General features: G+C 41.7%; 1 protein-coding gene across 4 annotated transcripts; it reads left to right on the top strand.

Annotated features, from left to right (window-relative positions):
* Positions 1 to 11,503: 11,503 nt before the first annotated feature.
* On the top strand, positions 11,504 to 54,236 carry ACOT9 (acyl-CoA thioesterase 9). Of its 4 annotated transcripts, none has more exons than XM_089656949.1 (16): positions 11,504 to 11,598; positions 16,040 to 16,137; positions 22,466 to 22,492; positions 25,580 to 25,625; positions 25,716 to 25,886; positions 26,089 to 26,126; positions 31,372 to 31,455; positions 32,990 to 33,093; positions 34,304 to 34,377; positions 34,501 to 34,568; positions 40,576 to 40,687; positions 40,789 to 40,879; positions 43,040 to 43,125; positions 43,339 to 43,426; positions 47,731 to 47,881; positions 53,626 to 54,236. In XM_089656949.1, the coding sequence occupies exons 1-16, from the start codon at positions 11,582 to 11,584 to the stop codon at positions 53,697 to 53,699; spliced, it is 1,329 nt and encodes a 442-aa protein (XP_089513075.1). In that variant the 5' UTR covers positions 11,504 to 11,581; the 3' UTR covers positions 53,700 to 54,236. The 4 variants fall into 4 exon arrangements, with proteins under 4 accessions (XP_089513075.1, XP_089513079.1, XP_089513057.1 ...); XM_089656931.1 differs by lacking the exon at positions 11,504 to 11,598 and adding an exon at positions 11,840 to 11,860; XM_089656953.1 differs by lacking the exon at positions 22,466 to 22,492.
* The last annotated feature ends 1,228 nt before the right edge of the window (positions 54,237 to 55,464 follow it).

Consider the following 55,464-nt stretch of genomic DNA (forward strand, 5'->3'; position numbering starts at 1 on the left):
AAGTATGTGGAGTTTATGACTGACCACTTTCTTCCCTGATACAGAAGGAAGAACTATGCTTTCCGTAATAAAATCATCTTCATGCATGACAATGCACCATCTCATGCTGCAAAGAATAGCTCTGCATCAATGGCTGCTATGGGGATAAAAGGAGAGAAAGTCATGGTGTGGCCTCCATCCTCCCCTGACCTCAATCCTATTGAGAACCTTTGGAGCATCCTCAAGCAAAAGATCTATGAGGGTGGGAGGCAGTTTACATCCAAACAGCAGCTCTGGGAGGCTATTCTGAGATCTTGCAAACAAATTCAAGCAGAAACTGTCCAAAAACTCACAAGTTCAATGGATGCAAGACTTGTGAAGCTGCTATCAAATAAGGGGTCCTATGTTACAATGTAACGTGACCTGTTAAAATGTTTAAAAAGTTAAAATGTTGTTAAAAGTTTGATTGAAATAGCTTTTGATTTCAGTAAATATGCTGCAAACAGAAGAAATGACAATTTTCAGTTCTTACAACCTATAAAGTGTTTTGAAACTTACTGTGCGTAATAATTTGGAACAGTGCATTGGAAGTGTTTTATGTTTAACAAAAATACTGTTATCATTAGGAGGTTTGTTCAATAAAATTTGAATTGTACTCTTAATAGTTGATAACATGAGAATTATGCTGACTGATATTTACGTCAATTATTTAGGTAAATGAGAAAAATATAATTTGCATAATAATTTGGAAAACGGTGTAGTCTCATATCGAAAATTAAGAGGCTACTGAAGTTACGAAAATTCTAGTATGACAGAGTACAGTATCTTTGTACTGCTTTTCAAGGACTTACCAATGCATTTGGACCATTTGGTTTGTGGACAATAATCTTGCTTTTTTTCACCAGTGTTGTAGGTGGAGGTTATTTATCTGCCCCTTTAAGTTATAGCTTTTCTTAAAGTGTTACTAAACTCACAACAATAAAATCAGTCTGTATATGCAGTAAAGCATGCTTGTTATACTCACTGTGGAACCTAAGGGGTTAATCCTCTGCATTGTGTAAAAAGGCTGTTTGATATTGACTTCTCTGCCCCTCCTCTTGTTCAAATGTCCACGCTGATAAGACAGCTTGAACCTGAAGCCCTTCTGCACATGCTCAGTTTGGTGTGTATTGATAGAGGGTTTTTTTTTGGGAGAGTGCATGTGATCAGTACAGGGCCAAACAGCACTGTCCAGACAGAGGTCAGGGGATTTCCATCCTCCTAGAGCAGAAATAAAACTTCTCCTACAAGCTTTAACCAGTGCTTAGCTGAAGTCACAAAACTGCTCTGACTGCTGATGAGAAAAAGTATTTAACAGTTTATATTTACTAAAATAATTGCATTTCCATGTTCTGTGTACTGTGGGAGATCAGATATAGTGAATGCAGGGTCCTGGGTTTAGCAACACTTTAACTCCCCCCAGAAAGTGAGGTCCATTCACATTCTTCCTGGCAGGATCATAGATGAACACTGGGTATAGCCTACCCAGGGGTAAATAGGCAGATGGACATATAAGAGCCTAGGCAAAACAATGCACTGAAGGACTTAACTTTATTCTTCCAACCCGAGGATGGGCACCCCTGTACAGGGTTATGGGAGGTACACTGCCATACAAAGAGGACCCTTTATGTTACTGTATTGAATAGAATTAGTTTATTATACCCTGCTGTTATTACTGACTACTTCAGTACAAATAAAAGCCTCTGTCTGAATTGAAGTGATTAGAGTGATGCTTGTTATCGCTGAGTGTTATAGATTCTGTATATAGCCCTACAGAACAGACAGTGCACAGTCCACAGTCCACAGGTCTTTATCTGCTGTGCTCTGTAAACAGGAAACAGAAACTTTATTCAGAGAAAAGATAGAGAGTTTAACCACAGAGATCAGCTACAAACTTATAAACACTGCCACCGACTGGTTGATGTAGTTGTTGCACAAAATACATGAACGATGTATTCCAACACTGAAGGTGTAAGCCGGGACAGCACATTGTTAGACCATAGTGCTAGACAGGTGCATCGCATGGAGGAAACACACTGTGGGATACAGGACCCTGAGCAGAGAACTCTGGTGCAAACCTTGTCTGGTTGGGGCAGGTGGTGGATAGCAGATGAGGTCTCCTTCTTGTCGGTGAGGAGCAGACCCCCTCCATGTAGCAAGTGACCTGGTCCCCCATGTCACATGGGCTTGGGTTGTACGGGAGACTGTCTGAGCCCTATCCTGTAACTATGGGGGAGACTTCAGACCCGATGCAAGCAGTGTACCCAGACTTTGGAGGATCACGCTTTATACACTCCACTGAAACTGCCCTACTAAAACTCACGAATGATCTACTAACTACTAAAACCAATGGCCACTACTCCGTACTCTTACTTATTGACCTCTCTGCGGCTTTTGATACAGTTGACCATCCCCTCCTCCTCAAAAAACTCCACTCTCTTGACCTCAGAGACTCTGCTCCCTCCTGGTTCTCCTCCTACCTATCGCAGCGCTCCTTCAGCATTACCTATAACTCCTCCTCTCCACTCCCTCTTTCTCTAGGGGTCCCTCAAGGTTCGGTCCTTGGACCCCTTCTCTTCTCCATCAACACCTCCTCCCTTGGTCACTTGATAAACTCCCATGGCTTTAAGTACCATCTCTATGCTGATGACACATAAATCTATCTTTCTACTCCTCACCCCTTCAGTCTCCTCTCACATTACTAACCTACTGACATATCAGCATGGATGTCACTCCACTTCCTCAAACTCAATCTTTCCAAAACTGAGCTCTTAGTATTCCCTCCAGCCTGTGCCCCCTGCCCTGACTTTTCCATCAAGATCAATAATATAACCATGAGTTCCTCTCCTCATGCCAGGGTATTAGGCGTAATCCTGGACTCCGATCTGTCCTTTCAGCCCCAAATCCAATCGCTGTCCAAATCTTGTAGACTTCACCTCCACAACATCTCCAAGATAAGCCCGTTCTTAACCTCGGAAACCACTAAGCAACTTATTCACTCCCTTGTTATATCTCGCCTTGACTATTGTAACTCCCTCCTCATTGGCCTACCTCCTCGCAGGCTATCCCCTCTTCAGTCTATCATGAATGCTGCTGCCAGACTCATCCACCTTACTAACCGTTCTGTATCTGCCACCCCTCTCTGCCAATCCCTCCACTGGTTTCCCATTGCCCAACGGATAAAATTCAAAACATTAACAATAAGATATAAAGCCATTTATAACTCTGCCCCAAATTACATCACCAATCTTGTCTCCAAATATCTCCCAAACTGTATTCTCTGCTCCTCGCATGACCTCCTGCTGTCTAGCTCCCTTGTCTCCTCCTCCCATGCTTGTCTCCAGGACTTCTCCAGAGTTTCCCCCATCCTCTGGAACTCTCTACCCCAATTTATCAGACTATCGCTTATTTTGTTCACTTTTAGGCGATCTCTGAAAACCTATCTCTTCAGGGAAGCCTATCCTGCACTCAGCTAATAATGGAATCTTCTACTCTTCCTACCAGTCCATCCTCCACAGTTACTACCTTTTTACCACTAGCCCCTCCCTCCTAGATTGTAAGCTCCAAGGAGCAGGGCCCTCCTATCCCTCTTGTATTGAACTGTATTGTTGCTGTATTGTCTCCCTTTATATTATAAAGCGCTGAGCAAACTGTTGGCGCTATATAAATCCTGTATAATAATAATAATAATCATTGCTAAGGAGACCAGGAGTATGGCGAGTAAAGGGTTTATAACCCACCATATGTGGACACCAGCTGCAAAAACATATTTTACTCACTACAGATACTTATTAAGCACCATTAATTTATGCAGCACTTTACATATATTGTACATTCATATCAGACCCTAACCCTCAACGGTTGTACAATCTAAGATCCCTAAATCACATTCATACATACACATATTAGGGACATTTTAGACATGATCCAATTAACCTACCAGCATGAGTGTGGGAAGAAGCCAGATACAGAGGACAAGGGGGCACTCTTTATGTCTGGAGGAAAAGAAATTTAATCTCCAAACACGGAAAGGTTTCTTCAAAGTGAGAGCTGTGAAAATGTGGAATAGACTCACTCAAGAGTTGGTTCTGGTGAGCTCCATGGATTGCTTTAAAAAAGGCCTGGATTCTTTACTAGATAACGGAATATAACTGGATACTAACATTTATAGGTAAAGTTGATCCAGGGAATATCCAATTGCCTCTCAGGGGATCAGGAAGGAATTTTTTCCCTGCATGAGCAAGTTGGATCATGCTTCGCTTGTTTTTTTGCCTTCCTGTGGATCAACTGTGGGGATTATAACTTTTTTTTTTAATGGTTGAACGGGATGTACTTTTGTCTTTTTTCAGTCAGACTAACTACGTAACTCAGTAGAAACCCACACAGGCACATCCCATGGTTGGGATTTGAACCAACAACCCTAGTGCTACCAGGCAGGAGCACTAACCACTTAGCCACTGCATTGGAGTTCTGCAAGGACTACGGGTGGCCAGTGTGTGTAGACCTCAGTCAGTTCTGTTCTGAAACAGACCCCCTGATGGAGTGTGTGGATGACTGTGTCATGGTTGGCCCTGCTTTCATTGTTATTATTGTCACAGACTAAAATTTCCAGTGACTGTAAGGCTGCTGTTATGGAAGCTGAGTACATACATACATACATAAAGAGCAATGGCAACCCTGATCACACTATATACATTATTAATGGTATAGACTCAAATTCCCTGGGAAGGGGCAAGGCTGCTGTTATGTGGATTGATGAATGCATACATATGGAGAAGTGACTATTTACAAGCCTGGGCAACCGCAATCATGTTGGTGAACTACCTATGTTTATTCTGTGCCAGGTCCTATTGTGGGCTGAGTGCATTATGAACAGATGATGTTTCCATGAAATTCATATTTTGTTTGGAACATGTTGTATATAGGAAGTGTGACGCACATGTATAACTTTCACATACAGGGATAAAGGAGGGGTGGTGGGTATATATGTGGATATATGCAGGGAAAAAACACAGTTGTTGATATTACGGTTTTGTTGCTTGGATTTATACAAGGAGACAGTATTTTCATTATGTGAGATTCTGTATGGCCAATGCAGGCTAAATCTGATGTGTGATGAATATAAGTAGATGATCCTCATGATCAGGAACAAATAATTTTTCAAGCTGTTTGATACGCATGCAACTGTGAATTCACATAAGAAAACACAGAAATTGAATATACTTTTTTAATATATTTTTTAATTACTAATGAACATGTGGTGGGACACACATATGCTTAGAGCTGTATTTATAGAAAAGAGCTATTCATCCTGTGAAACTGCATGTACATTTGTTCTGAACACAATCCAATGTTAGAAGGCTATTTTCTCTCCAAGTCGAATGTCTCTCAATGTGAGATAGGTGTATGTGCGTTTCAATTTCAATTTGGGACCTCCCAAACACAAAACAGGCAGCTCCAGAGGAAAGGAGTTCTTCCGGTGAGTAGTGATGAGCTCAGGTGGGTTTGGACACTAGCCTGAGCTATCCCGCAGGAAGCTGTCACTGTAGACAGCCAATCATAATCGGCATAGGCATTCCCCACCCATCAACAGCACGCATACAAGGAGCGTGGCTGCATGCCACTTCTGATTAGCTGTCTGCACTGACAGCTTCCTGGCAGGTTAGCTCAGGCATCTTCAGACATGGGCCCGACCCCACCAGAAGCTGTCAAAGCTGACAGCTAATCATCGGTGGTGAAGATATTCTCTGCCTTGCAGCTGCATGTATACACACCTCTTGCCTGTGATTGGCTGTTGATTTTGACAGGTTCTCGCCGAGATAACTTGGGCTTGGACTCATGTTTGAACACGCCTGAGCTCATCCCTACTTAAGATATGAAATAAATAAGTTATAAAATAAACATTTTTTTTAACATTTCTCCTAGCCACTTGCCCTCCAGAGGATTTACCCCCCTTCATGGCCAGGCCATTTTTTGCAATATAGCGCTGCGTTACTTTAACTGACAGTTGCACGGTGAAACAACGCTGTAGATAAAATTTCATTTGTGTCCTTTTTTCCAACAAATAGAGATTTCTTTCAGTGGTATTTTATCACCTGTGTGTTTTTATTTTCTGTGCTATAAACAAAAAAAAACTGACAATTTAAAAAAAACAAAAAACAAACTACTTTTGACTGTTTGCTATAAAACATATCCAGTACAAAAATCTAATTTCTTCATAAGTTTCAGCCAAAATGTATTTTGCTACATGTCTTTGCTAAAAAAAAGCCCAATGAGTGTATATTAATTTTTTTTTTTTTTTTTTTTTCTAAGTCCGCAAACGTGCAAACTACAACGAAAAACCCGTAAGTGATCACAAAAAAAGTGCAAGTGCGAACACCACACGAAAAAGTGCACTTAGGGGTGTGTTTGTCCTACCCCCGAAAGGGTTGGACCGTTCGCCTGATCCCCCGGGGCACGAAGCTCCTGACAGGGACAAGGTTCCCATTTGGTCCTCCTGGCCAAAAGGCCTGGTGGACCACCGTTCCTTATGCCCAGCCGAAGCCGGACATCCAGTACTAGGCGAGGGGGTTCTCCCGAAGAGAAAACCCCTAGTGAGTGTATATTAATTGGTTTACATGAAAGTTATAGCATCTACAAATGGTGGTATATATATTGGAAATTTTTTTTTTTATACTAGTAATGGCGGCAATCAGTGACTCATAGCGGGACTGCAGCGGGCATTCTGACACTGGGGGGGAACTGATTTATTGCCACTGATATCCCCAGTGACACTAATATACTGATCAGTGCTAATAAAAAGCACTGACACTGTACTAATGACACTGTGCAGGAAGGGGTAAACATCTGGGGAGATCAAAGGGTTAACTGTGTGCTGTGCAGTGTTTGACATTATGTGTGTTTTACTAGGGAAACATTCTGCTTTCTAGTTCTCTACTGTGCAGAGAAATACAAAGCAGCATGTCCTTGCTGGCAGGAGAGATCTGTGTTGTTTACACACAGATCTCTCCCCTGTCAGTTTTGCTTGAGGATTGCCGGTTGCCAGTGGGCAATCTCTGGCGGGGACCCGGTTATTGACATCCCTAGCTGCCAATGGTGCATGGTGCATGCTCCCTACCTGGAAGTGCAAATCACACACACATATATACAGTCATGGCCGAAATTGTTGGCACCCTTGATATTTTTCCTGAAAATCAAGTATTTCACACAAAAAAGGTATTGCATTAACACATGTTTTGCTATACACATGTTTATTCCCTTTGTATGTATTGGAACAAATATAAAACAGAGGCAGAAAAGCAAATATGACATAATGTCACACAAAACCCCAAAAATGGGCTGGACAAAAGTATTGGCACCCTTAACTTAATATTTGGTTGCACACCCTTTGGAAAACATAACTGAAATCAGTCGCTTCCTATAACCATCAATAAGCTTCTGACACCTCTCACCCGGAATTTTGGACCACTCTTCCTTTGCAAACAGCTCCAGGTCTCTCTTATTGGAAGGACACCTTTTCCCAACAGCAATTTTAAGATCTCTCCACAGGTGTTCAATGGGATTTAGATCTGGGCTCATTGCTGGCCACTTCAGAACTCTCCAGCGCTTCTTTGCCATCCATTTCTGAGTGCTTTTTGACGTATGTTTGGGGTCATTGTCCTGCTGGAAGACCCAGGATCTTGGACGCAAACCCAGCTTTCTGACACTGGGCCCTACAGTGCGACCCAAAATCCTTTGGTAATCCTCAGATTTCATGATGCCTTGCACACAGTCAAGGCACCCAGTGCCAGAGGCAGCAAAACAACCCCAAAACATCATTGAACCTCCACCATATTTTACCGTAGGTACTGTGTTTTGTTCTTTGTAGGCCTCATTCCGTTTTCGGTAAACAGTAGAATGATGTGCTTTACCGAAAAGCTCTATCTTGGTCTCATCTGTCCACAAGACGTTTTCCCAGAAGGCTTTTGGCTTACTCAAGTACATTTTGGCAAACTGTAGTCTTGCTTTTTTATGTCTCTGTGTCAGCAGTGGGGTCCTCCTGGGTCTCCTGCCATAGCGTTTCATTTCATTTAAATGTCGACGGATAGTTCGCGCTGACACTGATGCTCCCTGAGCCTGCAGGACAGCTTGAATGTCTTTGGAACATGTTTGGGGCTGCTTATCCACCATCCGGACTATTCTGCGTTGCAATCTTTCATCAATTTTCCTCATCCGTCCACGACCAGGGAGATTAGCTACAGTGCCATGGGTTGCAAACTTCTTGATAATGTTGCGCACTGTGGACAAAGGCAAATCTAGTTCTCTGGAGATGGACTTGTAACCTTGAGATTGTTGATATTTTGCCACAATTTTGGTTCTCAGGTCCTCAGACAGTTCTCGTCTCCTCTTTCTGTTGTCCATGCTTAGTGTGGCACAGACAGACACACAATGCAAAGGTTAAGTGAACGTCTCTCCTTTTTATCTGCTTTCAGGTGTGATTTCTATATTGCCCACACCTGTTACTTGCCCCAGGTGAGTTTACAGGAGCATCACATGCTTGTAACATTCTTATTTATCCGCAGTTGTGAAAGGGTGCCAATACTTTTGTCCAGCCCATTTTTGGAGGTTTGTGTGACATTATGTCGAATTTGCTTTCTTTCCTCCCTTTTTTTGTTTTGTCCCAATACACACAAAGGGAATAAACATGTGTATAGCAAAACATGTGTTAATGCAATACGTTTCGTGAGAAATACATGATTTCCTGGAGAAATATCAAGGGTGCCAACAATTTCGGCCATGACTGTATATATATATGTGTGTGTGATTTTGAGCAGCCCTGCAGCAGTACTTCTACTATAGGGCAGCGGGCAAGCAGCTAACAGAAAGCAGAGACTGTGTCTCCCAGATTAATGCTCTTTCATGTTGCTTAGTCCCGCACAGCGTGTTTACAGTGCTGAGCTTCATGCAGGCAGCCTATATAAATGAATGGACATGCATCGGCAGTACGGACTCATGCGCACAGATGAGTTTGACAGGTACAGAGGCTGTGCATCTGGGGCCATGCACCCGTTCTGTGTACCTGTAAAACTTGGCTGTGCAGGTGAGTCCAAATTTGCTGATAGGACTCATTCCGATTGGCTGTTTGGAGCCATGCTTAGGTCATACCTTGGCATGCAATTGTGTCCAAGCAACCGCTGTGTGTGCATTCACATCTATGGGCTGCCTGCACGCATCTCTGAGGTGGACACAGGCTCATCTGCCACTGGCTGTGCATGGAGGATGTACCTAATTGTTCCGCTGAATGAGCCCTATCAGTGAATCGGGGCTGCACGCAACAGGGCTTGACAGGTACACAGGGACATGTGTATTGCCCCAGATGCACAAGCTATGTGCCAGGTCAATGCACCCATCCTTGAGTGCCCATCAAATCCAGCTGTGCGGATGAGTCCCCATTCACTAATATGAGCTGCTGCACGCTGCTCAATGCTCACACAGAAAAGTAAGCAAAGGTCTCTTCATGTCGCAGGGGGCTGACCGCCACTGACTGCTTGTCAGTGAAATCACAGAGCAGCTCTGCATTGCCAGCTGGCAAGGGGGCAGTGTGGTGCACGATTCAGCGTACCGTACACTTCATTCACTACAATGCTGGGCAACGCGATGTTCTGGGCTGCCTGACATTGCTTGTGTAAACGTGAGTATGCATTCAACCGTTGTACGCGGTCATGTCTTATAGGCTTGCCACCTCATCCCTTTAAACCCGAACACATATTAATTACACAGGTTCTGGGGCTGATTTAATGCAGATAAAGCACCGAGTTTAATTACCACCTTAACCACTTGCCAACTGCGCTATAGCCGAATGACAGCTACAGCACAGTTATCCAGTCCTCATATGACGTCCTCCTGGGAACGCACCCTCCCGTGTGCCCCCAGCGGCGCGCACCCGGCGATGTCTGTGTTCGCTGTTTCCTACGGATCACGTAATGTGCTAAAAGGCCAATCACAGCGTCCTTTTACTACGTGATCAGCTGTGTCCAATGACACAGCAGATCATCGGTAAATGCAGTTGCCGGTTATCGGCTGCACTTTCCTCACGCTGTCACAGTGCGAGGAAAGTACTGTTGATAACTGGCAATCGTCAGAGGATGAATTGGCACCGATCATCAGGGCACTGATGATCAGTGCCCAGCAGTGCCGCCCACAAGTGCCCTGCAGTGCCACCCACAAGTGCCCAGCAGTGCCACCCACCAGTGCCCTGCAGTGCCACCCACAAGTGCCCAGCAGTGCCACCCACAAGTGCCCAGCAGTGCCACCCACAAGTGCCCAGCAGTGCCCATCAGTACTGCCCAGCAGTGCCACCCATCAGTGCCCAGCAGTGCCACCCACCAGTGCCGCCCACAAGTGCCCTGCAGTGCCACCCACAAGTGCCCAGCAGTGCCACCCATCAGTACTGCCCAGCAGTGCCACCCATCAGTACTGCCCAGCAGTGCCACCCATCAGTGCCCAGCAGTGCTGTCAGTCAGTGCCACCCATCAGTGCTGCCTGTCAGTGCCGCCTATCAGTGCCCATTATTGTTGCATATCAGTGCCAGCTCAGGGCCACCTATCAGTGCTGCCTATTTGTGCCGCCTATCAGTGCCCATCAGTGTTGCATATCAGTGCCGCCTACCAGTGATGCCTATCCATGCTACCTCATCAGTGCTACCTATCAGTGCAGCCTCAGTTACGCACATCATCGAAGGAGAAAAATTACCTTTTTTTTGTTTATAGCGCAAAAAATAAACCACCCAGCAACGATTAAATACCACCAAAAGAAAGCTCTATTGGTATGAAAAAAATGCTAAAAATTTCATATGGTTAGTGTTGCATGACAATGCAATCGTCATTCAAAGTGCGACGCTGAAAGCTGAAAATTGGCCTGGACACAAAGGGGCTATAAGTGTCCGGTAGGCAATTGGTTAATCAGCCCCAGAACCTGTGTCATTAATATGTGTTCGGGTTCAGGGGTGGACTGACCATTTGGAAACTCGGGCACTGCCCGAGGGCCCGGGGTCAGTATGGGGCCCCTTGAGATGCCCCTGGTACCTTTTTCATAGGTTTGAGTTTGGGCAAGGACACAGGGGCCCCATGATCCCCTATTGCCCGGGGGCCACGAGTTGTCAGTCCGCCCGTTCGGGTTTAAAGGGGTGAGGTGGCAACCCTAGTAGAAATTCAAGGGTCCCTCTTGATGTCAGGAAGAAATATCATGACTGGACCAGCATGGGGACACTGACATGGAAAAGCCAGCATTAGGCCGCACCAGGTTATAACCACACGTCTCTATCCCAGTAATCAGAGGAATACACACTGTGGGCGCATACACTGCAACTAGAGAAGACTATTACAACATCATGATTTACGTTGTATTTTACAGCGTCTCATTTATATACAGCAGCTCTATCGTACTCGCGCGCTCTGCTCCGTCACCTCTATGGTGTTGGAGGACCGCAGTTGATTGACAGTAAAAAGATCGATGGGCGGGACGAGTGCGGATTGGCTGCTGGCTGTCCTGGAGAAGAGGTATCTGTCAGAGTCCAGCGATCAACATGCTGCTGTCACTCAGGTAGATCGCTTGTGAGGTGCAGAGCTCAGCTTCTTCTTGTTCATCGGCCTCCCATCATTGAATGCCAATGTCGGACGATGGTGTGGGTGGGCTAGGACAGGAGAGATGGGTGTGGTGAGGGCAGGACATGGTGCCTGTGTGTGGAACTTCCATGTTCCCTGGAATGTGACAGTCCCCAGGACAGCTGTCTAATGTCACTTTACAAATCTGGAGGCAGTGGTGGGATTACTAATAGGGGAGCCTGGATCCATCACCCAATCAGGTACAGGGGGAGAGGAATCCCAGTGATGTATAAAACTGTCACATTGCTGCATTTAAAGGCATAGTTCACTTTACCAAAAACTACCAATTCATGGGAAGGGGGGGGGGGGTTGTAGGCAAAGCAGATTGTGCATCTTTGATCAGAGTTGAATAATGCCCTTGTTATAGGTGTAATCCATTTACATACCCCCTGAATCCTGGCTGGAATACTCCTAGAACGCTGCTAAGAGGGGCCTTCTTACTAAAACTGGAGAGTGCAAAATCTGGTGCAGCTGTGCATAGTAGCCAATCAGCTTCTAGCTTCAGCTTGTTCAATTAACCACTTGCCCACCAGAGGATTTACCCCCCCTTCCTGACCAGGCCATTTTTTTGCATTACGGCGCTGCGTTATTTTTACTGACAATTGCGCGGTCATGCAACACTGCACCCAATTGAAATTTACGTCCTTTTTTCCCCACGAATTGAGATTTCATTCAGTGGTATTTGATTGCCTGTGCATTTTTTATCTTTTGCGCTATAACAAAAAATAAGACTGAAAAGTTTGAGAAAAAAAAAAAAAACGATTTTTGACTTTTCACTATTAAATATGTCCAGTAAAAAAAATTAAAAAATCAAATTTCATCATAAATTTAGGCCAGAATGTATTCTGCTACATGTCTGCTAAATAAAATCCCAATACGTGTAAATTACTTGGTTTACGTGAGAGTTTATAGCGTTTACAAATGGCGGTATATATACTGGAATTTATTTATTACCAGTAATGGCAGGAACTTATAGCGGAACTGCGGCAGGCATTCTGACACTGAGGGGGGAACTGACTTGGGGACACTGACATCCCCAGTGACATCAATACAGTGATCAGAGATAATAAAAAGCACCGATACTGTACTGGCACTGGGCAGGAAGGGGTTAACACGTGGGGCAATCAAAGGGTTAACTGTGTGCTGCGTGCTGTTTCACTATGTTGGCTGTGTGTTTCACTGTAAGCACACTGCTTTGTATGGCTGTGCTATGCAGAGCCATACAAAGCAGTGTGCAGGAGCTGACGGGAGAGTTCTGTATTGTTTACATACAGGTCTCTCCCCTGTCGGAAATCCTCAGAGATCGCCGGGTGACGGCGGAGAATCACCAGCTGGGACCTGGTGACTGATAGCTGAGGCCACGAATGGGTGCGCGCCCCCTACCTGGAACTGCAATATATAAGTGATTTTGCGCACCCGTGCCGCCCTGTAGCAGTATTTCTGCTATAGGGCGGATGGGAAACGGTTAAAGGATAAGTTTAACATTTATACAACAATAATAAATACACATTTTTTGCAGGTAAAGGGATGTACAAGCAAGCAGATATTCTGAAGGGAAGCTTCAGTGAACTACCATGGTGCTCCACAGTGCCGTCGTAGTTCACTGAAGACTACAAGCACACAGCTGCTAAGGCTGCCGGGACTTGCAGTTCATTCATTCACAGAAGTCCATGAATGAATGATGTGGCAGTGTGGGCGGAGCCCTGTATGGCCGCGCTGTTTTCAAATCTGACAGTGCGGGGAAACTTCTCCCCGCACTATCTTTCAGAGGGAGGGGGGATGGCGGGTGCAGCTGCAGCTATGGGAACATGTGAGGTGTAAGGTGAACTTGTTCTTTATATTGGTAGTAAACTATTTTTAGACTTTTACCTACTGGTAAACTTATAATAAAACTCACCTGTAGGTAGAATGAATATCTCCTAATCGTGCACCATTTAGGAGATATTCGCTCTTTTTTTACAGCCGGCGCATGCGCTTTGAAGGGAAGGCTTCTAGGAGAGTTAAGAAACTCTCCAGTGTGCATGAGGCTTGTAAAGGCTCAAGGTTTTTTACCTTCATGCGTTCTCTGCATAAAGGAAAGAAAACCTTCGGTGTGCAGCAGCCCCCCATTTCCCCAAACCTGTCTAATACCTACCTGAGCCCTGTCACAATTTCGGCTCTCACTTCTCATTGGCTGAGACAACAACAGGAGCCATTGGCTCCCACTGCTGTCAATCACAGCCAGTGAGCCAATGAGGAGAGAGACACATAGAGCAGCAGCTCAGGAGCGAGCCTGCTTGGGTGCCCCTATAGCAAGCTGCTTACTGGCATGTTGTGTTTTTTTGGGTTTTTTTTAATTCCCTTTAAACGAGAAATGTGGTCTTTTTTTCCCCCATGTATACTTACCTAGGTGGATGCAGCACCGAGTTCTCAGAACTGCTCTGACCAGAGAGCAGTGACTGTCAGCTCTGCCCCCCCTGCACTCACTGGAGCACTGGGCTATGGAGGGGGAGGAAGCGGCTGGCTAAGGATCTTAGTGGCTTGCTGAGAGACTGAGCCAACTGCCACTCCAAACTCGGGGGTGGATCCCAACTTTGAAGTCGGAATCTTTCCCAAGCCTGGAACATTTGAGTGATGTCCAGGGGCAGACTGACCATTTGGAACTCGAGCACTGCCCGAGGACCCGGGGTTAGTAGGTCATGAGATGCCCCTGGTACCTTTTCCATAGGCTTTTTTGAGTTTGGGCAAGGACACAGGGGTCCGTGATTCCCTATTGCCCAGGGGCCCCATGAGTTGTCAGTCCACCCCTGGTGATGTCAGTGAGCTTCAGCCCGCTGTCAGCTGAAAACAGGTCACAAAAGTGTGGAACGAAACTGCACTCCTGTGATCCACACAAGTACAGACCAAAGAGCCTTGGCTATACTTCTCCTTTTAATATCACTTTAATCAAAGCTGCACAGTTCATTTTTATCTTCACACACCCCTCATCTGCATAGGCAGTTTTATGGTAAAGATGAACTAACCCTGTAAAGCTGAACTCCAGTGAAATGGGAAAGCTACCCTTGTAGCGGGACTTGAATGTAAAACCATAGATTTAAAGTGGCATGCAGTTCAGTTTTTAAAAACCGAGTTTCAAGTGATTCACAGGAACACACTGAGATTCCCAGTGTAAGCTAGCCCTAAGGCTGGAGTCACCTCTGTGCGGGTGGTGACGCTTCAGATCCACACACAAATCCACCCGCAAATTCTAATGGCACGCCGCCCGCTCTGGAAATCGCAACCATAGCAGGAAGCTGTCTCCAGTACAGGACAATCATCTGTGGCTGGGGCGTTCCCTCCAACCCCATGTATACAAGGGGAGGATGCGGGGCAGAGGATGATTGCTCTGTACAGGTGACAACCTCCTGGCAGGCTCTCACATGTAAGTTTGAATCCTAGCCTGAACCCTGCCAATCTCATCATTGATTATCGGGTCGTTTTTCAGTGCTGAGTAAACGTGACAAATGGAGAAGGTGAATCTCACTAGTAGCGGCACAGGCAGCAATACAAATTTGACAGGCCTCTCCACTCTATTCAGAACTTTAAAAAAAAAAAAAAAGCTTTGCCGTTAGTTATTCTTTAAAATCCTGTGCTCATCAGGCGCATACTTCACCTTCGTGTCATCAGGGAATCCTCTTTTGATGCCACTACATAGTTCAACTTATCCATTAGTGCTGTGTTATCTGGCTCAGTACACAATAGGAATATGTGTGCGGCAATACAGATTAATGTGGGGCCCCTCTGTGGTTTTTTTTTTTTTATGAACTTTCTGCGATGTCACCAACCAAGGGTCAGACACAGGCTGTCAGCTGCCAACTGCCACTTGATGGATGGAGGCAACAAAAAAGGTTCCTAAACATTTGTAACTAAGGGCTCGTTTATTGCCTCTTTAAAAAGCAATCTACTGTGATCACTTTTTAGTGTGCCGTAAAGCAGCGGCACCCAGGAGGCAATATTTCTGCCTCCTGAATGCTGTTTTTCTTTCCAGCCAAAAGCAGATTTTCTTGTGAAAATACGTTGGTTCTGTTTGATGGCAAACACAACAGGCGGTATACTTTTTACCACTGGAAGTTCACTTGCAGCTCAGCCATCAGAGGATGGTAAAACCACCCCCCAATCACCATTTCCCCCAACCACCCATGTAAACTTGGCCTAACATTAATGCTGGCTTTGTCAACTTGCACCTCAGTGGTAAGGTATGGTTTTTTTTACCACTCCCTGGCCACCTGTGTAAATGAAGCCTATTTCCTCATGACACCCTACAAAGGTCTTCTCATCTTCTCAACTTTGTTGGTCCAGGTTTTAAGTAAAAAGAAAAAGATTTTTGTTTTTTATTATTCTTTTGTCTCCTCCCTTTACAGACCTGCTTTAACATGTCAGATATCACGGCTTCTCAGCAGATCGCTGATGACGGCGAGTACAGTACACTCTAATGGCAAACTGCCAGACATGAATGAAGGTAAGATTGGCAAATGTCATTTAACTGAATCAAATTTATCAAAGATGCATGTTTTTTTTCACAACTGTAGACCATCGTGGGTCAGTCCTGCCAGATACGGTATGACTTTATATCAGGGGTAGACAACCTTGACAGTCCAGCTGTGGGGAAACTACAAATCCCATCATTCCTCTGCCTCCAGGAGTCAGGCCTGTGGCTATCAGAGTCTTGAAGTGCCTCATGGGACTTGTAGCTCCACAACAACTGGAGTGCCGAGTTGCCTAACACTGCTTTGCACAATGCTTGTTTGTTTTCTGGCATGGATAGTTTTTGGTACAAAGCTTTTGCCACAGAAGATAAAGTAAAATCAACAAGTTGCCTAAAGTGTCAGAAAACACACCATGCAGCTATATAAATCTATGAGGCTTCAGGCACTTCAGTCCCTAGGTATCCTCACATACCAGAAAGTGCATTGCTGGATTTCAGGAGGAATTCTAGACAAAAAGAACATTTTTCAGGGTATTGCTTAAAGTGGAACTAAAGTCCCAAAATACTCCCCTCCACCTTCTAGCGATGCAGCAGTTACATTCCTTGCCAGTCGCTGTCATCCTCCCAGGCGCTAGGTTGTCGACCTTCTGATTGACCAGTGTAGAGTGACATCATCCTGCACATTCTGGTCTATATTCCCATTGCACACATTCCTGGAAACACGGCTCATCAATAGCAGGTGCTCTAACGACTAGCAGCTGGGACTGGAAACATCATAAGCAAACGTACATATTGGCCAGCACACCATGGATTTCCAAATATGGTCCAAAGAGATTTTTATTACAAAAAGTTCACATCACAGAAGAAAGTGCAACGGTTTGGACTCATCAGCATGACACCATTGCATACCTGACGAAGGGGTCCTGCGTGGCTCCGAAACATTGCACTTTCTTCTGTGATGTGATCTTTTTGTAATAAAAACCTCTTTGTGTTGGCGAATGTGAACGTTTGTCATCCTGCGCATGTGAACAGGAGTCTGTCACGTGTGCTGGGAATGCACGCTGAGCTCTGCAAGCTCAGATTAATATACAGTACATTCAATAGAAACTTGCCAGCAGGCATGTGCTGTTTGTTTGCAGAAGATATATACAGTGAATATAAAAAGTCTACACACGCCTGTTAAAATGTCAGGTTTCTGTGATGTAAAAAAATGAGACAAAGATAAATAATTTTAGAACTTTTTCCACCCTAAGCCCTGGTTCACACTGATGCGGTGCGGAATTTGCAGCATTTTCTGAGCGAATTCCGCACCACATCAGAATCGCACCCTGTTCATGCAAACCGCTGCGGGTGTGTATGTTAACAACACCCCGAACGTGGTCTGCAAACCGTGGTGTGATGTGCAAAATTGGATCGCATAGGTGTGAATATCTACGCAATCCGATTCTGGTGCGGACCCAAAAAAGGGTCCTGCACATTTTTTGGTGCGGGTGCGGTTTCAATAGAGCCATACAAAATGTATGGCTCCAATTGCACCGCACAGAAATCGTATGTGATTTGCACAGGAATGTGGTGTGGTGTGCAAATCACATGCGATATAACGCACCGCACATATGTGAACCCAGGGTTAATGTAACCTATAAACTGTACAACTCAGTTGAACAACAAACTGAAATCTTTTAGATGGAGGGAAGTAAAAATAAAAAAACTAAAATAATGTGGTTGCATAAGTGTGCACACCCTTAAACTAATACTTTGTTGAAGCACCTTTTGATTTTATTCCAGCACTCAGTCTTTTTGGGTATGAGTCTATCAGCATGGAACATCCTGACTTGGTAATATTTGCCCACTCTTCCTTGCAAAAACACTCCAAATCTGTCAGATTGCGAGGGCATCTCCTGTGCACAGCCCTCTTCAGATCATCCACAGATTTTTCGATCTGATTCAGGTATGGGCTCTGGCTGGGCCATTCCAAATCTATAATCTTCTTCTGGTGAAGCCATTCCTTTGTTGATTTGGATATATGCTTTGGGTCTTTGGCATTCTGAAAGATGAAGTTCCTCTTTATGTTTCAGCTTTCTAGTAGAAGCCTGAAGATTTTGTGCCAATGTTGACTGGTATTTGGAACTGTTCATAATTCCCTCTACCTTGACTAAGGCCCCAGTTCCAGCTGAAGAAAAATAGCCTCAAAGCATGATGCTGCCACCACCATGCTTCACTGTGGGTATGATGTTCTTTTGGTGATATCAGTGTTGTTTTTGCGCCAAACATATCTTTTGGAATTATGACCAAAAAGTTCAACCTTGGTTTCATCAGACTATAATACATTTTCCCACATGCTTTTGGGAGACTTCAGATGTGTTTTTGCAAAATTGGATGTTTTTCTTCGGAAGAAAAGGCTTCCGTTTTGCCACTCTACCCCATAGCCCAGACATGCAGAATACAGGAGATTGTTGTCACGTGTACCACACAGCTAGTACTTGTCAGATATTCCTGCAGCTCCTTTAATGTTGCTGTAGGCCTCTTGGCAGCCTCCCAGACCAGTTTTCTTCTCGTCTTTTCATCAGTTTTGGAGGGATGTCCAGTTCTTGGTAATGGCGCCATATTTTCTCCACTTGATGAGGACTGTCTTCACTGTGTTCCATGGTATATCTAATGCCTTGTAAATTCTTTTGTACCTTGTTCCTGACTGAAACTTTTTAACAATGAGATCCCTCTGATGCTTTGGAAGCTCTCTGCGGACCATGGCTTTTGCTGTAGGATGCGACTAAGAAAATGTCAGGAAAGACCTACTAGAACAGCTGAACTATATTTGGGGTTAATCAGAGGAACTTTAAATGATGGCAGGTGTGTACTGACTCATAGTTAACATGATTTTGAATGTGATTGCCTAATTCTGAACAAAGCCACATCCTAAGTTATAAGAGGGTGTGCACACTTACGCAACTACATTATTTTAGTTTTTTATGTTTACCCCCCCCAAAAAAAAAAAGATTTCGGTTTATTTTTCAATTGAGTTGTACAGTTTATAAGTTACATTTAAAGGTGGAAAAAGTTCTGAAATTATTTATCTTTGTCTCATTTTATTACATCACAGAAACCTGACATTTTAACAGAGGTTTTATATCCACTGTAGCATGTCTCTTCTGCAATAAAGCGCTGCCTGCTTGCAGGACTAATTTTATACCAGCTGCTGTGTTATAACGCGCTGTAGTTGGTGTGCAATGCTGTCCAGTCGGATCAGCACCATGCTGATGAGTCGATCTCCACACATCGCACTGTTTACTTTTTTTTTTATTAAAAATAAGCTTTATTGAAATGTCACACAGTGCAAAGCAGTGGATTGCCTCATGCTGCACTGCGCTAAAAAAAAGTACTGTACGCATGCTGCATTTCTAGAAAGATGTGAAAATGGTATTTAATTCAAAAACAAAAATGTAGCATATTGCAGTTTATCAATTTTTAATGTGTAGTGGCTGCATTCATTTTCTTTTAGGCTTTTTTTTTTATTTATTTTCATCTGGTGATTTGGCCAGTAAGTCTGTTTTTTTCTTCTTCCCCCTCAACTTCCTTTAACAGACCAAGCTGTTCAACAAAAGTAGCAGTAAGAGTCCACTTATAATTGTGTGACTTGCCATGCATCTTTGGGGTCCAAAAGCGCATGACAAGTCGCACTCCATGTTTCCCAATGAGTACCATTCAAATCTGTGCGACTTCAAAGTAGTTCTTGCACTACTTTGGTACGCCTTTTGATGCGACTTTCATCCAGTGGATGTAAAGTTGGACCAAAGTCGCACCACAGGTCGCACTGGATATCACGCGACTTTGGAATCGCGCTAATGTGAATGGAGCCTTCGAGAGTTGAGAAAAACCATTTAATACTGACAGGGTGATTGCACTGATCAACTTTGGTCAACCTGTTGTTGTAACTGCTAATAAAGTGTTATCTGGAATTCGGCTTTAATTTGTTAGTCAAGTCTCTCTAAATCTGCTTGTACAGTATAGCCAACACTATCCTTTCTGCAGACTGACAATGATGCTGTTCAACGGTGTCTCTGTTGCTCCTCCAGTGGAGTGGAGGCAGCCTAAGGCCTCATGCACACATTTTTGCAGCCACTTTTAGGGGCGTCAGGCATTTTTTTTACTGCTTCCATCCAAACGGCCCTCTGTGTTATCCTATGTGTCCATGCACACATACACTTTTAGTACCAGTAGCATTTGCCAGCAGGGAAAAAAAAACCCCAGGGCCAGTGCATCCAGGAGCAGCAGCGTTTTGGCAGAAAAAACGCTTGACGTGGCTAAACTCATCCAAACACTAAAGGCGTTTGGCTCTTGAACGTTAATTCATTTCAATGGCCATAATGAATTATCATTTTGGACAATTAAATGAATTAACGCCCAAGCGCTTGACGCTTGCAAACGTGCCTAAACGTTTGTAAAAGCATTAGATACTTTTACAAGCGCCAGGCATTTTTTCCGGAAAAAACACTGCTGTCAGGAAAATGGCTTCTAGGAGAGATTTTTTTAACGTCCCGTGTGCAGGAGGCCTAAAACAGGGAGTATGTTACTGGCTAGATCACCAAGTGAAAATAAAGGGAAAAAAAATCCTCTTGAAGCTGTTGAATTACAATGGCAGTAAGGGACCTATTTGTTTGAGTAGAAAAAGTCAGCAATGGCAGCCTCCAAACAACTTTTCTATAGGTTTCTTTTAAATCTTGTCACTTGATAAAGATTTTTAAAAAAAGCAATAAAAAAACCCCTAAAAGTCCAGTAGTACTTTCTGTTTCCTTTCAAAAACCCTGTGGAATCATAGAACTGGGAACAGTCAACATGCACTAGCAAAACTCTGTACCCCTAACTAGTAAAAAGGTTGATGTTGTAGGTAAGTGAATGCAACCCCGAATTCCAAGCTGGAATGTTATTCAATTGGGTTAAGTGTTTGGTTCGCAGTTGCAGCACCAGCATGGCCCCATTGACTTGATCGGCGGCGCCGCCTGTCAACTTGGCAAAATGTTTAAAATGTTAAATTTGCCATAGCATGTGAACAGACCCCTCTGGCTGTACTGCAGGCTTAGATGGGCGGTAAAACCACAGCTCAACCCCCAACTCACCCCCTCCTTCAGCCGCTTATGTGAGAGAGTCCTTATGTTCCTTTTGATATTGGATTATTATTATTATTTTACAGGATTTATATAGCGCCAACAGTTTACTCAGCGCTTTACAATATAAAGGGAGACAATACAGCAACGATACAGTTCAATACAAGAGGGTTAGGAGGGCCCTGCTCCTTACAATCTAAGAGGTGTTTGAAAGATCAGGATGTACTAGGCTACTGGTGCTCGCCAGTTCACCAAATGGTAGCGCAGCACTAGTACTGGCACTCTGCTGCATATGAGAGTCATCAAAATTTACCAACAAGTGCTAACAGAGATCAGTCCTGATTCTGCGAACACTGCGGTTTTGTGTGCAATGTATTAAGTGATCGTGACCTATTGACACTGCACTTGCTGGGGGGAGAAGGGGGGGTAAGCGTAGGGGCTAAATGCAGGTGCCGGGGCTGATCCCGCTTACGCTGCATTTTTGGGGACTGCTAGTCTTATAGGGATGCATGGCAATTGGGAATTATTATAATACAGGATTTATATAGCGCCAACAGTTTGCTCAGCGCTTTACAATATAAAGGTAGACAATACAGCACTGATACAGTTCAATACAAGTGGGTTAGGAGGGCCTGATCCTGGGAGCTTATAATCTAAGAAGGAAGGGCTGGTGTTACAAAAGGTAATAACTGTGGGGGATGGACTGGTAGAACGAATAGAAGATTATGTTATTATTGGATAACCTTATCCAAGTGACGTGCCTACATTAATAGACATGGGGTTGATTTACTAAAACTGGAGAGTACAAAATCTGGTTCTGCTCTGCATGCCTTTTTTTTTTTTTTTTGTCAAAGCTTAATTGAACAAGCTGAAATTAGAAGCTGATGGCTGTCATGCACAAGTGCACCAGATTTTGCACTCTCCAAGTTTAGTAAATCAACCCAATGGTGTATAAAGTCTCTCTATATGTGAAAACCAGAAAGCTACAAATGATGGCGACTTCATCATAATGATCAATGTAAGTTCATGAGGCAGAGGGCTTGATTTGAAATTAGTAGTTGCAGTGCACACTTTGCATGTGTAATGTGCACAGCATCAGTTACTAATGGCATGTGAAGACTCGACCTCTTCACAGGGAGGTTGGAGGACTATTTTAAACTATTCATGAGACCACTGACACATAGGTGTGTGCTTGTAGGTATTCACATTTTATATTGCCTCACTGGTACCATGCTTGTGTAAATGTTTGTTTTCCCTTGTAGGATGCATACCTGTCCATGTGAATAATGGTTTGTGGTAACTTTAAAGCATTTTTATAGCACTCACTTTTCTTTAAGCCTCTTACCTCCTGTGCATTTTGCTCTGGCTCTGGATTGTGAAACCTTTTTTTAAGGTGCTTGTCAAGCACATTTATAATTCATTTATAAATATGTAAGTATAATGAATCATGGTTGATTGTGCACATTCTTATTTATGCAATTGATTAATTATAAAATAATTACTATTTTAAAAAAGTTCATGTTCTCCTTATTTATATAATTAATTTATTATATATACAAATTTTAAAAAATTTTTAAAAATCACATTACCTTTTGTGGTTTTAATACATTTTTCTTACAAATGAATTCCATTGAAATTATTTCATGCATTTTATTGGTTATGAAGCTGTTACCCATCCATGTATTTGGTTTTGTTCCCTTGAATAATTTTAGGACTGAATCGGTTTCTTGCTTGTGCTCCATTTGAAAAGCAGGAACAAAAAAAAAAAAAAAAATCATAATTAACTGGCAGGGGAGATGCCATGATCATGAAGGTGGTTCTCCCATTGTGGGGCTCATTCACTGCTGATCCTTTTGACTCCCTCAACTGCACAGCTTGCAGTAGTGAGGGACTGCGTCCTTTGAGAACTCCCATCTGTCAGAGCATCAGGTTGTTACATTCCCATTCACACAGTCAGAATCATAAATTCAGGTTAGCATTGTACAATGCTCAGTCTGATTTGTTTCCATGCACAGCTAGGTCTGGTAAATTAGCTGGTTTGTGGTCTTAATGAACAGTGTGATTGGCTAGCTTTACATTTTATACTGGAATCTTTGTTTGCTATTTTTAAGCGGAGCTCCAGTTAAAATTTAAAAAAATAAAAGCCGCTACAAAAAGTGTAGCGGCTGACTTTTGAAAAACGGACCTTCACCTGTCCCCCCTATCCTGCAGTGTCCTCACCACAGTCGTGATCATCCTGTGTCCCCGGTGCCAGCATCTTCAGTGTGGGCACCCAGCTGTGACAGCTTGCGGCTTCACAGCCGGGTGCCCACTGCACATGCGCGAGTAGCGCTGCGCTTTGTGAATGGTCCCATAGTCTTCTGGGACCTGTCCTATGTTCCAGAAGACTACGTGGAGGGAGGGGGGAGGACTACTTCTGCTTCCGATCGCCTAGGCGGTCGCAGCGGAAGTGGGTACCTGTATAATTTGGGTACCCCTCCGAAACTCACATCGCCGTCCCCCACTCCCCGTTAGAGAACGAGGCCTTAAAGTGGAACTACCCCTTTTGGGTGGAGCTTAAAAGCTCCAGGATTGTATTAGCTGTGGCTCCATTTACAATCTACAAGGCCACCTTCACATGGGTGGACTCTGTTTTGATGAGCAGGGCATCTGTCCGCTGATTGGAGCAGAGCAAACGGATGACAGATGTGTGTCTGCTCAATTTGTGCAGAGCAGACACGAACAGAGCCCACTCTGCTCTATGGGTGGTCGGGACTTCACTCTCCGACTGCCCTCTGATCTGCCTAGACGAAACGGAGCAGATCCTCTTCTTCTGTGTTTTTTGTTTTTTTTTCTTTAAGCAGACCGGATTGGATTGGTGGTAGGTGGGTGTAAGCTGACACAAGTCCATTTACACCTGCCGGTCCAAAGGGGGGAATGCACCGTCCGGTCAGGTCTTCCTGAAAAACTGACAGGCAGACCACATCAGACCCTTCATGTGAACGGGGCCTAAGAAAGCAAATTATTATTGCTTAGGCAATCGAATGTTATCACGTATAGACATTTAACAAGGTTGCCCTCATTTTACCACAACAGTGATTTAGATAAAGTTTTTATGTCTGCACTAAATAATGAACCTTTGGAAAATCCAGCCAGCAAAATGCATTGTTGCATGCACCATCAACCACTCACACTTGCATGAATACATTTCTTTTTTTTGCCTCTGTCTTAAAGTAGTTGTAAACCCTTACATCCAGTATGCCCAGTGACGTGACTGGCCTCAGGTAATACATAGAGATGAAACAAATCCTTCTACATAAGTTGTACCTGTTTATCTGCAGTCTTCTATTCTCTACAGCTGTCTGAGCTTTCAGAAACCAGGGGGTGAGAGCTGATTGGAGGGAAGGGACACCCTCCCTTCACACAGCACACAGGAACAGAGTTGAGGCTGCCAATCACAGGCTGTGTGCTGGAGGTCCTTTCCCTGTCACCTTTTTAACTCTTGGTGTCAGGTAAACTTGCCAGAAGTGACTCATGCTGACAGCAGAGGAAGAAGGTAGCAGACAGAAATGACAATTCTCTGGACTGAGACAAGTACACACTTTAGAGAGATATGCCTTGTTCATGTTTAATTTCAGAGGTTTACAACCACTTTAACTTTGTTTTGTTGGCTTCTACTGTGCTTGGTATTAATTTTATTATGTTTAGTTACTTTTGTATCATTTTTATAGACAAGAATAACTGTATATCTTGTAAGATCTTTGCCCCGCCATTGAACAGGCTGTGTAGTTAATAGTGCTGGAAATGATTATAGATGGAGCAAACTGCAGTGTATGAGAAGATCTCTGTAAGTATAGTGAGCAAGGTAATCATGCCAGAGAGTGGCACAAGAGTTTAACATGAAATAAATCCTTGATTCATTATATTTTTATGCCTGTCCCATGGCTAGTGGTGCTGGAACTTTTAGCAATTTTAAGTAATTTAGGTGGTTCTAACAGTAGTACTTGATGTACTGGTATTTAGGCTGCAGCAATCTGTAGGCACTATGGAGTTTCATTGTTGGTCCATTTAAACTGTGTCCTTACCAGCAGACCACAGACACTGAATGTTACTTATGTGGTACACAGCTTTCCTCTCCCTGATCCCAGCTTTCAGGAGCTGTCAATGTTACGAGACCCCTGTTTATTTTTAAATGTAATATGCAGATTTAGCTTTCTTAGGTATTGGCATTGAAAGATTTATTTTTTCATTAATTCTAAATAAATTAGAAATGCCTGTATGGTGACAGTTTTTAAAGGCGGCTTCTCTTCCTCTTCTGTCTATTTCTATTGTCCTGTGTCTACCTCTATCCTGTTCTTTCACTGTATAGTAACAGCGACTGTTGGGTTTTCTTTCAGTGCGTGATAAACTTAGGGATATAGTTGGAGTCTCTACAAACTGGCGGTAAGGTGTTTTTCCCTAGTATGACGAGATATCAGGTGCAAATGTGCCAACCCTTGAAAATATTGTATAAAATATCCTGTATTTTGATAGAGATCATGTGCAAGCCATGGAGGAAAGAAAGGCTCTGCAGTCTTTACTGGCCAAGAGGCAGGAGGACCTCCCACCACGTAGAATGAAAGACAGCTACATTGAGGTCATGCTGCCACTTGGTAGCCAGCCAGAACTACGGGAAAAGTACCTGAATGTTTACAACAATGTCCGGTAAGGACAGTCTTTGCAGCTTATCTGCTTTTAAAATGTCACAGGTTTTTATAAAAATATATAAAAATAACATACACTAATATATATATATATAAAATTAGTGTATGTTATTTTTATATATATATTTTAGTGTATGTTATATTTTTTTTTCTCAGTGTATGTTATTTTGATATGGTTTGTAATTGTTGCATTTTTGTTGTAGGTTTGGTAGAATTCTTGAAGATCTTGACAGCTTGGGAGGTAAAATCTTCTATATCAACCTATATGGTATTTTCTTTATGACAGAAGGATATTAAAGTGGATCTAAAGGCAAGACTTTAAAAAAAATGACCCAGTATTTGTATCACTTATTCATCCCTCTGTATACTTACCTGAGTTCTGTATCAATCCAACGCCATGCCCATCTGCAGCACTGCTGGTTCTCTCTCTCTCACAGGCACAGAGACAGCAATGGGAGCCATTGGTTTCTGCTGCTGTCAATCAAAGCCTGGGGATGGGAACAAGCCATGCTATCTGTGTCTATGGACACACAAAGCCCTGCTCGGAAGTGAACCTGCATGTGAACCGTCATAGGAAGCAGCTTCCTGTGGTGGCACACAGAGAAAGGGAGGAGCTGAGAGCACGTGCAGGGGACCCCAAAAGAGACGGTTCAGGGCCAGTCTGTGCAATACCATTGCACAGAGCAGGTAAGTATAATATGTTTATTATTTTAATAGAAAAATATTTGTCCTTTGCAACCACTTTAAGTTTTAAAAACACAGTATGAAGTTGTTTCACAAATGGGTTTAGACTTGAAACATTAACCTATGGTCATTGCTTATATTTTACATTGTTAGAGCTGGTATATTTTAAAGCATGGCATGTAGATTGGCTTTTACATGTCAGGACGAGTAACATTTGGGGAGAATGATTAGAAAGTTGATCCAGGTAAGTGGATCTGTTAAAGCTGATTCCAGCTTTAGTTTAATTTTAACTAGTGAATTGGCTGAGGCAGGCAGATGATGTCATGATCTCCACATCAGCCAATCACTAGAAGCTTTTGTATTCAACTTCAGAGAATACAGAGCTGTCTATGAATGGCTGAGCACTGCTCAGGCGGACTTAAAATTGGTGGAGTGATAGCGTGCTGACTTAACAAATGACACAGAAAAAAGATAAATTCTCTGATTGTGCTCCCAGCCCTGGTAAGTTGTCGCCAGCTACAACAGCTGAGTATTAGTGCAACATGGCCCCTCACACAGCTAACTGTATCCAACCTACTGCACCTATTCCTCCTATAGCTGGAAATTGTGTCAATCTCTTTTTAAAGCCACTGTGTTTTTTAAGAAAGTTAAAGGGTTACTATTTTTAAATTCGCAAACATGTTTAGATAAGTATAATTCCACAGTGCAGCAGACAGCACACGCCCATACCTCTTTTGCTACTTATCTCCAGGAAATTGGACTACCAGATCTCTGGAGGCAGCATAACCCAGTTCATAGGTATTTCTCCTGCTTTTCTTGCACCCATAGAGCTCTGTCCAGAATTGACTTGGCACTGGGTACACCCTCAGTTGCAACCTATGCAGCAAGGGGTGTCTCTGATCACCCCCCCTAGTTCATACACTATTATTACAATTAGATACACCCATCTCCTTTTGGAAAGTGAATCCCTATTGGTTATTGCTAATTTATTCTCCCGGAAGGTATACTGATAGACTTAGTGGTCCTCCGTGGCACTCCCTGTATATTGGGATACAGTACCACTAAGTCCTCCGTGGCACTCCCTGTATATTGGGATACAGTACCACTAAGTCCTCCGTGGCACTCCCTGTATATTGGGATACAGTACCACTAAGTCCTCCGTGGCACTCCCTGTATATTGGGATACAGTACCACTAAGTCCTCTGTGGCACTCAGTGTATATTGGGATACAGTACCACTAAGTCCTCCGTGGCACTCCCTGTATATTGGGATACAGTACCACTAAGTCCTCCGTGGCACTCCCTGTATATTGGGATACAGTACCACTAAGTCCTCTGTGGTACTCCCTGTATATTGGGATACAGTACCACTAAGTCCTCCGTGGCACTCACTGTATATTGGGATACAGTACCACTAAGTCCTCCGTGGTACTCCCTGTATATTGGGAATCGCTGAAAGCTTACTTGAGAGGTATCCTTATTTCACAAATCTCTAAGATCAAAAAGCAATCCAGGGCATGGGAAAAGTCACTAGCAGCGTAGTTCATGCAGAGTTACAATATATTGTCAACCCTACTGCAGACCAACAACTTGAATGAAAGAGCCAACAAGCTTACGCAGACGTTTCTCTTAGGAAGGCAGAGCAGAAACGTTTTTTTTTTCCTCCAACAGCTTTACTATGAGGAGGGGAAAAACACAGGCCACCTATTGGCTGCTATAATAAAGGCCCAAAGACTGTCAACATATACCCTATATTGCCAAAAGTATTGGGGCGCTTGCCTTTACACGCACATGAACTTTATGAACATCCAAGTCTTAGTTCATAGGGTTCAATATTGAGTTGGCCCACTCTTTGCATCTATAACGGCTTCATCACTTCTGGGAAGGCTGTCCACAAGGTTTAGAAGTGCGTCTATGGGAATGTTTGACCATTCTTCCAGATTTGTGAGACCAGGCACTGATGTCAGACGAGAAGGCCTGGCTCGCAGTCTCTACTCTAATTCAACAAAGATGTTCTATCGGGTTGAGGTCAGAACTCTGTGCAGGCCAGTCAAGTTCCTCCACCCCAAACTCACCCACCCATGTCTTTATGGACTTTGCTTTGTGCACTGGTGTGCAATCATGTTAGAACAGGAAGGGGCCATTCCCAAACTGTTCCCACAAAGTTGGGACCATGAAATTGTCCAAAATGTCTTGATATGCTGACGCCTTAAGAGTTCCCTTCACTTGAAGGGAAACAACCTAAAAAATAACCCCACACCATAATCCCGCCTCCACCAAACTTTACGCTTGGAACAGTGCAGTCAGGCAAGTACCGTTTTTCTGGCAACCGCCAAACCCAGACAGATCCATTGGATTGCCAGGCAGAAAAGTGTGATTTGTCACTCCAGAGAACATGTCTCCACTGCTTTATAGTTCAGTGGCAGCGTTCTTTACACCACTGCATCCAATGCTTTGCATTGCACTTGGTGTTGTAAGGCTTGGATGCAGCTGCTCAGCCATGGAAACACATTCCATGAAGCTCTCTACGCATTGTTGTTCTAAGCTGAAGGCCACACAAAATTTGGAGGTCTTTAGCTATTGACTCTGCAGACAGTTGGTGACTTCTGTGCACTTCAGCATGTGCTGACCCCACTCTGTCATTTTATGTGGCCTACCACTTTGTGGCTGAGTTGCTCTTCTTCCCAGTTACTTCCACTTTGTTATAATGCCACTAACACTGTGGAATATTTAATAGCAAGGAAATTTCATGGGTGGACTTATTGAACAATTCCCTAATAACAAAGCTCCTGGAGCAGATGGCTTGCCCAGAGAGGTGTACAAAACTTATGGGGATTTACTTTTACCAGAACTACTGGAGATTTTTAATGATGCTTTTCCATGATGGAGGCTCTTATTCTAGTCTTGTTGAAGCCTGGTAAGAACCCACATAGTCCAGAATCTTACCACCCAATATCTTTACTTACTTCAGATGTTAAGCTTCTAGTGAAAGTATTGGCCACTTGGCTTTTGAAACATATTGCTAAATTTGTCCATCAGTCTAGGCTCATCCCAAATAGGTCCACAGCTATTAACATTAGACGTCTATTTCTTAACATACAAGTCCCAACTATTAATACTGGTAATAGAGCTGTGATGTCGCTCAATGCGGCTAAAGCTTTTGATAGTATCGAATGGGATTTTTTATGGCAGTGTCTGCAGCATTTTGGAGTTGGGCCTTGTTTTCTTCGATGGGTGTAACTTCTTTATGCTGAATTGTATTAAATATATCCCGCGCCACATATGTATGTTTATATATTAAAGAAAATACCAATGCACTAAAAACCAACATACAATGATAAACTAATAAATAGTGTGGTAAGGGTGGCTACAAACAACAAAGTGTTCCCACAATAAATCTAGTAATCCAAAAAAGTGTTCCCACAATAAATCTAGTAATCCAAAAAAGTGTTCCCACAATAAATCTAGTTATCCAAAAAGTGTCATCCTGTGCCTCCCTGTGACTATAAGTGTATAAACTGTGCAAACTCATCACCATAAATAAACAATGGAAAAAATCATAAGAATTCCAACAATATTAAAAATGTTTTAATGAAAAATCAAAACCAAGTGTCCTATAGTATCCACAGATCATAAACTGTGCTTTCTGTTTTTCTTCCAAAGTAACCGTGTACAACGTCCTGTGAAACTATAGGCATGCACACCGTGTATCCACCACCTTTCAATCCTGCGCTCAGCTCCACTCTTATGCAGGCCGTACATGGTTTGAATTCCGAACGATTTTTCATCCGAAAATTGAAAATGTTGTTCGCTTGCTAATCCGATGGTGCCATCAATGATTTAGAAAATCAACCGGCCAAGTCATAAAGTTCACCCCATATAACAGGCAAAACTTCTGTACCTTCCAGGTCACGGCTCATGCGCATATTCTTTGATCATACAATTTGACCATCATTGAGTTGAAAATTGGTTGTTTTTCACAAATTTTCCAACATGCCCGATCACCTAAAAGGGGAGGAACCACGAAAATCGGCCGGTGCCATTGACCCACTAACAGAGCGAAAATCGTCTGATTATTCTTAATCGGTTGAATTTCAACCCATGTATGGCTGGCCTTAGCAACTCTATGTGTCTTATGGATACATAAAGCAGGCTTCAGGAGTGAGTACACAGCAGTGTCCCCATAGCAAGCAGCTTGCTGTTGGGGGCACTGGTCAAGGGGGAGGAGCCAGGAGTGTCGGCGGTGAACCTGAGAAGAAGACGATTGGGGTTGTTCTGTGCAAAACCATTACACAGAGCAGGTAAGTATGACATGTTTGTTATTATTATTATTATTATTTTTTTTTTAAGCTGAAGCTTTAATATCACTTTAACCTGTTTATCATACATTCTGCCTTCCGTAGCAAACTGATTGTCAGGGAATATTTCTGTAGTTTTTCATTGTTAAGCTGAAAGTACTTCAGAGTTTTTTATTTTCTTTTAACATTCGATTTTGAATGAGTATAATTTGACAAGGGAGTATCACATACACTGTTAGAAATTAGTTTGTTTGAGAAAAAAATGTTATCCTGCTACTTTGAATTTTCTCATCAGTGTGGTTTGAAAATGAACATCGATCTGACCCTACTGACCATTAATAAAAAATTCTAAAATCTAAAAGTTTTGAATTAAATTGTACTAGTGTATGGCCAGCTTAACACTGTTGGCAGTGCTAAAACAAAGAATAGGGCATTTTATAAAGCTGTATGTTGAAGTATATGGAAGCTATTGCAGTATATACTGATTTTTGCTTTTCTGTATTAGTTCTCATCTGCTACACCCACACCAAGTGTGAATCGCGTCCCACATCTCCTCTTTCAATAGTCACTGCCTTAGTGGACAAGATTGGTGAGTAATATCACATACCTGGGATGACAAATTCCAGATTTGGTACCAGTTCTGTTTTCTACTGTAACTCTCTATAATGATCCATTCAGAGTTAATCTTTAAAGTAATTTCATTGATGTCCAGTGATAATGTTTGTATGGATGATAGCTTGTATCATCTATTATGGTGCTCCGCCCGCACTGCAACATCATTTATTCAGAGTTCTGTGAATCAATGAACCACATGTTGGCCTCTGAGGCTGATGGCTTGTAGTTCTCAGTAAACTGCAAGGGCGCTGGTGAGCGTCCTCGTAGTTCATTGATTTATTCCTGTCATTCAGGAACAGTCTGTCTGTGCAAGGTACAGGCAATCGACTGTACTGAGTGTCTGCACGAGCCTGGCATTGCTCACGGGTGCAATGCCTTGCAAGCTGCAGAATTAAAAAATAATAAATTAACTTTTTTTTTTAACCTGCAAAAAGATGTGCATTTATTTATTTCATTTTTTTGTAAAAGATGAAGTTGGCCATACACATATAGATATAGGTAAAAATCTTCAGGAAGCAGCCAAAATGTGCAGTGTATGACCATCCTTAGTTGTCACCAAGTTTCACCATTGGAATATTTCCCTCACCTGTTCTGGTGACAACTCAAAAATGTTCGATTTCCTTTCACTTTATGTACCAGAGACATTGATCACCAGAATCCAATAATGAGGGATAATCTCCCCAACAGGAATAAAACCAGCTTGAAAAACCTAATAAAGTTTTTAATTTTTCCACATTCTATCCAAAACAAAGAAAAAGAAAATGATTTTGCCTTTTTAAGTACACCTTATTTTGGTCAAAAAGTTCGATTTTTATATTCTTTTTTAGATTTACCAACAGCCATGAACTATGAGAACCTAACTGTATAAATGCAAGCAGAACTTTAAATAAATCTAGAGATCATTCACTGCCATTGTAGCATGCATGACCAACTTTAGTCTTTTAGCTGAATGGATAAGACTGAGCACTAGAGTTTCATGGCACTCCGTTTTGTTAAAGAATATGTATACCAAACATTTCATATTCCTGATATCTGCCTGCTGTATCATGTACTTGTATAAATAAGGTATCCCGTTCTCTTTTGTATTACTTCTCCCTGGTGTCACTGTCCGTTCCTCTGCTTTCCTATTAATAACTGACCACACTAGACATGAGAGCACAGTGTGGTCAGTTTTCTAGCTATTCTGAGAAATCGGCCTGCTCTTCTCCAATGATCAGACAGGTGCAGCTGAGAACATGTGGTTCTGTGACGTGGTTATGTGGCTATGGATCACTTAAACAAAAGGGCAAAAGGCTATTTATAATTTTTTTTTTATATATGTATACACACGTGTTTTGCCTTTCATTTCTATTTTAAACAGAATGGGTTGTTATACAGGGTGAGGGTTCACATATAGATTAAGTTGGGGGAAGCTGATTATTGTAAAAAAAAAGTGTTAGATCATTTTTTTTACTTGTTTTTATCTATACGAAATGTGGTGCTAAATTGTTTATCATTCCGTATTTCAGATCTTCGTAAGCAGAAAATTTCTCCTGACTGTGACATTAAGCTGACAGGCCATGTGTCATGGGTTGGGAAAACTTCAATGGAAGTCAAAATGCATATGTTACAGGTATGTATTATGTAATACCTGTATCTGACTTTACTGTGTTTTCTCCATCATAAATAAAATTGACATTGGTTGTTCTTTTTATTTATTTAAACGTATTTACTAGACGTTTTTATGTCTGAAAGAAATACCATTTCTCAGGGGGAAAAAAAGGGGTGTATTATTATACGGTTACTTCCAAGAAGATATTACAAGGCACCTTTAATGAAAAAAAATACATGGGTCACCATTTTCTGACTTTTATATGAAAAGTATGTAGCACAAGAAGTCAGAAATCTGATCTTTCTGCTTGTTGTGGATCAGTGACTTAGAAAACATTAAAGCCAGTGGATCGGCATAGTAGATGGGCAAGTAGAATTTTAAAAAGCAGGTCAGCGGTAGCAGCCCACATTTTTTTTTAAGGACAGGTTCACTTTAAGACGGCAAAATATACTGGTCTCCAAATGCTTAGCAATGTCAGTAACATGAGATGATTAATCAATAGGAAGTCAATAATGGACAGCATATCTCATTGGGAGCATTACAATGAACTTTGTTTCCTCAAAATTGCCATTGATTACACTATTTATATATTTTTTTATTTTTAGAAGGCCACACCCACCTCCAGGTCTGTTCGCCTAGTTCTGATACCAGCTGTGCTGCTATTCTTATAGTGATGCATGGCAATTGGGAATTATTATTATAATACAGGATTTATATAGCGCTAACAGTTTGCTCAGCACTTTACAATATAAAGGGAGACAATACAGCAACAATACAGTTCAATACAAGAGGGTTAGGAGGGCCCTGCTCCTTAGAGCTTACAATCTAAGAGGGAGGGGCTGTTGGTACAAAAGGTAATAATTGTGGGGGATGAACTGATATGAGGAATAGAAGATTCCGTTATTAACTGAAGGCGGGATAGGCTTCCCTGAAGAGATAGGTTTTCAGAGATCGCCTAAAAGTGGGCAGAGTAGGCGATAGTCGGATAAATTGGGGTAGAGAGTTTCAGAGGATGGGGGAAGCTCTTTAGAAGTCCTGGAGATGAGCATGGGAGGAGGAGAAAAGGGAGCTAGAGAGCAGGAGGTAGTGCAAGGAGTGGAGAGGTACTTTTGTTTGGCAGTGCCCCATTATTAGAAGTGGATGGTAGTTTAGCATTAATTAGCAATTGAAGCAGATTACTTGGCAAATAACTACATAACTTAGATCATCTTTGTGTTTCTAATGGTTATAGCTTCACGACGGTGTTTACAGTCCTATGTTGGATGCAACGTTTGTTATGGTGGCCCGAGATCCAGAGAACAGGAGGTAAAGAGGTGTTGAATATAAATGGTTACATTTTTCCACTGATCACCTCTGTCCAAGCATGTGTATTGGAATAACCTACTATTATAACAATTAAACTTCTCATGACTTATTAATGTCCTTTAGGCCAGCATTTGTTAATCCTTTAGTTCCTGTTGGAGAAGAAGAGGAAAATCTTTTCAAGCAAGGGGAATGTAAGTGTTCATCCAACCCATCCTTTCTCAACTTTTTTTAACATGAATGTACACTTGCAATAACTTTTCTGTCCCTGGGAAACCCTAATAAAAAAAACTAGATTTACAGCTCAGAGTGCCTTATGTGTGATGGGCACTGGAAAGAATACTCCTTACACTTGTTTTCATTGGAGAATCTCACCTTTACATATTGTAAAAAAGATCATTATTGTCAGTAGTTACTTCTCTGAGAGGCAGAAATTGCCCAGGGAATGCCTAGCAACCTCTGGAGGAACCCCAGAGTTCCGTGGAATCTTGGTTGAGAGAGGCTGATATTACCGGTTGGTTGAAACCGTGTTTAACCACTTGAGCCCCAGAGGATTTACCCCCCTTAATGACCAGGCCTTTTTTTGCTGTTTGGCGCTGCACTAATTCAAATGATAATTGCGCGGTCATGCAATGCTGTACCCAAACAAAATTTACGTCCTTTTTTTCACACAAATAGAGCTTTCTTTTGGTGGTATTTGATCACCTGTGCGCTTTTTATTTTTTGCGCTATAAACAAAAAAAACACGAAAATTTTGAAAAAAAACAATATTTTCTACTTTCAGCTATAAAAAATATATCGTAAACTCAAAGTTAGTCATAAATTTAAGCCAAAATGTATTCTGCTACATGTTTTTGGTAAAAAAAATCCTGTGCATTAGCGGGCAAACTGGCGCTATCTAGGAGGGGCGCTAACACTATCGGAAGTCACCAGTGACACTAATACAGTGATCAGTAAAAATCTGTTCACTGTAATCAATGACACTGGTGACAGGGCAGTGAAGGGGTTAACTGGGGGGGGGAGGGGGGCGATCAAGGGGTTAAATGGGATTTCTGGTGCACTAGCGGGCAAACTGGCGCTATCTGGGAGGGGCGCTAACACTATCGGAAGTCGCCAGCGACACTGATACAGTGATCAGTAAAAATCGGTTCACTGATCAGTGACACTGGTGACAGGGCAGTGAATGGGTTAACTGGGGGGGGGGGGGGAGATTAAGGGGTTAAATGGGATTACTGGTGTACTAGCGGGCAATCTGGCGCTATCTGGGAGGGGCGCTAACACTATCGGAAGTCGCCAGCGACACTGATACAGTGATCAGTAAAAATTGGTTCACTGATCAGTGACACTGGTGACAGGGCAGTGAAGGGGTTAACTGGGGGGGGGGGTGATCAAGGGGTTAAACGGGATTACTGGTGTACTGGCGGGCAAGCTGGCGCTATCTGGGAGGGGCGCTAACTCTATCGGAAGTCGCCAGCGACACTGATACAGTGATCAGTAAAAATTGGTTCACTGATCAGTGACACTGGTGACAGGGCAGTGCAGGGGTTAACTGGGGGGGGGGGCAATCAAGGGGTTAAACGGGATTACTGGTGTACTGGCGGGCAAACTGGCGCTATCTGGGAGGGGCGCTAACTCTATCGGAAGTCGCCAGCGACACTGATACAGTGATCAGTAAAAATTGGTTCACTGATGAGTGACACTGGGTGACAGGGCAGTGAAGGGGTTAACTGGAGGGGGGGGGCGATCAAGGGGTTAAACGGGATTACTGGTGTACTGGCGGGCAATCTGGCGCTATCTGGGAGGGGCGCTAACTCTATTGGAAGTCGCCAGCGACACTGATCAGTAAAAATCGCTTCACTGATCAGTAACACTGGTGACAGGGCAGTGAAGGGTTAACTGGAGGGGGGCGATCAGGGGGTTAAATGTGTCCTAGAGTGTTCTAACTGTAGTGTAGTGCTTGTGTACTCACTTTTTGGATGTCTTCTTCTCTGTCTGGAACGGAATGTGTCCAGGCAGAGAAGAATGACATCATATCCTGCCCTGTGTGTATGTCAACACAGGACAGGATAGGACAGGGACCGATCATGTGATTTCAGCCAGAAATCACTGGCTGAAATCTAATGATTGATCCCTCCTGGATCAAATAGTGTCACCCGCGGGTCGGCGGGAGCGCCGCGCGCGCGCCCTGCCGGCGAAAGTGTCGGGAGCGCGGAACCCGTTTTTAAACGTGGTTTTGCGCTCCACTGCCGCCCTGCACACGTATATACACAGTGGCAGGGCGGCAAGCGGTTAACAAACTGATTACATTCATACAGTATTCTTATGGATTTTATATGACATAAACAAGAGCGGAAGGAGGTGATGTGATTCTCACTTTCACTGTTTTATACTACACAGTTGCCCATAGTAAGATGGAAACTAGAAAACCTTTCACATATTTGAGACAATCCTGTCTAGATGTATTTTTTAACACTGTTATGAGTTCTTTTAAAGCGATAGTAAAGTCAGGTGTCTTTCTTTTTTTTTTTTTAGGGGCCTTCTGCAGGTACAGTTGTGTTCAAAATAATAGCAGTGTGTTGAAAAAAGTGAATAAAGCTCAAAATCCTTCTAATAGCTTTTATTTCCATACACACAAATGCATTGGGAACACTACACATTCTATTCCAAATCAAAACATGAAGAAAAATATATCAAATTTGTGTTGTTCCTCCAAATAAATTGAAGAAAAGTGAATATTAGACTGTTCAAAAAAATAGCAGTGTTTGTATTCATCTTTACAAACTCAAACATTCACTATATAAACTGAAAAATGTTTGAAGATTTTGCTTTCCTTTGAATCACTTAATGAATATTTAGTTGTATAAGCACTGTTTCTGAGAACTGCTGTACATCTGTGTTGCATGGAGTCAACCAACTTCTGGCACCTGTGAACAGGTATTCCAGCCCAGGATGATTGGACTACATTCCACAGTTCTTCTCTATTTCTTGGTTTTGCCTCAGAAACTGCATTTTTGATGTCACCCCACAAGTTTTCTATTGGATTAAGATCCGGGGATTGGGCTGGCCACTCCATAACGTCAATCTTGTTGGTCTGGAACCAAGATGTTGCAAGATCCCTGGTATGCGATAAATAGGCCCAACACCGTAGTATGAGAAACATCCCCATATCATGATGCTTGAGCAACCATGCTTCGCTGTCTTCACAGTGTACTGTGGCTTGAATTCAGTGTTTGGGGGTCGTCTGACAAACTGTCTCCGGCCACAAGACCCAAAAAGAACAATCTTACTTTCATCAGTCCGCACAATGTTGCGCCATTTCTCTTTAGGCCAGTCAATGTGCTCTTTGGCAAATTGTAACCTCTTCAGCACATGTCTTTTATTCAACAGTGGGACTTTGCGGGGGCTTCTTGCAGATAGCTTGGCTTCACATAGGCGTCTTCTAATTGTAACAGTACTCACAGGTAACTTTAGACCTTTGATCTTCCTGGAGCTGATTGTTGGCTGAGTCCTTGCCATTTTGGCTATTCTTCTATCCATTCGAATGGTAGTTTTTTGCTTTCTTCCACGTCTTTCAGGTTTTGGTTGCCATTTTAAAGCATTTGTGATCATTTTAGCTGAGCAGCCCATCATTTTCTGCACTTCTTTATATGTTTTCCCCTCTCCAATCAACTTTTTAATCAAGGTACGCTATTTTGCTGAACAATGTCTGGAACGACCCATTTTCCTCAGAATTGCACTGTAACCAAGCATGTACAACAATTGCTGCCTTCCTTCCTTAAATAAGGGCAATAATTGCCACCTGTTTTTCAAAGAATGAATGACCTCACTAATAGAACTCCACACTGCTATTATTTTGAACATGCCCCTTTCAATTAGTGATTTAATTACACAGAATCAGCAGCATGTGTGTCATGACTGTTGGGTCTGTTGGATTTCTATTACTCTACTACACCTGCTAGTAAAGTATTTGCCATGTAGAAATATCATTTCTACCAAAAACAGTGATTGATCAGGTTAGTGATGTCTGACTGCTATTATTTTGAAAACTGTATATGCCATAATGTGCTAGTATGTACAGCTCATTAGCACATTATGGCAGACTTACCTGTCAAAGAAATTCTGAAGGACCCTCTGCACACTGGTATATACCCTTTCCAGCAGACATTGCAATACAAAATAGGGATATTTGGTTCACACATATTGTAATACATGTTTAAGCTGCCAACTGTATCAAAGTCATCCCTCTATGGCTAGTCCTACTCTGCTCTGCCTATGCAAATGCTACTGTGGACACAATGCCAATATAGGAGAAAAGAAAGCCCTCCAGCGCTGTGGTGTGCTCAATCCGGTGAGTCTCAGGTGCTTCCATTTTCACCCGGTCTTCCTTTCTGGGTTCCATGTCTTCAGCCGCTTGATAGGCTGGGCTGCAATGACGTGACTCCCACACATGCACGCGGTAGTCACATTGCAGCGGCACAGATTGGGGGATATAAATATACACTGAAATTGCGCATTCTCTGCTCAGTATACATGACGGCTGACAGGCAGGAGGAAACTTTTACAACAGGGTCTCTTCTGTCATAAATGTCCTGCCCGTCAGCAAGTTTTTAAAATGTGGAATTACTACCACTTTAACCTCCTTAGCGGTATTCCCGAGTGTAGCTCGGGGTAACATTTCAGTACCAAGAGCGGTAACCCCGAGCTACACTCGGGAATACCATGCAGCACTGCTCCGGCATTTGTTCTTCACTTATCTTACCCTGCGCTCCCACGATGTGTCCCCTGCAGCGTCCCCGGCCATCTCCTCCAGCCGATGCCGGCATCCGGCTTCTGTGTCCTGTCCCTGTGACGTCGGGACGTACGGGCGCCGCCGGCGGCGGGAAATTTAAAAATTTTTAAAAATTTCATTTTTTTTTTTTTTTACATTTTACATAGTAAAACATTGCTGTCTCAACCAATTTCACATACATATTGTCCCTAGTGCTTTGTCCGGCGCCCTGCCTGCATTTTGTCTGTTCTTTCTGCCTGGAAACTGAGAAACGTCCATGGCGTCCAAAAAGTGTCCCTTTAGGTCAAAAGCGGTTTAGACCAGCTAGAGAACAGCGATAGTAAATCAGAACCACTTGCAGAATTGAGTGATAATGATTCGTGGGGGAAATTCGTCATCAGACACTGAAAACGATTTTGCGACTGAGCTCAGCAATGTGCGAACTTGGCTCTATATTTCAAATTTCAGTGTTTTTGGTTTGATTATATTATTGAATTAAATTTTTTATTACTTTTATGATTATTTATTAAATTATAATTTATGATTTTGTGTTTCAAATTTTATCATACCCGGGATGTTTACTAGACTCTTGTTCGGACAGATTTCAGTGAGTTTTTCCTAAAAATTACAGGCCTACAATTAAAAAAATACATATTTCCATGCAAAAAAATGGTACCGCTTTCAGCACCAAAAATCTGAAATAATCATACCGCCAGGGAGGTTAAGTATAGAGTTGTGGGACAAGAATCCATTAGTTCCTAGGAGTGGTGACTTAGCTATGTTCCCTCACCCCACTTAGCCTGTTTTTACTCCACACCATTCTTTACAGATCCAGCTTCCCTGTGTCAGTGAGCAGCAGCTGCAGGGGAGAGGAAGAAGCAAAGACAACAGCTAGGCCATGGGAGCCTATGGGTGATGCTACACCTCTCAGAATTCCCAGCTGTTGTTGAGTGCTCCATGACACATGATAGCGAGAACTACTGAATCACATGACCAGACCAGCCTAAAAACGTATACAGATCTTTTTTCACAGGCAGGATAGCTAAGAGGAGAGAGATGGAACATTTTTAAGAATAGTTAATGTTAGACATGCATGCCATTTTAACTTCTAGTCAGCTTGATGATGGCCAAACATATTGTATATTATAATCAAATTTAAGGCCATTGGGTTAATTATAAAAACTAGTGCAAAGCAGAAAGCTCTGTTGTTTCAGGTTTCCAACCGGGGCGGACTGACCATTTGGGAACTCGGGCACTGCCCAAGGGCCGGGGTCAGTAAGGGGCCCCATGATATGCCACTGGTACCTTTCATAGGCTTTTTTGGGTGTGGTTTAAGTGTGGAGGAGGACACAGAGACCCCATGATCCCCTATTGCCCGGGGCCCCATGAGTTGCCCCTGTTTCCAACTATGCCTTTAATCTTCTTTATTATAGTGAATAAATCGAGGCGAGTTGCATTCAGTACCGCTTCTCTTCTGAAAATGGCTCCAGAAGAAGAAGAAAGGAAAATTGTACATGACATGTTTCTGAACACACTGGATACAAAGTATGTACATAGGGATATATACTGGAATTTTGAATGTGGATATGGCAAGTATCTATCTTTCCTGGAGTTTTTCACAAATGTCCTCTGATGTTGTTCCATAGGACAGTGAGCTTTAGAAGTCGTTTATTGCCTCCCAACTCAATGTGGATGGAAGATGCTAAACTTAAGGGCTTGGAGATCTGTCATCCACAGGTATTACCTTTTTTATGTTCTATACTAATATATTTTTGCAATAGCATTTCTAAAATTAATTCTTCATTCTATAGAAAAAAAGTCCCCTACAACTACCACCTCTGCCACACTGTCATAGTAGCAGGTCTGGTCTTCCTTCTAGCTGAAGAAAATCAATGATTTTTGCATGCTTTGGAAGTCAAGATTTAAGGGTTCATTCGGGTGTTTTATGGGGATATGTGATCTTACTTACTGAAGTGATTCTCTATTGTTCTGTTTAAAGTGAAAATACATCATCATATAATTGCCAGTTATAGAGTACATCATATAGTTTATAAACCTCGTTGAGAACTCTTTCCTGCTAAAAGTAATCCAAATGTCACTTTACTGATTATTTTTCAAGCCTGCTAACTGGTACTTTACAAACAAACGATTTTCCAGCACACTTACCAGCCAGCCTGCAAAACAACCAAATTGATCTTGTCTAACAGTTCATGTTAAAATCAGAGGGTTTTGTTTGCACAAATTTGCAAATATATGTGTAAGCCACAGTGCCCACATCAAAGCTCCTTTGTATCCTGCAGCCCTAACTCTATAAATTTCAGTCTCCCAAGTAAGAGCACATATAGCAGTGGATAGATGAAGGGCAGGTCTGCTTGGAAGGAGCCCACCCCTCCTTAAAGGCACAGGGATATACGTGGCATCCAGCAAAAGCACAATGGCAGCTGAAGGCACACAGTGCGTTCCCGCACCCAGTTCAACCAACTGTACAAAAAAGTGGCAACCACCCCAACCTATAAGTAGCCTGTGCAGTAAGGTGCACATGCAAGAGCAACGCATGTCGCAAACAAAAGCTTTCCCAGCACACTTACCTGCCAGCCTGCAAAACAACCAAATTGACCCTAACAATTCATGCTAAAAACAGAGGGTTTTGTTTGCACACATTTGCAAATATATGTCTAAGCTACAGTGCCCTGTTTAATCCACTGCTATATGTGTTCCTATTTGGGAGAAATTTATAGTGTTAGGAACGCAGTATACAGGGTAGCCTTGACGTGGGCATTGCAGCTTATGCATATATTTGCAAATGTGTGCAAACAAAACCCTCTGTTTTTAACATGAATTGTTAGACAGGGTCAATTCGGTTTTGCAGGCTGGCTGGTAAGTGCCAATCTGTGCCCATCACTGCTGCCAAACTGTGCCCTTCAATGCTGCCTATTAGTGCTGCATATCAGTGCAGCCTCATCGGTGTCTCCTCATCAATGCCCCCAGTGCTACCTCATCAGTGCAGTCTATCAATGCCCATCCGTGACAGAGAATAATTACGTGTTTGCAAACTGTTCTAATGGAAATGAAGAAAAATTTTGTGTTTTTTTTTTTGTTTTGTTTTGTTTGTTAAGCAAAAAATAAAATGCCCAGTGGAGATTAAATACCTCCAAAAGAAAGCTTTATTTGTGTGAAAAAAAAATTATAATTTCATATGGGTACAGTGTTGCATGACCGCACAGTTGTCATTCAAAGTGCAACCGTACTGTAAGCTGAAAATTGGCCTGGGCAGAAAGGGGGTAAAAGTACCCAGTAGGCAAGTGGTTAAAAATAAAAAGGTACTGTATAGCACATTTAAATATATAATACATTCAATATATGAATGGAGGTGTAAGAGAGAGAGTCATATTAAGTATATCGCACAAAGAATTTAGTATATTCATTTGGATTTTGTTTGTATCCACAAAAATATCAATCTATGTTTGGACTTTCAGCCAGTTTTTGTAAAGTTGAATAAAAAAGACAGGATAAAATATTAGTGTTTTACAGTAGGAGATGTGTTATTTATGGCATTAAAATCCTTTTTTTTATTTTTTTTTTCAATTTGATGTTTTACAGTGTAGAAATTGATTTGATGGAATGTATTGGATAATTATTTTGCATAGAATGAGAAAATATGCAGTCCTGTACTTATTTTTAGTATACTTTTTTGCTATATATTGATGAGTTACAGTATACGCTGTGTAGTTCGAGAACTATGTAAAAACCGTACCTGTGTTATTTTGGAGTTAGGAGCTATATCTATCCACAGTATGTTGCTCTCATGTCCAGATCTTCTTTGCGCAAATGTTCTAGCATTTCTCTTAGTTCTGTGTGAGATCAGTGCTGGTTTTTTTTGTTTTTTTTCAACTTAAGCAAAGGAACATCTTCAACAGGATATTTGGCGGTTTTCTAATGAGAAAGGCCTATGAACTGGGATGGGCTACTGCATGTTCCTATGGGTAAGTGATTTTTTTCCTTTTATAGTTTAAAATATTTTATACTCCTTTTTTAATGATGAATATTTTGGGACTATATAAGATCTATCAGCTGTGTACTAGTACATGTCTTTTTTCAAAACAGTGGGCAATGCACACCCTAATGTATTTTACTATTTATGTATGTATATGTATACAATATAAAAAAAAAATGATTGCCACACCTTTCTCTTCTAGTGGATCTAGACCTTACGTGGTAGCCGTTGATGACATCATGTTCCAAAGACCTGTGGAATTAGGGTCATTATTATTCTTGTCCTCTCAGGTAGGGTTTTACACTTAAGAGTCATTACTGTTAGTTTAATGGTCACCATACACATTACAATCTGCCCATACAAACTTTGTACAAGGAGTTTTAAATTTACAAAAAAAATGTAATATAGGAACCTGGATCAACTATCCAATCAGTCAGGCACTTAAACTATATACAGTGGATATAAAAAGTCTACACACCCCTGTTAAAATGTCAGGCTTCTGTGATATAAATAAATGAGACAAAGATAAATAATTTTAGAACTTTTTCCACCTATAATGTAACCTATAAACTGTACAACTCAGTTGAACAACAAACTGAAATCTTTTAGCTGAAGTAAAAATAAAAAACTAACATAATGTGGTTGCATAAGTGTGCACACCCTTAAACTAATACTTTGTTGAAGCACCTTTTGATTTTATTCCAGCACTCAGTCTTTTTGGGTATGAGTCTATCAGCATGGCACATCTTCACTTGGCAATATTTGCCCACTCTTCCTTGCAAAAACACTCCAAATCTTTCAGATTGTGAGGGCATCTCCTGTGCACAGCCCTCTTCAGATCACCCCACATATTTTCGATCTGATTCAGGTCTGAGCTCTGGCTGGGCCATTCCAAAACTTTAACCTTCTTCTGGTGAAGCAATTTTTTTGGTGATGTGGATGTATGCTTTGGGTCGATGTCATGCTGAAAGATGAAGTTCCTCTTCATGTTCAGCTTTCTAATAGAAGCCTGAAGATTTTGTGCCAATATTGACTGGTATTTGCAATTGTTCATAATTCCCTCTACCTTGACTAAGGCCCCAGTTCCAGCTGAAGAAAAAGAGCCCCAAAGCATGATGCTGCCACCACCATGCTTCACTGTGGGTATGGTGTTCTTTTGGTGATGTGCAGTATTGTTTTTGCACCAAACATATCTTTTGGAATTATGGCCAAAAAGTTCAACCTTGGTCTTATCAGACCATAACACATTTTCCCACATGTTTTGGGAGACTTTAGATGTGTTTTTGTAAAATTTAGCTGGGCTTGGATGTTTTTCTTCGTACGAAAAGGTTTTCGTCTTGCCACTCTACTCCATAGCCCAGACATATGAAGAATATGGGAGATTGTTGTCACATGTACCACACAGCCAGTAGTTGCCAGATATTCCTGCAGCTTCTTTAATATTGCTGTAGGTCTCTTGGTAGCCTCCCAGACCAGTTTTCTTCTCGTCTTTTCATCAATTTTGGAGGGACGTCCAGTTCTTGATAATGTCACTGTTGCACCATATTTTCTCCACTTGATGGTGACTGTCTTCACTGTGTTCCATGGTATATCTAATGCCTTGGAAATTCTTTTGACCCTTCTCCTGACTGATTTTAACAACGAGATCCCTCTCCTGCTTTGGAAGCTCTCTGTGGACCATGGCCTTTGCTGTAAGATGCGACTAAGAAAATGTCAGGAAAGACCTACTAGAACTGCTGAACTTTATTTGGGGTTAATCAGAGGCACTTTAAATGATGGCAAGTGTGTACTGACTCCTATTTAACATGATTTTGAATGTGATTGCTTAATTCTGATCTAAGGTACATCCCCAGTTATAAGAGGGTGTGCACACTTATGCAACCACATTATTTTAGTTTTTTATGTTTACTCCCCCCCCTAAAAGATTTCAGTTTGTTTTTCAATTGAGTTGTACAGTTTATAGGTCACAGTAAAGGTGGAAAAGTTCTAAAATGATTTATCTTTATCTAATTTGTTTACATCACAGAAACCTGACATTTTAACAGGGGTGTGTAGACATTTTATATCCACTGTAGTTGTTGGTAGATCTAAAGGCAATTGTACAAGCAGATTATACTGTGTGGTGAGGTTTAGATCTACCAATAAGTATGTAGTAGAAGGGTCTGACTTTTTGGGTAGAAATTTACTGGATAATTTAGCTAGGAAGGTCCTCATATTACCAAGTTTTGGTAGATCTAAAGTCAATTTGTAAAGACAATGTACAGTCTAATTGTAACGTGTATAGTGAGCCTAAGTGTGATTATTTAGCAATCAATTTTTTATTTTAAAATCCACTGGGCTGAGGTCTTCAACCAGTGATTTATTATGAATAGTTAACATAACACTTAGTTCACCCAATCCTCATATGTCAGTAATGGGCTAATGCTGGATGGTTGATATAGCCATCTGCTTCTTACATTTCCCAGTACCACCTACCTGCTGAGGCTTAATGAGGCTTTCTAATTACTAGTTAAATTTTACATTCTGGAAAAGATGACAACATGGGGTATGAGACTCCATAGTGCAGGAATAGAAATGGGAAATCCAGAAACTATCAGAGACCAGTAGATGATTCAGCAAACCTGGATCAGTTCATAACTGAAATATCAGTATTTTGAGAAATGTCCCTTTAAAAAAAAAAAAAAAAAGTGTACTAAAGAAAATTTGTGGACTGTCATTGCCTTCCTTCTTCTGAAAATGCAACTTGCCTTGCTGGCATGCTCATCCAATGGTTGCTAGAGCTTTCTGAGCTGCTGACCTAGGGCAACTTTGTGAATCAGAAAGTACAAGAGACAGACAGCCAAGCAAATTACATTTTCAGAATGGGTCAATAGTGGTCACATTTCTCTGCAGGTTTCTTTAATTATCTGTGTGTCGATGTGTAAAGAAACTCTAAAATATGCAAGTATGCTATGAAAAAAAAATTGTTCTAATTTCCAAACGCAGGATCAAGATAAAAGCCTGGGGTATTATGTTATATATACATGATTTATAAGGACAGCACCAAGTCCTCTAGGCATGGAATGAACAAGTTTGTGACATATTGCAACATCTGTCTTTTTCCGTTCTTCAAGAACGACCTGTTAGAGCTTGGATGCTGAATGGAGAGTAATACTCAACTTGTCTCTTCAGAATTCCCCACAGGTGTTTGATTGGGCTCAGATCAGGAGACATGCTTGGCCACTGAATAACTGTTCTTCTTCAGAGATGCAACAGTGGCCTTAGATGTGTGTTCTTGATCATTGTCACGTTGGAGAAATGCACAACAACCAAGAGCAAGGAGTGATGGTAGCATCTTCTCTTTCAATACAGAGCAGTACATCTATGAATTTATGATACCATCAATGAAATTCAGCTCCCCGACACCAGCAGCACTCATACAGCCCCACAGAAGGACACTGCCACCATCATGTTTCACTGTAGGCACCATGCATTTTTCTTTGTACTCCTCACATTTGCAACACCATACAGTTTTGAAGGCATCTGTCCAAAAACATTTATTTTGGTCTCATCACTCCAGAGTACAGAGTCCCAGTAGTCTTCTTGTTCAGCATGGGCCCTGGCAAATTTTAGGCGGGCTTTTTTGTGCATGGGCTTTAGCAGAGGCTTCCTTTGTGAAGGACACCCATGCATGCCATTCTTCTGCAGTGTATGCCATATTGTGTCATAGGAAACAATCATCCCAGTTTGGCTTTCTACTTCTTTAGCTAACTGCAGTGAACTTGCATGGTGATTTTCTTCAACCCTTCAGAAGATGCTTCTGTCGAGGTGTTAGTATCCATGAACAGCCTGGACGTCTCTGTGATATGGTTGCAGTTCCATCTTTGTTAAATTTCTGTATCGCTTTTGCTACAGTATTCTGGCTGATAAGTAAAGATTTGCTGATCTTCCTGTAGCCTTCACCTTTCTTTTGTGATGAAATTATTATCTTTCTCAGGCTTTGTGACATTTCTCTTCCATGTGGTGCCATTGCTGACAGCCTAAAATGGGAAGGGGATTTCTTTGTTAAGTAACACCCTTTTATAATCAACTGTCTTCCAGACATCTTTTTAATGAATAATTAGACTGACCTGTAGTTGAATTTATGTTAATTGGAATTTTGTTGTCTAAACTTTAGCTTTGCTTCTAAGACTTTCATTGGGTGTATTCATTTTTGCAACATGGTCTTGAATATATTTGTTAGGAAAAATACTTTTTTTGTATGTGCAAATTTAACAAATCGTGTTTTGCATTTGTGGAAGTATTTTGTAGTATAGTGTCCCATAGAAAATGTTGATTCTGAAAGAAAAGTAAAGGTTTTCTGACAAATCTGTTGGGGTGTACTCATTTATGCTGAGGTAGGTGTGTGCATGTGTATATGTATGTATGTATGTATATGTGTGTGTGTGTATATAATATATCTCTTATGGCAAATGGCTATCTTTACAGCTTAGTGAAATTAGTGTATTTTATGCTACTGAAGTTGATAGGAAAACAACACACTATTCTATAAATATTTATTTGTCCAGGTTCATAGTTTAAATTAATCTGGGTGTGTATTCTCTTTTCATTGTAGGTGTGCTATACAGAGAACAACTATATTCAGGTCCGAGTCCACAGTGAAGTTTCAGATCCTATCACTAGGGAACATCACACAACTAACATCTTTCACTTTACATTTATGGCAGAAAAGGAAGTGCCTCGCATTATACCAAAGTCATATGGAGGTGAGTGGACAGTGATCTTGTATTATTTTTATTGCAAAGGGAAATATTACTGTATTTTTCAATGAGTAAATATAATAGGGTTAATGTACTAAAGGAGCAGAGGCTGTTCACTAATGCAGGCCATAGATGGGGAGAAAACCGGCCGATTATTCTTTAAGAAAACAAAAAATCGGTCGTTCAAGTGGCCGACGTTACCAGGAACGGTAAAAAAAAATCGGCCGATTTTCATCCCATCTACAGCCGGCAAAAAGTGTCCCTGCAGAGAGCTCCGCTATTTCTTTGACAGTTCCCTGACATTTATAGCTGTTGCAACAATGTATCTATTTGTATCCATTTAGGATACAGATGTTTTTATTCGGAAACAAATAGATACATTGTTGCAACCGCTATAAATGTCAAGGAACTGTCAAAGAAATAGCGGAGCTCTCTGCAGGGACACTTTTTGCCGGACTGGAATTCCTCTTCTTCTTCATCCTCTTCTTCCTCTTCTTCTTCATCCTCTTCTTCTTCATCATCCTCTTCTTCTTCTTCTTCTTCATCCTCTTCTTCATCCTCTTCTTTATCTTCTTCATCTTCCTCTTCTTCATCTTCCTCTTCTTCTTCATCCTCTTCTTCTTCATCCTCCTTCTTCTTCTTCTTCTTCTTCATCCTCTTCATCCTCTTCTTCTTCATCCTCTTTTCTTCTTCTTCATCCTCTTTTCTTCTTCTTCTTCTTCATCCTCTTCTTCTTTTTCATCCTCTTCTTCTTCTTCCTCTTCTTCTTCATCCTTTTCTTCATCTTCTTCATCCTCTTCTTCATCTTCCTCTTCTTCATCTTCCTCTTCTTCTTCTTCTTCCTCTTCTTCTTCATCCTCTTTTCTTCTACTTCTTCTTCTTCATCCTCTTCTTCTTCATCCTCTTCCTCTTCTTCTTCTTCTTCATCCTCTTCTTCTTTTTCATCCTCTTCATCCTTTTCTTCATCTTCTTCATCCTCTTCTTCATCTTCCTCTTCATCCTCTTCTTCTTCATCCTCTTCTTCTTCTTCTTCTTCATCCTCTTCTTCTTCTTCACCCTCTTCTTTTTCTTCTTCTTCATCCTCTTCTTCTTCTTCACCCTCTTCTTTTTCTTCTTCTTCCTCTTCTTCTTCATCCTCTTCCTCTTCTTCTTCATCCTCTTCTTCTTCTTCTTCTTCATCTTCTTCTTCATCCTCTTCATCTTCTTCTTCATCCTCTTCATCTTCTTCTTCATCCTCTTCATCTTCTTCTTCCTCTTCTTCTTCTTCATCTTCTTCTTCATCCTCTTCTTCTTCTTCCTCTTCTTCATTTTCTTCTTCCTCTTCTTCTTCTTCATCCTCTTCTTCATCCTCTTCTTCTTCATCCTCCTCTTCTTCCTCTTCTTCTTCTTCTTCTTCCTCTTCTTCTTCCTCTTCTTCTTCTTCTTCTTTTTCATCCTCTACTTCTTCTTCTTCATCCTCTACTTCTTCTTCTTCCTCTTCTTCTTCATCCTCTTCTTCCTCTTCTTCATCCTCTTCCTCTTCTTCTTCTTCATCCTCTTCTTCTTTTTCTTCTTTTTGTCTTCCTCTTGCAGGTCACTGCTCATGCGCAGATTTTTTTCTTCTACTTCTTCTTCTTCATCCTCTTCTTCTTCATCCTCTTCCTCTTCTTCTTCTTCATCCTCTTCTTCTTTTTCATCCTCTTCATCCTTTTCTTCATCTTCTTCATCCTCTTCTTCATCTTCCTCTTCATCCTCTTCTTCTTCATCCTCTTCTTCTTCTTCTTCATCCTCTTCTTCTTCTTCACCCTCTTCTTTTTCTTCTTCTTCCTCTTCTTCTTCATCCTCTTCTTCTTCTTCATCTTCTTCTTCATCCTCTTCATCTTCATCCTCTTCATCTTCTTCTTCCTCTTCTTCTTCTTCATCTTCTTCTTCCTAATCTTCTTCTTCATCCTCTTCTTCTTCTTCTTCATCCTCTTCTTCTTCTTCCTCTTCTTCATTTTCTTCTTCCTCTTCTTCTTCTTCATCCTCTTCTTCATCCTCTTCTTCATCCTCTTCTTCTTCATCCTCCTCTTCTTCCTCTTCTTCTTCCTCTTCTTCTTCTTCTTCCTCTTCTTCTTCTTCTTCTTTTTCATCCTCTACTTCTTCTTCTTCATCCTCTACTTCTTCTTCTTCCTCTTCTTCTTCATCCTCTACTTCCTCTTCTTCATCCTCTTCCTCTTCTTCTTCTTCATCCTCTTCCTCTTTTTCTTCTTTTTGTCTTCCTCTTGCAGGTCACTGCTCATGCGCAGATTTTTTTATCGGTAAAAAGATCGGCCGATTTGCCCATAATTGCCGCGAAAATCGGCCGATCGGCAAAATCGGCCGATTTTTTTTCAACTTTACCGATAAAAAAAAAATCTGCCAAAATACCGAAAAATGGCCGAACAATTAGCCCACTAACGAAAATCTGCCGATTTTTTTTTCGGCCAAAGAAATCGGACGATTTTCGACCCATCTATGGCCTGCATTAGCAAAGTAACTCTTTATTCTGAAAACTGATGATAAATACAGGGCACCTGCATTCACTTTAAATACACAAGGGAAAATAAAGGAAAAAAGGATTTTTGCTAGCATATGATTGGTTGATTAAAATGGACCCAGTTTCATCTTTTTTCTAAGCTCAGTAAAAATTCACTTTAAGTGAACATTCTCTATTCTATTAGTGAATCAACTCTGAAGCTGTTCTCCAACTTTTAATGAAGTTTAAATAGTTTCTTTGCACCGAGCTAGTCCAAATTAACTGTTTACTTCACTAACAGATGCAGTGGCTGGGAGCAGTTGTATAAACTGTATGTAACCTCAGTTAGATACAGTATACAGTGCTGTGTTCTGGCACAGACAAGACCTTCTGTCTCACTCCCGGAACAAAAACGAGTTTGGCTGAGTCGCACTTATCCTTTTCACAGGGAGCTTTGCACTCTATGAATGAATATAAGCTTTCTCTGATGGGCTGAGGTAATAGAGACAGGCTGATGACATCACAATCTCCAACTCAGCCAGTCAGAAGAAACTTTCTTTATATAATACAAAGTTCCATGTGAAAGACTGAGGGCCACTCAGCCCAACTCAATTTTGTTCTGGGAGTGGGAACACAGCACTGTATATTATTGTATGTATCTAATGCTACATACAGCTTATACAGCGCTGAGAGCCATACTGCATTTCTTTTGTGAAGTAAATAGTTTGTTTGGACCAACTTGGTTCAAACAACTATTTAAAATTCACAGAAACATGGAGATCAGGTTTAAGTTGTTTCAAAGTTTGAAAATATTGTTTGATGAAACTTTAATACACTATATTGCCAAAAGTATTGGGGCACCCCTCCAAATCATTGGATTCAAGTGTTCCAATAACCTCCATGGCCACAGGTATATAAAATCAAGCACCTAGGCATGCAGACTGCTTCTACAAACATTTGTGAAAGAATGGGTCGCTCTCAGGAGCTCAGTGAATTCAAGCATGGTACCATGATAGGTTGCTACCTGTGCAATAAGTCCATCCATGAAATATCCTTCCTACTAAATATTCCACGGTCAACTGTTAGTGGTATTATAACAAAGTGGAAGCAACTGGGAATGACAGCAACTCAGCCCCAAAGTGGTAGGCCATGTAAAATGAAAGAGCGGGGTCAGCGCATGCTGAAGCGCACAGTGTGCAGAAGTTGCCAACTGTCTGCAGAGTCAATAGCTAAAGACCTCCAAACTGCGTGTGGTCTTCAGTTAGCACAACATCAGTGCGTAGAGAGCTTCATTGAATAGGTTTCCATGGCTGAGCAGCTGCATCCAAGCCTTACATCACCAATTGCAATGCAAAGCATCGAATGCAGTGGTTTAAAGCGCACTGCCAGTGGACTCTAGAGCAGTGGAGATGTGTTCTCTGGAGTGACGAAGCGCGCTTCTTTGTTTGGCAATCCAATGGATGTGTCTGGGTTTGGCTGTTGCCAGGAGAACAGTACTTGCCTGACTGTATTGTGCCAAGTGTAAAGTTTGGTGGAGGGGGGTATATGTTGTGGGGTTGTTTTTCAGGGGATAGGCTTGGCCCCTTAGTTCCAGTGAAGGGAATTCTCAAGGCGTAAGCATGCCAAGATATTTTGGACAATTTCATGCTCCCAACTTTGTGGGAACAATTTGGGGATGGCCCCTTCCTGTTCCAACATGACTGCACACCAGTGCACAAAGCAAGATCCATAAAGACATGGATGAGCAAGTTTGGGGTGGAGGAACTTGGCTGGCCTGCACAGAGTCCTGACCTCAACCCGATAGAACACCTTTCAGATGAATTAGAGCCGAGACTGCAAGCCAGGCTTCTCATCCAACATCAGTGCCTGACCTCACAAATGCGCTTCTGGAAGAATGATCAAACCTTCCCATAGACACTCCTATACCTTGTGGACAACCTTCCCAGAAGAGTTGAAGCTGTTATAGCTGCAAAGGGTGGGCCAACTCAATATTTAACCCTACGGACTAAGACTGGGATGCCATTAAAGTTCACGTTTGGCAATATAGTATGTGCTTGTTGTGTTTTTGTTTTATGTTTATAATTGTATTTTGTTTGCAAATCAGTGCTTTATTGATGACTATCGGTATGTCATAGTGTGCAATTAGCATTTCTGCTGATGATCTGCTTCGATGATATCTGGTAGATTTGTAGTAGCGCTTGACCAACAGAAATGTGAAATGGTTCTGTTGTAAATATTTAAAAGGAGAGCGTTTACTTCTTAGGAGATAAACCCATAATGACAGTAGGATATGTGTAGACCTGGTAAGACCTTAGGCTGCTGCCTTTCTGATCACTATGAAAGCGTTACTACATACCCAGGATTTGATCTGATGAGCAAGTAGCGCCTTGGTCATTTTGCTCAAAAGTTTCTTTAAAATATTTATTGAACAAAAGCATCATACAGCTAATGCATTTCAAGGGAATTAATCCCCCTTCTTCATGGCTAGCATGGAAAGAACAATAAGAATATAATAAATACTACTAATTAGAATACATAGCAATCAAATGAAAGAGTTCACGGGCCCCAATGCAAATGCAATGGCTATCCATATGTTGTACTGTGCAATCAGCATTCTTGCTGAAGATCTGCTCACATTAAATCAATTACAGGACCATACACATGAATTTTGTTTTTTCTCAGTCTACAGTTACACTTATATCAGAGTCCCCCCCCCCCCCCTTCACTCACAGACTATACAGCATGTGTTTGGGATTATGGAGGCACAGCGCATACATTTTAGCAGCAAGTAAAAAAAAATATTAAAACATTGTGAATTACTGGTTTGCCTTAAGTGATTAATTTATTCAGTTTTCAAAAATATTCAGATATTGTTCCCTCTCGCCTCCATTCGCATGATTGCAAATTTTTTTTTTTTATATTTTTTTTCCCACATCATGCATCCCAGGAAGAATCAGGGCAATCTAGAATAGATGTGCATGCTCAGGACATGTCATCAGGAGGCTGGCTGCAAGAACCAGAAAGAGACAGCCACCCCCTGAAGACATACAAGAGAAAGGTGGCTGTGTGGGACGGGAACCTGTAGGAGAGTGATGCAGGGGGAGAGGACAATGCTGGATCTGGATCTGCTAGGATAATAAGTATGTTTATGCAGCATAGAAAAAAGACAAGACAAAAGGGACACATTCATTGTATTTGTGTGGGGGAGGTTGGCGTTCCACTTTACACTGCCAATGTTACTTATTTTAACATTGACTTTTTTCTTTTTTTATAGAGTCAATGCTCTACTTAGATGGAAAGCGACATTTTGATGCAGTAGTACAAACCAAAAACGGCCAGAGCATGTGATCAAGAATTGTTATTCAACGGACAACATTACCAATAAAGCCTGGGATACATTGTTACATTAAGACTGTTCCCAAAGACAAGAGATGGACATGATATAAAAGGGACACTAAGCACTTTGAAAAAAAGAGCTGGAATTTATTTCTGCCGCAATGCCTTCCATTTTATTAAGCTCCCTCTTTATAATCACGCACATTTTGCTTATCTTCAATATGAGTCTTTCAGAGCTTTATGAAAGCACGTTCTGATGTTGCGTTTTTTTTTTTCTTTTGCATTTTTTTTATATATCAACTGGTGTATTATGTTTTAATTCCACACTTAAATGGTCATACACGAATGCTTAGCATGACTAGCATATATTTAATAAGGCAATGAGCAAGTAGCCATAGAAACAAGTCAAAGTACTACAAAACACTACCTAATTCAAGTCAAATACTACAATAACTAAACCCATCTACTTCCAAGACTGGGGGTAAAATTTTGTTGTGAGATACCTGTGTGTTTTGTACGATATTTCTGAATAAAGGCGATAGTATCAAACATGATGTAGTAGAAATAAATTTATGCAGATACCAGAGATGTGCTATAACCCTAGGTTCACACATATGCAGGTTGCATTGAGCCATGTTGCGTTGCGTTTTTGCACCTGCATTTTGTCCACGTTTTTGTGTTTTGTTTTTTGTTTTTTTTGCTAGGCAGATTTAAAACACATCAAAAATGCAATACATGCTTCTCTGCAGTATTTCCATTGAAATCTATAGAACCAAAAATGCAACTTTATGCGTTCAAAAAAAGTCCCTCACCCTTTCCAAAAAACGCACTGGGTGAAAACGTGCAGATGTGAACATGTTCCATAGGAAATCCTGTTAATTGGACTGTACTGTATTTATGCAAAACGCTGCGGAAAATGCTTAGGTGTGAACCTAGGCTAATGGCAAGCAAATAAGGACTGCTTTGTTAAAGTGGTAATAAACCCAAACTCAATTTGTAATGTATTGTAGCTTACCAATCATTAGATGTGGTGGCTGTATCCGCTTTCTTTTCTTAGTGTTTTTTAGTCTGTTTTTCACCTGGTGATCTGACCAGTAATACACCTTCCTTTATTAGAGTTCCCCCACTCTGGGTGAAGGAGCACAGAGGCCATAGCAGACAGGGAGGGGAGTGTTAGATGTACTAGCAGATTTAAATACACTGCCAAATTCTAGTTAACACTTTGTAAACAGTTACAGCAAACAGTTTTTTTTTTTTCCTTTAGGGATAAATGTTTTACATAAATAACTAAAAGTTGATCGTTGTAAGCACCCTTAGTGTTAAGTGGTTTGCCTAATCTCTGTAACTACTAAATACTGTTGGAGAAATTGTTCTTTTTGAAAAACCGCAAACTAACGGGCTGGATCACCAGATAAAAATTAATCAAAAAGGCCTAGAAAAAATATGAAAACAGCCATCACATCTAAGAATTGGTAAGCTGCAGTATAATAAATGTTTGCTTTTGGCTTTAATTAATACCGCTTTAATTGCAAAGCAACACATTTCACTTGGCATCTATTATGTATCGCTACTGTAGACCTAGGGATGGTTCACACCAGATGTAGTTCAGCGCATTTTTATTCTGTATCAAAACATATGAACAGGGTTTAACATGGATTCCAATGGCCCTAGTTCACACCAGTGCAATGTGTTCCAGTGCAGTCAACAAAAATGGAAAATTTGGGGTTTTTTTGTGTTTTTTTTTATTTTCTGTATGGAACACATCTGAAACACATCA

The sequence above is a fragment of the Staurois parvus genome, unplaced genomic scaffold, assembly GCF_062004578.1.
Source record: "Staurois parvus isolate SC_StPar_1 unplaced genomic scaffold, SC_StPar_1.0 ptg000029l, whole genome shotgun sequence".
Classification (NCBI taxonomy): Eukaryota; Metazoa; Chordata; class Amphibia; order Anura; family Ranidae; genus Staurois; species Staurois parvus.

Bases quoted from the DNA above. Each gene is read 5' to 3' on its own strand.
- ACOT9 (XM_089656949.1), top strand. The intron at 25,887-26,088 runs GTAAGGACAGTC...TTTTTGTTGTAG, and splicing joins AATGTTTACAACAATGTCCG to GTTTGGTAGAATTCTTGAAG. The intron at 43,126-43,338 runs GTAAGTGATTTT...TTTCTCTTCTAG, and splicing joins GCTACTGCATGTTCCTATGG to TGGATCTAGACCTTACGTGG.